This window comes from Setaria viridis, chromosome 6 (genome assembly GCF_005286985.2).
Source record: "Setaria viridis chromosome 6, Setaria_viridis_v4.0, whole genome shotgun sequence".
Lineage (NCBI taxonomy): Eukaryota > Viridiplantae > Streptophyta > Magnoliopsida > Poales > Poaceae > Setaria > Setaria viridis.
In genome coordinates, this window is record NC_048268.2 from 26913194 (window position 1) to 26985282 (window position 72089).

The 72089-nt window shown below is 47.6% G+C and overlaps 1 protein-coding gene, 1 long non-coding RNA gene and 1 pseudogene across 2 annotated transcripts; 2 read left to right on the forward strand and 1 right to left on the reverse strand.

Moving 5' to 3' along the window:
• Positions 1 to 27129: 27129 nt before the first annotated feature.
• Positions 27130 to 27897, reverse strand: LOC117861860 (membrane protein PM19L). The gene is made up of 3 exons (XM_034745385.1): positions 27726 to 27897; positions 27349 to 27613; positions 27130 to 27247 (listed from the first exon to the last, which is right to left on the reverse strand). The coding sequence occupies exons 1-3, from the start codon at positions 27895 to 27897 to the stop codon at positions 27130 to 27132; spliced, it is 555 nt and encodes a 184-aa protein (XP_034601276.1).
• Positions 27898 to 28260: 363 nt separating this feature from the next.
• LOC117861861 (chorismate mutase 1, chloroplastic-like) lies at positions 28261 to 39995 on the forward strand (annotated as a pseudogene).
• Positions 39996 to 46443: 6448 nt separating this feature from the next.
• Positions 46444 to 47477, forward strand: LOC117860231 (uncharacterized). The gene is made up of 2 exons (XR_004641422.2): positions 46444 to 46652; positions 47145 to 47477. It is a non-coding gene; the product is annotated as an uncharacterized lncRNA (long non-coding RNA).
• Positions 47478 to 72089: the final 24612 nt, after the last annotated feature.

Genomic DNA, 72089 nt, shown 5'->3' on the forward strand with positions numbered 1-72089 from the left:
AAGCAAATCACTTGATGACCAACTGAATCCTACATTTGATTTTAGCTCGTCGTCTGTCTGAGAATGAAAGCTGTCTATTACTATGTGGTGAACTGGTGATTTCCAAACTCTACTCTGTTTAAAATATTCTCTAGATTATATTTATTTATTACTTATAGTGAGGGCTTCCTATGCAATGAATTGATTACTCGTGAGGAGTAATTCTTTTCCATGTCAGTGACTTTCTCCTCATTGTGCAGTCTTCTCCACCTTTGTAAATAGTATATATCATGGTTCTTTCAACCAGTGAGAAATTATGGTTCCAAAATTAATTGAAACTGTAGCGTTGAGTTAATGCAATTTCTGCAAAGGTGATCTTGGACTATATTTGCTGTAGAGTGGAGTTGTATTTTGTTGTATCAGTTGATATCTATTGGTGACTGGAGAATTTTTGGATTTCTTCTATACCTGAGAACACTCAGTTTCTAACCCTCTTTGATCAATGGATTTCCCTAATGCCCCGTTTGGATCATTGGAATTGAATTCCATCCTAATAATCATAATTTAGACACAAATTAATTAAGCTAATATAATTGTATGTGGAATATAGTTGTATATTATAGTTGGTGATATGGGAGAGGTACTTATATGCTGCACTTCTACTATAGAGAAGCGAAACCAAGAGCGTGCTATAAGAATTGAATTCCATTCTAATAACCATAATCTATAGAATCAATTTCCATCTCCCACCCCATGAATTTAAGATAGGCTTATATCTAAACTTTGGAAAGTTGTGGAATGCCACATTCCAACGTAAATTAGCCTACTTCATTAAATAGATTCCAATTCCTTCAAAATGAAGGGACCCAAACGGGGCCTAATGTTTTTTAGCAGATACAGTAGGCGAGTCCCCTACCACGTCATTATATTAAATCGTAAAACTAAGTTGGTGCATCATCCGACTAGGTGCTGTTTTTTAATATAAATTTCTATGACATATTGACTTTAAGCTAAAATTGAGCTGCTGTTTGCCATCATTTGTTTTTTTCTGAACATGCAGGAGAGCTACGTATCAATATATTAAGAAGAGAAGGGTTTAAAGAAACCCAAAGTTACAGAACAGGTTTTGTTATGGGCAAACCTGAACCAAAAACCCAAGGGAAACTAGTTTTAACCTCACACTCTAAAGAAACCAGGACCGAAACTAGACCAAGGACCCCAACTGCTCTTGTGAGGGCACTAGATCATATGTTGCTGTTCTTGTGTTCCTTTGGCTTTGATCATTGCCCCTTAACTTTTGATGGTCATGGATTTTAATAGAAAATGAAAATGGTCATAGACTTGATATCAAGTAGAAGCATTAAGTTCATGGATGAGATAGGGGAGCTATATGGCATCATGACAAATTGACGGCCATATTTCCCAGAAGCATCATCTTCTCAGACATTGTTAATGTACAACCAGTTAGTATTTGTTACAGTATGCCTTTTTAATGATCATAGGTTGCTTCCTAAATAACCAGTTCTTGTCCCATTGCTACTGATTTGAGTAACTGAGTAAATAAGAATCTTTTGTTTACTTGGTGCTAGATTTGGACTTCAGTTTTGTCAATTACTGTAGTAGGACCTGTAAATCACAGAATTCTATTTCACTCTAGAGTCTAGACTTGCTCCAATCCATGTGTACCTGACATTTTCCTTGTTGAAATTTCAGGTCTGGCTTGAGTGGGATTTTGCTGGTGTAGAAGAGCTCCGTTTTTCTTCCATGTCAGTGACTGGAGCTGCAAGCTATGGTGATTGCTACATGCTACCATAGTTCTCCAGCTGGAAATAAACCATTGTGGATGTATCATAATCTAGGATGTAATTAAGGAGGTGAAATATCACTTCTGTTATGCAGCAGTTCGTCAGAACTCTGCTATGCTGTAGTAGGCGCATATATACAATTGTATAATACAAATGTGGTTTGTGCTAAAGATTGGTACATAGTCGCTTAGTTTGAGATTATAGTCTCTTTTTGGATTTGAATGTTGTACATATAATTTGGATCGAGATCCGTCGTGTTATGCAGACAGCATAAGTGGTTTACAATGAGATTGAGAAAGCGAAAGCCGAGCCGGGCGTGATGTGATGTGGTCGCGCCCGGCCGGCCAGGCAGCCGTTGGAGTTGGAGTTGGAGCTGGAGCTTCGAATGCTGCTCGTGTTGTGACGGACCGAGAATGGCGCGAAGGGGGGCGCGGCACACAAAGGGCGAGCGCCGGTGCGCCGAAACCTGCGTGCAGAAGCGACAGGGGAGACCCATCATGGCGTCATTCACCGGCGCGAGCGCACGCTGTTTCTCGCTTTTTGAAATAAACGAGGCTTGTGGATACCTATGCTAAACTTTAGCACCTGTCACATCGAATGTTTAGATACTAGTTAGGTTACATAATCTAATTACAAAACTAATTGCATAGATGGAACCTATTCGCGAGACGAATCTATTAATCCTAATCAGTCCATGATTTGATAATATGGTGCTACAGTAACCATTTGCTAATGATGGATTAATTAGCCTTAATAGATTTGTCTCGCGAATTAAACTCCATATGTACAATTAGTTTTGTAATTAACTCATGTTTAGTCCTCCTAATTAGCATCTTAACTTCCAATGTGACCCTGCTAAAGTTTAGCACCTCGTATCCAAACACGCTTCCGACCTTTTAGCCATCATGTTTTCTTTTCCCACTAGCTTTATACCGTTATTACTGTCGTTCCAAGGCAATTTTCCATCATTATTTCTTAGGTTGGCATTGCTTAACCTTGCCAATTAATGAGCTCCCCTTTTTCCTTTTTGAAAGTAATGACTCCCTTTTGTTTTATCACTTCTGGTTCCATCTATTTTTATTCAAATTGACTGCTCAAGAGATAAGACCGAAGGAGTGAGCGCTTTTAGCCTACATGGCATAGATTAAATGAGACATGAAAAGACGACTTTAGAATAAGATAAAAGAAAAATTCGACGGGTAGGGAAAAGACCGACCTATGGCTTTGAGCTCTTGCTTGCCCGGTCGAGAAAAGGCTGTGAAGGCCAGTTGCCTGGACACGCCGCATGGTGCCTAGGAGTATGGACCGCGTGCATCTCGCTGAAGCCAACTGCCGCGGTGGTCACACATATAACACGGAACAGCCGATGAGTGGCTTTATTTAAATAGTCCCGTTTAATTTGCTCTGGCACGGAATCTTCGCTTTTAAATCCAGCCAATGTGTCATCTATATATAATCTTTAGTTAATAAAGTTTATTAAAAACAACTTATTGTAGGGGATGTCTATAATGTTATCTTGATGTGATATGGTAAAAACTTGGAAAAAGTCTCAAAATTCAACTCGTACACGAAAAAAAATCTAATTACGGGTAGATTGGACCAAGGTATAGTTCAGGGAGTAAAGTGAGACAAAATTTTGTTAAGGGGGTTAAGCGGACTGATAGGTGAGGGGAGTAAAATAAACTTTTTCTTAGAAGAATCATCAAGAGCAACTATTTCAATGATTCTAATAGTTGAAATGTGCAAATACGATAATGATATTTGGGGATGAAAATAGTGATATAGAAAGATATAAGAAATCACATAACTTAGGGTATTTGGCAGCGTCTCTCATCATGCATGTGTTGCTGCCTTACATGTGCGGCGTATGCCTGACATTCTTCTTGTTGAAGACCTCAGTTCCGGCGTGCGTGGCATTTTGCTGGAGTAGAAGAACGTCTGTCTTCCGTGTCAATGAGATGTTGATTACTGCAACCGGCCACAAGTGACTGGAGTCGCAAGATGTGATGGTCGCTACACTACCGGAAACAGTAAATTCGCCGAGTGTAAAAACTTTGCCGAGTGCTTTCTTCCGGGCACTCGGCAAACAACCTCTTTGCCGAGTGTATACAAGGGGGCACTCGGCAAACATATTACACTCGGCAAATAGGTTGTTTGCCGAGTGCCAGAAATACGACACTCGGCAAACCACTCCCAGACACTCGGCAAAGTTTCGACACTCGGTAAATAAGCGGCGCGTGCGTCGCACGTGCACCGTCCGTCACCGGACTGGGCCGGCCGTTAGTCCTTTGCCGAGTGTTGGACGCCGACACTCGGCAAAAAGGACGTTCGCTGAGGGCCACCCTCCCACACTCGGCAAAGCCAAAAGGTCGCCGAGTGCCACTGCAAGACACTCGGCAAACCTATTACTTCGCCGAGTGCAGCACCCTAGACACTCGGCCAACACAAGCCTTCGCCGAGTGTTTCTGTTGGCACTCGGCGAACAAACAAAAATTTCCGTCCCCTGGCCTCCACACTTTTTCTACGACCCACGTAGGAGATTTTGTAATCCATAATAAAAGTTGGTATATTTTGTGGTCTGTTTGCTATTTTTAATGAAATGATTGCATTAATTTTTTTATTCATGTCAGATTTTAACTGCGAGTACTTGAAATAATGGATTATAATCAGTGAAAAAGTTATATTCATATTATGGAGTCCGGATTGAGGTCTCAACCAGGAAATGAAAAGAAATTTTGAACATTGTTTTTAAAAAACACGACCACGAACGTGTGGTTGAATGGTTGTTAAATTCTAAAAAAAGCAAACGAAATTTGAAAATCATAAGATTTATCAAGATGTCATGATATTATGTGTGGAGGCTGTGGTAAAAAATTGAGAAGGTTTCACCCAATTTCTGACATATGATGCTTAGAAGCCGACTCATCTCCTGGAAGGATTCATAGAAGTTAGAGAGAACACAATAAGATTTGGAGTCCAAGTGACACTTGAGTTAAGGTTTGGCTTCAAATCTTTTTGTATAGGCAACATACAACATAGATTCATTCATGTCAAAATTTGGAAATTTTTTCGGATGCGTTTGCTATTTTTTATTGATTAAATGCAATTATAGATTTTTAGTAGATATAAATGCAATTTGCGCTATAACTGCATGAAATAATAGAACAATGTTAGTAGAAAAATAATTTAACCATTGTTGAGTGATGTTGACACAATTTTGCCCAAGTATATTAGAAAAAGTTCTGTAAAACACGTTATTGAAGAAGGTACATGAAATGTAAGTGTATTTTGGCGAGTGTATAGAAAAAACACTCGGCAAAGGTACCTTTTGCCGAGTGTTTTCCTTAGACACTCGGCAAAGAAGGTACACGAGCCCACTGGCAGTATTTTCCTCTTTCTTTAAAAAAAGGAAAATGTGGGATTGCCGAGTGCCTTGCATCTGGCACTCGGCAAAGAGAGAAGGTTTGCCGAGTGCCAGATCGCAGGCACTCGGCAAACTACCTGCCAAGCCGAAAGTCGTGCGCCAACTCTTTAAAAAAAATTAAATCTTTACTTTGCCGAGTGCCATATCGCGGGCACTCGGCAAAGAACGAGACTTAGCTTTTTTCTCCCGAACCGCCGCGCGCGGCCCTCTATCCCAAAAATCTAAACCACTCGCGCGTGCCTCGCCCGCCGCCGCCGCCCGCCGCGCTCGCCTGTCACCGATGCCCCGACGCCCCCGCCCCCGGCCCCGGCGCCCCGCCCCGCGGCCCCGCGCCCCCGGCCCCGGCGCCCCGCCGCCCCCCGCTGCACAGTTACAGATGCAGGCTCTGCAGGTTATTCCTGTTTCTTTAATTTTTCATTCATTTTGTACCTATCTTTTGCTTGGCAATAAGACATTGGGATGAAATATTGTAGGCCCAGGTGGAGGTAGAACGGAAGCACCGGGAGGAACTAGAGGCGAGGATCGAGGCGGATCGGCAGCTAGAAAGGCGGAGGACGGAGCAGATGTTCCAATACATGCAGAGTGTCTTTCACGGTTTAGGTTAGACTCCACCACCTATGCCACCGAACCTATTCCCGCCACCTCCACCACCTCCTGCAGCTACTCCTGTGAGTCACTCTCAACCTTACAATCAATCTAGAGTTCAACTAGAAACTACAAGCACTACAGACTTACACTAGAAAAGTGACTAATGCAATCTCTTTAACTTTGTGCAGAATCAATCGGTGGCATCCAATGCAGAATCTTCCTGGGGGCAGTGGCCACCTACACATCCTCCTCAGCCTCCTCAGCCTCCTCAGTGACTTGTTATTTGTGTGTTTATGATGCAAAACTTGTGAATTACTTGTTTAGATGAGAACTTCTGAATATTATTTGTGTGCTTGTGATTCATGTGGTGCAATTTATATGCCTGTGGTGCAATTAATATGTCTGTGCTTCTCTGGTTGTTTTTTGAGAGGGGTCCTTTATACGTAACATTTTTGTTTTGTAGCAGGAGCTCGGGCACTTTGCCGAGTGTTAACACTCACTCGGCAAAGAGGCCATATCCTGCTTCTGGTAGACATCTTTGCCAAGTGTATCCTCTAAACACTCGGCAAAGGTGCCCTAAAATTTGACCGGATTGTCTTGTTTGCCGAGTGCCATGGGGCAGCACTCGGCAAACCCTATATTTTCGCCGAGTGCCGGGTACTACATGCACTCGGCAAAGCCTAAAATAAAACTGGCGGGAGCATTTTTTTTGCCGAGTGTTTGGAGGAATAGGCACTCGGCAAACCTGATATTTTCGCCGAGTGTTGTTTGAAAAATACACTCAGCAAACTCTATAGTTTCGCCGAGTGTCATTTAAAAAATACACTCGGCAAACTCTATGTTTTCGCCGAGTGTCGGCCGTCAGGCACTCGGCAAAGACTCCGCTGCCGTGACAGACCGTTAACGCCTTTTTGCCGAGTGTTTAATTTTGCCGAGTGCCCGACGATCGACACTCGGCAAAGACACTGTTTGCCGAGGAAAAGTTTGCCGAGTATACTTCGCCGAGTGTTACACTCGGCAAACCCTTTGCCGAGTGTAATGGGGCCTTCGTCGAGTGCCTGGGGCACTCGGCAAAATAACTGTTTCCGGTAGTGCTACATGCTACAATAGCTCACCATTTGGAAACCATGCATTGTGGCCATCTCTGTCTGTTTCTGCATAACGAATGATGCGTAACGCCGACTCTGTCTAGTTCAACTACCATCGGATTTAATTTGAGGACTTGGAAGTACTGGAACTTGTGCTTGAGATAAACTCGCATCATGTTGTAGCCGATTGCATTCTTTTTACTTGAGAAGTAGGCACTGGCAACTTGAAGCGGCTCGTGTAGAGCAATGAGCAGTGGTGGTCAGCTACACAGATGTGCTGTGTAGGTGAGATGGTAAGTAAGGCTCGCACGAGGCTTGAGGTCCCGAATTCAAATCCTTGCACCACATACACGCATATTTCATATTGTGCATGTGTGGGAGCCTTCAGCTGTTCAGAAAAAATTTTCTTTATTTTTTTTGCGCAAAGCTATTTAGTACCGATTGAGCTGCCGGTACTAAAATGCCTTGAAGAGCCTCCCTGTTGTTCAGATTTTTTATCTTTATTTTTTTGACGCAAAGCCATTTAATACCGATTGGTGTTACCAACCAGTACTAAATGGCGCATTTAGTACCGATTAAACTACCTGGTACAAAAATACCTTGAATTTAGTATTGGAGAAGCGGTACCGGTCGGGCAACTAGCACTAAAGGGGTTTTCGCGACCGATACTAATAGTCAACCATCGGACATCTCTTCCAAGTTCCAACTCCATCGGCACGGCTAGACCGGCTAAGTGGGTGGCTGGCATGTGCACAATACGGGTAGTTCCACTCGATGGGGACCGGCTAAGTGGGTGGCTGGCATGTGCACAATACGGGTAGTTCCACTCGATGGGGTTATCATTTATCTCTAGAACCTAATGTCACTACAAGAAATCTGTCGACCTATGACTTACCAAAAAGTGTTATAAACAGGTTTTTCATCATAACCCGTGATTTATGATGCTCGAGTGACGAAAACCCTTCGTCATTACTCGAGCGTCACAAACCACGTCTAGTGACATTTCTTATTTCGGTGCGTCACTAAGATAATGATGAATGAAAATTTGTTTCACATGTCGTCATAAAATGGCTCCTGTGTAGCATGCCACGTTGGACCACAGTTTGATGTAGCATGACGGTTGTGAGAAATTGTTTCGTCATAGATTGAATTCGGCGAAGTTCTTGTTGGACCGAGCCCAATAATTGTTGTCGTCATAGATTGATTTAGGCCATATTGTTGTTGTGCCGAGCCTAATAATTAATGTCATCATAGATTGATTTAGGCCCAATTCTTCTTGGACCGAGCCCAATAATTGCTGACGTCATAACATAGTTTAGGTCCAATTCTTGTTGGATCAAGCGCAACATATGCTGACATCATAACTTTATTTACGCCTAATTCTTAATGGATTTAGCTGAACATTTGATGGCATCATAATTTTGTTTAGACCCACGAAATAATGGGCCGAGGAGGCGAGCCCACGAAATTTTGGGCTTAGCTATTTTCGGGTGTAGCCCAGTGTTGACGCTCACTATTGACACACTTTTACCCTTGTTTATCTTCAATAATGATATGAATTTAATACCTAAACTATTGATTGCACCTAATAAATCGGTCATTTTCACATGTGCAACATATTTTGGAGGATGTTCTGTTTTTGCAAGGAATTGGACCTAAAAGTATATTTTTGGATAAAGCACTAAATGAGCATCGAACAGACGAAGACGGAGGACAACGGGCTCAAGAAGGGCCTAGGTCAATTAGCACAGAGGAGCACAGGCCTATTGGCCTAGGGTCTTCTAGAACCTTCCGATGCCCATCTTTGGTAAGTAATCCTTCGAGATGACTTAAGAGCTAAGTTTGTGAAGATATGGCAAGAATCACTTCGGGATAAAAGAGGGATCAAAGAAGATCAAGCGGAGATTTGGAAAGTCATTGAAGATCAATCTCATCCTGAGGCAACTGATGTGCCAGGCCTACATGCAAGTGAAAATAGGAGTTCAAAGCACAAAAGGAGACTTGGAGCGAAGCAGGACGTGGGGGGCCAAAAGGAAGAGTCAGGTCAATTAGCCTGGACCCGCCCAGGCCGATCGGCCTGGGAGTTTCCTTCGCCGCCTCACCTTCCAATTTTTACCACGCGCTCTCTGGACTATAAATACCCTGAAAAATCCACCGAGGCCCATATCCAAGATGACGTACTCGACGTGAAGCAGCAGAGAAGCAGAAGATGCTTGAGGGATACCTCTCTGGAGAGCCGAGGGCCATGCAGTTGTCAAAGGTTGGCGTAGGTGAACCTCTGCCGGCGTGATCACCCTGCGAGGAAGATCACGCTAGAGTTGTGGAGCTAGAAGTTATCAAGATCAAGGTCGGATTCCGGTGGTGATCTTGTGATGTACAATCATTCATGGTGAAGTAATAGATGTGTTCATATTCTTAGCTCCTCTAGGCCGATCGGCCAGCCCCTTTCTGGGCCCTTTGACCTTCGTCTTCGTCTGGTTCAATGCTCGTTCAGTGCTTTATCCAAAAATATACTTTTAAGCCCAATTTCCTGCAAAAACACAACATCCTCCAAAATTTATTGCATATGTGAAAATGACCAATTTGTTGGATGTAATCAATAGTTTAGGTATTAAATTTATGTCCTTATGGAAGATAAACAGGAGTAAAAGTGTGCCAATAGTGAGCGTCAACAATCCCCCGATGCTTAAACCTTGCTCAACCTCCAGTAATCAGCGTTATCTTTCGGTGTTCAATCCTGCACTTGATCACACACAAGAAAACGTAATGCTCTCATAGATTTTTTTTCAATTAATATTCAAGTTGTAACCAGCCTTTTCTAATAGGGAAGGTAGATCATTTAAGCACATCCCACAATAACTTATTCTTTTGCTCTCAATTTTAAACAAACCTCAAAAGATTTTCAATAAAATTTTCTCAAAAAGAAACTGAACCGAGATTAACAATTTAAGCTCCATTGCAATTGCTCATGTTTTCTCAGCTTATCAAGTCTCTCAAGCCTATACTAGAACTTCTTCAACCTATGTGTAAGACTTTATCTGGATCTTTAGGAAAGTTAGTCCTAGCAAAAATATTATAATCAGAGTATTACCAAAACAAGAAAGAATTCTGATGGATCTTACTGAGACTTGTCAAAAAGGTCATGGAAAATAATTATTTATGGAGAGGGAGAGAATGAACACGCACATTTTGATAGTGGACATGTGCAAGGGTTAAGAGTGATCGCGAGGCACAAATGAAGTCCTCGTAATCGGATTGCACATGGTTGGAATAATGAGTATGGAGTAATCCTTATTCTTGAAAGCACGGATCTCTATGAAGCTCAAAGAATTGAGGAGTATTTTATTTCTTTTTTCTCAATTTTTTCTTTCCTTTTGATTTTCTTTCTTTCTTTCTTCTTCTGAAAAAAACTATTTTATTCCTCTGGAGGGGCTTCCATGCCAAATTTCTAGGGCAACAGAGGGGGAACACCCCAGGACGATCGGCCTGGCCCCTTCTGGCCTCTGTTTCTTTTATTTTTTATTCCACGCACTAGTGATTGCCTCCAGGTCTTGATTTTCATGGAAAGACACTGAATAATCTTCCGAATCTTTACCAAAATATTTTCCATACTTAAATTGGGTTGTGGTCAAGGAGGTAGTCATAAAAATGATATTTGGGTTTAGGTTTGGATGCCTAGCGAAGTTTGCGAAATTTCCAGTGTAGAAATTCACAATGCATGGACAGAAATACTAGCAATAAGAGATTATACAAAAAGAATTGACCAACTTCTAAGTCTCATACCACAGTAGTAGATCCTGAATCAATTCACCCAAAAATAAATTTTGCAATCTATGGTTCATATAAATATTTGGCTTTGGATAGGTAGAGCAATTGCAAGAAGTATTATTGACAAGGTTAGCATGAGTTGTAACCAAAAACAATAAAAGAGCCTCTGTTCCATTTAAAACAGAGCAATAAATAAATATATGGGTCCAAATTATCATAACCTTCACAAAAAGATAAGCTTCAATTTCAGTTCGTGTTAGAGAGAGCATTGAACGTGCAAATCCAAGTACAAAAATTAAACAAGGCGGCAACGATCATCATCTTTCAACATGACAAGAACTTAAATCATCACAACTAATTACATATCATTAGGTTCAGGTGATGCATATTTTATTTAGCATGGCATGATGAAATAAACACACCGACTGAAAAATAAAGAGAAAATAAAATAGAAAATACTAAGCACACCCAACACACATGCTGAAATAAATAAATAAAAAGAAAAGAAAACTCAAACCACACTTATGTATTTTTATTCGTCCCCTTCAATCTCTAGTCCAGGTCATACCGTCACCGTTGGACATGCCGCGGCGCCCGTCTCCGCTGGGACCACCATGTCCGGCGTCGAGCCGGCGCGCTAGCGGAGCTAGCTCACGGGGTCGCCGGGGGCCCAAAAGATTCGGCCGTTCAAACCTGCTTCCCAGGCGAGCGAGAGAGCCTGCAAAGCCGGCCGTCCTTTCTGAGAAAGGTAAAGTGCATAGTGCATGCGGTCGGCTCAAAGGGAGGCGCGTCCAGGATTGCCAGGGTCCTTTGCAGTTTGGAGCATTGGTTGGGACATCACGTCATGCTAGCCTGCCTGCCTTTTTCTATCGAGACAGACAAACCGGGACACGACACGACCCCGGCCGTGCACGAGGAGAGGAGTATATACGAGATGGCCGCAATCTGCAAGCCGCTTGTTCCAATCATGTGGTGATGTGGACACTTCTCCACCGGTGGGGCCACGCGCAATCCCCACGACGCAGCAGCAACCCGCCAATCCAAAGCCCGAGGAGGATTTGGTGGGCGGAGGCGGACGGTCTCTGTCGCGCTGTCCTTTGTCTGTCACGGTCCGCGGATGCTAACCACGCGGCCGCCATTCAGCATGGACGCGACGCGAGCGCCCTAGCAGACTCGCCGCGGCTTCCTCAGGTGCGCGCGGCGCCACGCTTCGTCGTCGAACACACAACGCACCACGGCAGTGCCGGCCCGTGATCACAGCCAGCCCCGGTCCAGTCGGCTGCTGGCCTCGTGCCACGCCGTCGCCCTCTGCTCTGAACGGGCCGGGGCCCGCTTGGCCGGTCGACCCGCCGGAGCATGCTGCATGCGTCGGAGAAGCGGCGGCAGCCACCGTTGCACGTACACGTAGCGCCGGTGCCACCAGCGCCTGGAGTCGATACTACAGGACAGGAGATTGACAAAGAAAAACCAAAGTAAAAGTTAAACAGCCGTGAGGCCCACAGTGAACTCGTACTTGGCAGTGGCACGCCGCTATCACATGAAACTGGCGTCCACGCTGTCCCGGTGAGCCCTCTCCTTAAAGCCCGGGCGGCTGCTGCCTGGCTCTCACCTTCCTTCCTCGCTCCGCCACTCCCACCTCACGCTCCACGCCGAGACCACCGTTTCTGTCTCCCCGGTCGATCCCCTCCGGACTCCAGCTCATCCTCCTGCGCGCTCCACCGCTCCCCGGCCGGTCCCCTCTCCCATGGCGCTCCTCCCCGACGGCCTCGCCTTCTACGCCGTGGCGGCCGCCGCGTGCGCGCTCAACGTCGCGGCCATCGGCGCCGTCGCCAGGGGCTACGTCCGCAGCACCCCGCTGTTCCACACGCTGGTGCTGCTCCTCAGCTGGGCGCTCTACCAGTGCGCCTTCCGGGTGTTCACGGACAGGGAGGCCTCCAACGAGGCGGCGTCGCCGTGGGCGCCGCCCTGCGGGTTCTGCCCCCGCTCCCTCCGCTTCGATCCCGGCGAGAACTCCCGCATCTGCACCGGGTTCATCGGCTCCGTCGAGCGGTGGATGCTGCTCCCGTGGCAGTTCCCCTGGAGCGGCCAGGGCAACGGATCGGCAGCCGCCGTGGAACGTGCTCATCTGACGGGCGAGGCGTTCGTCTGGTGGCCGACGTTCGCCGGGTGCATCATCGGCTTCGCCGTCGGCGCTTTCGCCGACGGCGTAAGGAGGATGATGCGGCTTATGAGACTGCGTGTTCGGAGACGCTTCCGACGGTGGGCATACCGTGCGTGATCGTAATACAAAGGTATTACATGCCTTCACGCCTTCTGACGAACTCACGGATTACATCTGTGCAATTCCCCAAAATCCAGCTACGTATAAACATCGATATGATGTGAATGTGATTGATTTTAACTTCTGCTGTCTAGACCAAATTGAAGTGAATTTGGTGCCTGTTTTGTATCTTCTTCTCTGTTTGGCTGCAATGCTTGTTAATTTATTGGGATACTCTTTAGAAAGGCTGGATCGATTTTCATATCAGTTTGATGCCAGGGCTGTGTTTTAGTTGCTATGCGATATCTGTTTACTCCATAAACATGAGCCCTCATAAGTGAACTTGGGAGTTTAGTACTATTATTATGCATTTTACATTGGAAGGCCAGCTTGCTAGTTGTGCTTGTAACAAGAAACATTAGATCTAATAGGCACATCTAAACATGCGAAAGTATTAACATGAGCTAGCTAGCTAGTCAGCTTAAAAGGCTTCCATTTCATTAGTTAGTGGGCATTATTTTTGCAAAATTATTGGTATTATTCACTCTTCATCTTGGTTTATGGAAAGTTCGTTTTCCATATATGAGTTGTTCAATGCAGGAGCTTTAATTTAAGCATTAGAGTGCTGTTGAACTTTGGACAGCTTGATTTTCTGGTTATTTGATATTATGCCCACCATATATGAATCATCATATGTAGTTTGCAGTTCTTTTATTTGTTGAGTTTATCCGGTTGTTGTTGAGCAAGCTTGGGCCTAGGGGACACAATGCGCTGTTGGAGTTAATTAGTAGGTGACACACACTACTTTCTTGCTGAGAACTACTTAGATGCCTGTTATTCAGAACTATTTGGTTAACACTCTCAACAGCTAGTGTAATAATAAATTAGTTGAGTGCATATGCCTCATGCAGAGAGACCAGAATAATTTCCTTCATCTAAAAATTTCAGAACTATGGTGTGTTTGAATTTTCCACAGATCCTGTTAACCCAGGGTAAAGCTTTTACAAGTTCCAGAGTTGTGAATGTTTTAATTTGTCCTCTGTGCACTTCACGTTCTATTTATATCTTATATCAACATAGCACTATGATGCTCCATCGAGAAGAGACAGGTTTTGCTTTGACAAGTAAAGTAACATAGGATGAAAGAAATGAACTGGGCTTCTAATGTCGTTGGCATGATATGCATTTCCATGTCCTTCTTATTTGCCTATGGATTGATATGTAGGCTTTGGAGTAGTTATAGTGAGAGATTATTTTACTTCTTGTTTGTATTTTTTGCACTCTCTTTAGTACTAATAATGCATTGTTTCAAATGATTAATCGACATGATAAACTTCCATAAATGGTTAGTTAGCCAAGACAAACACAAGCACAAGCACAAATTTCCTTTGTTTATTTGTCAGTTGTTTGTAGATGATTTGTACTGTTTATGGTTGATTTTAGTGCCACTTACTACTGTTATTGGATACTACACTATCCTGACTGCAAAGCCTGGATTAGAACTATGCAATCGACTGCTGATGTAGATTTCTTATTTCAGTTGTAGACACTAGAAAACAAGTCAATTTGCTGTCCCATTGTTTGATAAAAGTGCATCTCACGTGTACAACAGTGGTGAATCTTCTAGACTGCCTAGTTTTATCTAGTTTGCTCCAAATCCTATGTATCTGATTTGAATGTACATATATAGTTTCAGATTGATTTCTGGAAGTTAAGCCAAACAATAAAAGAAACATATGAGTGCTTGATGCTTGATTAACACTTTTAATTAATGGAAAGTCAATTCTCTAGTAGTGGATGCCGAGTTGTACTATTAATTAATGGACATATAATGCATGCCATTTAATTTTATCAATTATCTTTTATTTTTGAAGTACCAATTAGTATTTGGAACTAAATTTTGGTTAACTGTATATTATAAGAGTTATGTCCTTCCGTTCTCTTATGAATTGATTGTAGTTAGATTAGCACCTCAATCTTCTGGTTGAGATTTTGTTTAACCAATGCTGTACGACTTTTATCATGGACTTACGGAGCTGTAGCTAATAGTCCTTGCTCTTTGGCTTTCTGTCTACTTCTTCTCCATTCAGTTATTTAATTTCCACCGTAGACTGCACAATTTCACAAACATTGATATAATGAAGCTAGATGCAACCAGTGAATTAACTAGTGTAAAGTATGGCCTTAACCACCTCAGAGTGCGTGCCTAAAAAACCAACATATGCGATTTTACTGAAATACACATTTTTGCATCATCACTTTATTATAATGAAATTGGTCGAACAAACTGGAAATTGATCAGTTAGCTCCTGTCTTGGGTCATTTAGCTGCCTAGGCTTTCAGTTTATTTAATGACAGTGCAACTTGAGGATTATGATATTCCATTTCACCCAAGAATTTGATGTTCTGGTATTATTGAATGTGCTGCTTCTGTGCTCTATTCATTTCAATTATCAACCTCCTGCGTTTAAATCTGACGCTGCCTGTTGTTGCAATTTCAGGTCTCAACTGCTTGACAATGCCATTTGGAGTGGAACAGCTTCAGTTCACCTCTGCAAGTGATATATGGTGATTAGTTGGACTACAGCTGCAAGCGGTTGGAGTAACATGACTTGATGCTACAGAGTACCGGTTGTGATCTGCAACCATTTGATTAAACTGAGATACTGTGGTCATCGAGGATATCACTCTAGCTAGCTGTTTGGTGATTTTAATTAATATTCGCAGAAGCCTCTTGCCAACTTCAGCTGTGTAGCTAGAAGCAGAAAAGTCTGACAGCTTAGACCTTTATCGTGTATGTGTGCATTCTACTACTCGACTGATGCAGTGAGGCTTGAGCAGTAGAGAGAAAGATCTAATCGTGCGTGTGCTAATAATAATGAGGACTGATGGTAACCAGTCGGTTCTATGAGATTATGTTTGCCTTTTTCCGGCCCATTTACTATGTCCCGTCGTCTATTGCTATATGTTGACGTGTGCTCTGATTCTTATCTGAGATACGGATTTGGGCTGAGCTTTGAACCTTGATCTTGGACAAAATTAACGTACAATGCATCTGCGCATCATGTCGCTCTCGGTGGTTTGTTCTGCTGCATGCTTGCAACCCGACGCTAGCGACTTGCCTTAGCTTACAGGGCCACCTGCTGCTGCATGCGTCGCAATATGCCGAGCCCGTTCCAACGTTGAGCAAACAGAATTGGCGGGTAATTCCCGTGACCTGAGCCGTCGTCACGCTGGGGCGCCGGGACCAACAGCCCCGAGAACCCGTACCATGTGTGCGCGTGTGCACAAGTCTTTTCTAAGCAAGCAATATAACGCAACGCAGGCAGAGTCGCACGATCGAATGGCCGGCGCCCGGAGCGGTCGAGCGCCGGGCACGATCGATCCCCGGCGTGCTCTACGCGCGCAGCATGCGGGGTTTTTTTTTTCCACGGGGTGGAACGACGGGCCGGGCAAACGTGTCCACGTCGTCGCTGAAACTGGTAGCTGTGCTGAGCGAGTGAGCTGCGAAGGACGCAAGGGAGAGCGTGCCAACTGACAGCGAGCGCGGCCTGTGCGCACTGAAACGCGCAGGGCGCGGCACCGGATTCTATCGATCGCTAGCTGATTGCTCGCTCCGTGTGGCGCGCCGCGCGTGCGTGCTTATTGGCTGTGCACGGCGGAGGAGCTAGTAACCGTGGGGGGCCTGGGTGCACGGTGGCGCGGGGACACGTGCGCTGCCAACCGAACGCCATTGGCGGTGGTGCTGCCGGTGCACACAGGCGCCTGCGAGCACGGCATCTGCGCCGCCACCGCCGGCAGGACTGCTCGGCATGAGCCCTGTAGTAGGGTCGTCATCGGAGTGGACTGAGCTCTTCTTGCGTACGTGCACACCAGCGCTCAGCAGCGGCAGCCGCGCGCCAACATGTCCGCCACTGCCGCGCGCTTTGTCCAGCATCACTTATTCACCTGCGTGCATGCGCTCGGTACAACGGAGGAAGGAGCGCGTGGGCACCAGCACGGCCCAGGGCCATTGGGTGTGTGGAGCACGTACGCCGGGGGCCTCCCGTGCGCGGCACCAGGCGTCGGGCGGAACGGGAGGAGCGAGCTTGGGTGCGGTTGGGTCATGCTCGTGGCCTCGTTCACGTCGTCTCCGACAAAGAAGAAATTACACACATGTAGGGAATGGGAGAAGTAAGCCATTGCATTAAATCATCCCCTCCTTTGATCGATTTGTAATAAGGTCCTGTTTGGATCGTTTAAAACTAATTTTTAGTTGGACTAAAATTTAGTTAGCTAAAAGTGAAGCAACACTTTTAGACGAATAAAGTTTAGCTATCCTGTTTCGATCCTATGACTAAAAGACAATTAGGAGATGCATAAAATCCATTTTACCCTTGCTTTTGGGAGAGGAGAGAGGAGAGAGAAAGGGAGAGGATGTGGTTGGTGGGATGGGCAAAAGTGACTTTTGCAATATGTTACCTACTTTTAGCTCGAATTAGATGATTTTGGTGCAACTAAAAACTAATTCAACTTTTAGTCCAATCATTTGGAGCTCCTGAGCTAATTTTTAGCCTCCTAATGTTTAGTTGGAGTCTTCAAACAGGGCATTATTCAACTTGACAATGGACATGAAGTCTTGCTAAAATACATGGAATAAACCTCAAATTATAGGGCAGATGAAAATCCAGCTAATTTGTTCAACTTATAGCTACCAAAAGCTAAGATTTTAATTCAACGAGACAACAGAAAGTTACAAGAAAAAATAGAATTGAAACCAGTGCCAGAAACCAAATTTATCTGCACAAAATTGATCATACGGGTGCGCGCACCAGATTCCCGCCTCTCCACAGCTGGCGGCCTGGGGGCGGGCACGCACCCTTTTACACCCAATAGCTCCACAAGCTTCCGTCACCCACTTGGCCACCACAAAACCCCCGGCCGCTCGCATCCCTTTTCCTCCCCCACCTCCAGCTAGCGCCCCCACCCCATCCTACGCCCTCCGCCGCCGCGCGAGCACCAACCCACGCCGCCGCCATGGCGCTGCTCTCCGACGCCGCCGCGTTCTACACCTGGGCCGCCACGACGTGGGTGTTCACCGCCAGCGTCGTCGTCGCGATCGTCAGGTGCTGGGCCTGCGGCCGCGGCCTCCGCGTGGAGGACGTCTTCACCGGCTTCCGCGCGCCCCTGCTGCTCGTCGCCGCGCTGCTCTCCCAAGTCTCCCTCCGGCTGTACACCGTCCGCGTGAGCATCCCCGAGGTACGCCGGCGTGCGGGCTTGCTCCCGCTCCCCCGTTCCCCCCTTCCAATTCGCTTCTCGCTTTCTCCTCGGATTTGTGGTGGGTGTGGTGACGTCGTGGTTCGTTCCCCATGGCGATTCCAGCGCCAGCGCGGAGGCCGGGAAGCTGCCGGCGTGAACGCCGCCGTGGAGCGCTTCCTGAGCGACGAGGCGTACGTATGGCCGGTCGGCATCTGCATGTTCTGCCTCGTCGCCCTGCTGATCTCCCGTGCTTACGAGGCGAGGAGGAGGACGCCGCCGCCTCCGCCACCGCCAGCGCCATCGCCACCGCCGCCGCGGTGCCGGCGTGCAGTGGCTGGGCAGAGAACTGTTGGCTGCAGCGTGAGCGTCACCGAGCTGGTGCTCTTCCTGTTCTGTGTTTGGACATGCGTCTACAGCTTCCCCGTCATGGTCATCGGCTACATGGCTGCTACGGCGAATAGCAGCGGTTCTACGGCAGCATAGCGTGTGATCATCCAAGGTATAATACGATCTTCTTCGCTCTCTATGCCTTCATCAGTTGTGGTTTGACTCTTGTAAACTCACCACATGCTCGATATGGATATATCTGTCACGGTGTCACCCAGTCCAGCATCCAAATAGGTGCAGAGTTTCTGAAAATTGCTGTCCAGTCTTGTATGCTTATGTTCGGCATTACTGCTTTGTTCACAGGGAATAGTCTATTCCACGAATTTAGTGAATCTCACAGCGAATGTACTCCTTACTTGCTTCATTGACTGGTTAAGTCAATATTAAATTTAATTAAAATGACCACTAGCCCTGTCAATCTTCTTGCTCTCTTATTAGCATGTAACGGATGGAATAGTTTGATAAATGGAGGACTGTATTCCTTGCTGCCTCAAGATGGGGCTATGCTTAGTGCTTCCATGCATCAAAACCTGCGAGTGGTTGATTACCCTAATCAAACTTCCACCATAGTTTAGTTTTCTTCTTGGCTATGTGGTGAACTAAATGTGCATGGCTGCATTCTTTAGCACTTGCTGTGAAGACTGAATTGACACAACATCAAACAATGTGCTGATTTATTTAGTTGTCTAATCACTGGTAGTAATTTTAGTGTAGACTGTAAAAGTGCTGCATTCCATTTCAACAAAGAATTTGATATCAGATTTGGATATAGCTGGATATGTTGCTAGTTATTCGATCCATTGTGATTACCGATTCCTATGTGTAAAGCTGATGTGTTTTACTGCTGCCAATTTCAGTTCTGGGAACACATGCCATTTACCTTCTGCGATCAAGTGACTTGATGATGATTACTTGATTAGCTCATTGTTCAACTACAAGTGGCTCAAGGCTAGGAATAACAAGGATCCAGGCTACTAATAAACCCATGTTACCACTTACCAGTTGTTCTCTGTGTCGTGAATCTCTTGTGGAGACTGATAGAACGTACTCAGACAGGATATGCCTACATTTCATACAGTTTATGCATAGAAATTAAACATCCCATGAACTTCAGTTTCATGCTAAAGGGAGGTGAAACCTGGTCGATACTATTCCACTGAAGCTGTATACTTACTCTGCTAAGTGCTAATGCTAAGATTCTGTTTGCTCTGCCCACATGCCTGATGCCAAGTTATTTTGGTGTTCTGTTTTAGCAAATTTCGTTGGTCTTTCAGCAAATTATGATGGTGACTCTTGCTGTGCTCTAGCATAGAACTGTTATGGTCATGGCAGTACATGAACAAGTGAACTAGAAGTCCGCACTTGGACTCATACGAACCTAGAAAAGTCAAAACAACATGTAATTTGGAACGAAAGAAGTATAAAGTGAGAAAATTGAGCTCTTTAGGCGAAGTAAAATAATCATCATCATCATCATCATGGAACATAGGTTAGTCTTTTGGATGTTTTGACTTGATTTGAGCTAGGCGCAAGGCTTTGCTTGAATTATGATACTTGTTGGCTTGATTCGAAGACTGTGATTGCTAGTCAAGAGGCCAAGATTAGCCACCACAATCTTGGGACCAAATCGACTTGGCCACAATTCAACCAGGGCCTTAGGCCTAATTTAATTAAATCAACTAGTCATCTGATGATGGATGAGAGACACCCCATCTTATATATTACGATTTCTCTCTACAAATTTTCAATGTGGAACTAAACTCTATAAGGTAATTTTATTACGCTGCATATTATTTATTTTGAATGGAAAAAAAATCATGCACTATTCCAGGATGTTTGTGCAGTTAGTTTGGATTGATATCACCTCGTTTTGTTTGGCTAATTGGTCATGAGAATACGTACGGAGGCACAATTATGAGAATCTGTCGAGGTATTATTGTTCAAAACACATACTAGTTGATTTAATTAGCGTGTGCCGAAGAAATTGGGCTCGTTTCGGTTCGGTCACGCCGCGGCCCATGAATCCTATGCTCGAAACCGGCACGACACCGATCGACGTGGACGCGCCCCACCACCAACACCCACCAACTCAGTCCACCACCCACACGGCGACACCAGACACCACAGCCAACTCGTTACTCGCCCGCCGTCCCCCGCGGCCGCTCGCGCGCTCCGCCCCCGCCGAAGCTTCCAGGGCCCCACCTCCCCCTCCCCATGGCGGACGCCGAGGCATCGGCACCGGCGGCGGCCGCTCCACTCCGTGCGCCGGGTCGGGGCAGGCCGCAAGGGCGGCGGCTCGTCTCGGGCTCCTCTCGCTCGTCACCGACGCCTTGCTCCTCGTCTGGATTGGCGCCGTTTTGGCGTGCTTCGCTTCCAACGCCACCGCCATCGCCGCGGGCTGGGCCTTTGGCCGGTGCTCCCCCGCCGCGGTCGTCGCGGTGAAGGCCTCCAACGTCGCCTTCCTCGTCGTACGGGTGCTCTTCCCGCTCGCCTCGGCGCTGCTGTACCGGAGGGCCTGGGATCGTGCTCTGGCCCGCGAGGTATTGCCGCGTTTTTCTCTCCCCTTGACGCTGCCGGCCATTTCTCCCGGCCCCCAATTAGTTACTCTTCCTTTGTGATTACGAGCGTATCTGAGCCTCGCTTCCGAATGTTGTGGGTGATGACTGATGATTGCTTGCGTCCCCGTCAGGGTGGCAGCCACGGTCCCAGCTCTCTGGAAGTGATGGTCTACGGCTTCTGTGCCCCGGTCATGTTGCTGGGTCTGCTGATTCAAATGCTTGCGCCTGCAAACGGCTGCTGGCTTGCAATGCTTGGTTCTGGGCTCACGGACGATGCAAGTTTTGTCACCTTTGCTACGCCGTGCTTCGGCTTTGTCCCGAGCTTTTTTCTCCATGTGGGAGGGCTTTGGAGGGCTGAATTGTCCAAGGTATTCACTCCTCACCAATTAATTCACGAGTAGTTCCTTGATTTGTGCATGTTGGAAGCAAATTCTGTTTTATGATGATTGGCATTACTATCTGCTTACCATGTTCAGTAGTAACTTGATTTAATTGGGGCCTATTGCATCCCAATTTATGTTTGTGGCTTAAATTTGGTGGGAATATGCAAGTATAGAGCTTCAGTTAGTACTAATTTGGTCTCAGATGGTAGTGACATTTCTGATTTGGCGCGCAAATGTTTGGAACAAAGTATGCAAGTATTGGTGCATTGTCTTGTTCAAGTGAGCAACACATTTCTGTTTAGCTTCATCACCTGTTGAAATGACAATAATTTAGTTGAGTCTCTACTAAATTATTGCCATTCCAATAGGTGGGATAGGGAAATGAGGTGTGGGTAAAAGCATTTCCCTTGTTTGTATTTTGGGTTAGGGATAGGAGGGAGTTTGGGTATGTGATATGAAAACTTCTTTTTCCCAGACCTTATAACCCAAGGTTGAGGATGTGATATGAGTAGCTGTGCAAAATTTCAATGCTGCCCCTAATTATGTTGCTTTTGATTGGCTCCCTACTCCTTTTAGAAGGGCATTATTGTAATTTGATATCTATTGCCTCATCCCAAACCAATCCCGTACCAAACAAGGGAATAGGAAAAACTTATATCCCTATCTTATATCCACCCATTCGTACCCCCGTTTTATTTTCATATCTAAAACCCATTAGAAACCCAAACACTACATTAATGTAAAATGCATTAATACAAAGTGATTTACCCTTTACCAACATGCAAACTTGTCTTCTAGTATTCTTGGTGCAGTGTAATTGTTAAACATTTGTTACAAAGATTGGTTGCCACCATTGTCAGCTGTTGGGCATTTGGTATTGAACCTGCATGGAAATAAACTTTAGTTGTCCGTTTGAGTCATGCAGATATATGTGATATAGTCTCCACCATGAGCTTAAGCAAATTCACCAAATTGGTGAATAATCTTGACTGCATTCTTTTCTTAAATTGTTCAGAACTATCTGCTCTTAATATACAAAGGATTGAAATATGATTGCCAATGATCCTGAGTACATCAGTGCACAGGTAACTCTTTTAATGTAGTTTTAAAGACTAGTGCGGGAATACACTATTCATAGGCATTCAGTCATGGTATTAGCCGGACGAATCAGTCTATTAGGGACTGGAATTAAATTGTGGTCATCTGTAGATTTGAGGAGTAAAATTCATTTGGATCTATTTTTGGCTCCATAGTTCCCATGCACTATAGTCATCCTGAAGATTTACTACATCAGCCAGCTGGGTGTCGAGTCTGTTAGACGGATATGCTGCGATGAAGTATGGACTATGTTCTTTAGCTTGAGCTATTGTAGCTAATGATCTTTGCCTATTGATTGTTTGTTTAATTGTCTCTGTCTACTTTAATATCATATTCATGTTACTCTCAAATGTAGAATCAAAATGACACTTTAATAGCTGAATGTAGAATTAAGTGGGCATGTTCTCCGAAGTACATACATGGCATAATCCCTCAACCATTAGAACAATTTTGGTGCGTGATAATTGAGTTAATTATTGCAGGATATTTTTGTAATTACATGGGGTGGCTAAGACGCTTGCTTGCTAATACCCATTAAATAGACTGACTTTGTACTATGGAGATTGGAATTGATGGCACCAACTGAAATTCTAGTTAGCTCCTAATTCTGGAGCTGTTGCCTTGGATTTCAATAGTTAGCTCCTAATTCTGGAGCTGTTGCCTTGGATTTCAATTTTTACCAACCAAATGAGTCTACTGCTTTCAATGTGCGTAATTTATTTCACCGGTGGAATTGATATATTTGGATCTGTTATTTGTCTACTTGATTTATTTTAGTTATATCAACTCCTTTGTGTAAAGCTGACTCTTTATTGCTACAATTTCAGTTCTGGAACATGTGACATTTCGTTGGAACAGAAGACCTTCAATTTACCTTCTGCAAGTTACTTGATGACTAGTTCAACAATCTCCAAGTGCTAGTCCTTAAACTACTACACGTTACTATTAGTTGTTTCTGCTCTCAAACCATGGTGAAAAACTACTAGAAACCAATATACTTATGCTCAGCTGGGATACAAACATCGATCCCATAGTTTGTACATGGAATTCTCTCAGAACTCTACTAGGTGAAAGCTCGTGGTAGTCCTTTAACCTATCAGCAGTGCCCCTGATACTTTGAGCAGTCAAGCTAGTGATGAAACTGTCGCTCGCTTTCTGAGATTTTGTTTGCGTTGCACACCGTGCACGTCTATTGCTGAGTTATCATTTTGAACATAATTCTGTTTCTGATTATGATACTGTGCAGTGTGCTGTGCTCCATCAAGCTGTGTCGCTATATTAATCTGAGTTGTAGATTCTTTCTCTTATTTTGTGAAGCAGTGGTACTTAGGTTCGCAAGCTATCAAAAACAAAACCTGATACGCTAAACATGTTAAACGATTCATCGGAGGTCCGTACCTTTTTGCTCGGTTTTAGGTCCGACATGGCAATGGCAACATGGTGCTACGTTGGCAAACATATACTTCTTGACAAAAATATTCATAGGAATTAAGGAGAAAATTTATTCATGCCTCATACGGGTCTAAAGCTAACCCATCTGTGCTAACGTCTCATCTATTTGCAAGAAAAAATAGTATGGAACATCCATCACTTCTAGTTGTAAAAAAATTGAGTTGTACGGAACATCCATCACGTGACCGATTTGTGCTAATTAATTCAATGGCAAAAATTTTCAATCTTGGATTGTGGACCTATTTCAGGAAATTTGCTAAAACTCCAGCCAAGTTTATTTTAAAAAAGGAATAATTTTATAAAAATGGGTTAACAAATAATATAAATAAAGTGGTGATAATTTTCCAACATTTCAAATAGACCTGAGCAAAAGAAGCCCGCCCCGACAGCCTGGACTGAGCCCGACGAGCTAAGTCCAGCCCGACAACCATTTAGGGGCGGCGCGCGGTGCTGATTTTCATAGCCAAAAAAATGGCTGGGCTCGAGCCCGGCCCGAATAATAAAATTAATTATATTTACATAGAAAAAGATGTGCAGCCCAACCTGAGCCCGAGCCCAGCCCAAATTGGGCCTGATTTTGTCAGCCTTGTGGAGTTAATGGGCGGGCTTGAGTCGAGATTTTAGGCCCGAAAGAAATCAAGATTTCTGCCTGCATGGCCTAGCCGAGGTTTTCTCAGGTCTAATTTCAAAGTTACATGTTACAACCAATCAATCCATCCTTGAGAGTGATATTTAATTATTTGCCATCCTAAGAAAAAACACTCCTTGAGAAGTAATTATTAGAATAGAACCTACATATTTGCCACATGAACGAATTTTAAGCAACATATTTTCCATTCTATTCGACGTGGCGTTCCAGGTTGGAGTGCCAGCAGGGATCAACCATAGGAAATGACAATTCTACCCCTACCTTTCTTCTACCTACCAGCTCCCTCTATCTTCTTTCCTGCACTTGCTCCATTCATCTTCCCCGCGAGGCCCCGATGAATTCATGGCAGGGCAGCAGGGGTTGGAGAACCGTGGCCTCCAAGCACCAACAGCTCCGGCACGCGGCACAACATACCCGAGCCCACGCGCGTCCACCCCATGTGGTGGCCGCCGCCCCATGTGGCAGCCGTCGGTGCCACCTTCCAGCCCAACCATGCACGTGCCGTACGCCACCGCAGCGCTCCGGCCAGGCCCTGTGTGCTGTCTCCCGCCACCATGTACCACCCTCCAATCCGGCCCCAAGCTCCTAGCCCTCGCACTCATTGAGCTGGCCATCGTTGCCGCCCTCCAGCCTAGCCTCGCGTGTTCCTAGCTACTTGAGCTCATTGATGTAGGAGTCCGCCTTATTGAGCACGTTGTTGTTGGAGCTCCGCAGAGGCTGCGCTCACTAGTGAGGACTATGAGGGCCACCTTCTTGACGGGGCGGTGCGGGTGAGCGGCAGGTCGATGTCCTTTGTCTGGATCTCCTTGTTCATGTTGTAGAGGACCTCCAACAACGCCTTTGAGAAGGGGTGGAGGAGACGTGGCCTCCTGCGTGCGCCGGACCTTGGCGGAAGCCATGAGCTTTATGACCTCGATGATTTCTGGGTGTTGCGGATGAAGTCGATGCGGCTGCGGAGGGAGTGTGTTAAGCTTGTCGGTGGAGGAGAGTCCCGAGGTGGAAGAAGATGACTTGGTCCCACCAGTCATAGAGATAAAGAGGGAGGAGAGAGCAACGTAATGGGAATGGTAGTACGAGGTGTAGGGGCAGCATGGTCATTTCACATGGTCGATCCGTGCTTGCACGAGGTGGCTTGCCACACCAACAAAAACAACAAATAAGTTAATTATTTCTCTTTTTTGGCAATTTTGTAGGGTCCATTCTAATGATGACTTCTCATGGAAATGATGACTTCTCATGGAGTAGTTTTTCATAGCGCAGAAAGAAGCTAAGTTTGTTTTTCCACACCCCGTGGGCCCGATTCCAATCCGTTCCCCTTCCTCCTGGAAGCTGGGCTGGCTCCCACTCCCATGACACAAATCCCACCTACTTCTCCTCCAAGTCCATTGCCTCTCAAACACCTCCGCATCGCCCGTCCGCCCCACCTACAAATAAATCCCCCGGCATTTCCTAGCCTGCCAGCCTCTTCATCCCACCTCCCGCTAGGGTCCCGAATCCTAGATTCCCAAGTGCTCGTAGTGGGGTGTGGTTGGTGGCGATGGAGCTCAAGGTGGACGCCAAGGTCGCGGCGGCGTCACCCGCGCACCGGGGAGCGCACAGTCGGAGCCACGTCGGCTTCGGGTTCGGCCCGGCGGCGATCAGGACCAAGGCACTGCACGCAGCCAGCAACTCCGCGATCCCCGTGGCCAAGTACATACTGATTGGATTCTTTCTTCTAGCTGAGTAGCTAGTAATCGTTTGATTTGTTGCGCTTGGTTCCGTGGGGTGGCATGTGGGTTTGTGTTCCCTGGGTTTGTGCGTGCGCGTGTAGGTCTGGATGTAGTGTGGTGATTAATTTCCTGTGCTGATCCTGGAATGGCATCTGGGATCTGCGTTGGTTATGAACTAGGAGGAGTTGGTGCTCTAGCGTTTCTTCCATTTCTGCGATTAGTTCTTCCATATGTATGTTTGTGCCTGCGCGTGTGTGGCTGGTTGTAGTGCGGTAATTTCTTGTGTTGATCCTGGAGTCGGATTTGGATTTTGCTGGTTATCGATTGGGAGATTTGGTTTCTGCGAGTAGTCCTCTTGAATCCGATCATCTGTGCTTTAGATACAGATTTCATGAATTCAGGCATCCAATTTGTGTCTGTTTTGTGGTGATTGAATTGACAATTTTGTGGCTGTTTTAGGAAGAAAATTCAGTGGGGACGGTCCGCAGAGTTCCTCCCATGCGGACCCACGTTGGATGGCTAACACGTGGACGTCCAAGCGATCCGACGATTTCTATGGACTCGGCTCCCAGCACTCAGATGGACGCGGCTCTACACAAGGACAAGGCTCGCTCGGCTCTCCAGGCGCGATGGTTTCCTTCCCTGTGGCTCGGCTCCCAGCGTAGATGAGGGTGCACCTGCGCAGTAATATAGCTCCCATTCTCCCGCCTCCACCTCCCTCATCCACTGCCACCTCAGTCATGCTACCAAACCCTGCCGCCGATGGGGGTCGCGACGATGGCCTCGTGCGCGCCTGCGTGGAGCGACCCGACACAGAGCAGCTGCGTCCCGGACAAGATGATGGTGAATGCCTCCAAGGTTCTCTGCACAGCACAGAGATAGGGCGATAGGCACATGTAACTATGCAAGAGAGGAGCAGAGGACACAGAACGAATAAAAGGGCCCTTGGATCCGTGCGTTACCTGGCTCGCGGGCCTCCGCTGACGCTGATCTCCTTGCAGGCCAGCCCCATGGCGAGGAGGGTGAGGGTCCAGGTGATGAGCGCGGAGGCGGCGGCGGACATCATGTTGGCTGGGAACCCCTGGCCGACGTCATGCAGGCCGGTGAGCGACGTGGAGATGCCGACGACACCCGTGATGAGCGCGAAGATGACGAAGAATCCCGTCGCTAGGTTGCCGATCGGGAAGTAGATCGGGAACAGGCGCACCGGCGGCGACGCGCCCTGCACTGGAACACCCACGGGGAGGAACAACAGATTCAACATGGATGTGGCCACATACGCTTTTTTAAAAAAAATCTTAGAGACAATTTGCATTGAGAGCTGGAGGAGGCTTAGTACGTGAGTTCATGCTCTCGCCGATGCTGTAGTTGATGGCCCAGCCGGCGATGGCTGCGACGATGACGTACATGATGAGGTTGAGGAACAGCGGATATTGTTGATACTGTTGACACGTCGATACTGTTGGCAGCGGATGAGGGAGGCGGAGGCGGGAGAACGGGAGTTGTATCATTGCGCAGGTGCACCCTCATTCGTGCTGGGAGCTGAGCCGCAAGGAAGGGGAACCATCACACTTGGAGAGCCGAGGGAGCCTTGTCCTTGTGTAGAGCCGCATCCATCCGAGCGCTAGGAGCCGAGTCCATAGAAATCGCCAGATCGCTGGGACGTCCACGCGTCAGCCATCCAACACGGGTCCGCACGGGAAGAACTCTGTGGACCATCCCCACTGAATTTTCTTCCCTGTTTTAAGGTGATTGTATAGGCAATCTTCGGCTGGCTGTTTTGTGGTGGTTGGATTTATCTCTTAGAAGTTGGGGGATCCCTTGTTGATTTGCCTTCTGAGAACAGAGAGTTTATTACTGTGTAGAAAATGGACATGGTGTTGATATTCTGTGAACTTGAATTATTTGGTGGTAGAGTCAACTTGGAAGTCATGACTTGAGCCAAAAGCGTGCTGTTGCCTGTACATGTTTCCCTTGTTGTAACTAAACTGTGGAAATTTCCAGCTATGTTGTTTGCCACTTCCACCAATAATATGTTTTATTTAAGTGTACTTTGACGACTTGGTGGTAAAGAGTTAAGTGTACTTTGACGACTCATATGTCTTAGTTTCATTGCGACGAAGGTTCGTTGAATTTCGGTGAAACTATTTCAGAAACGTATGTGGAATCTTGAGGAGGGAATTGACATGGAGCATGGGTGTTAACCTTGTTGCTTTTTTGCAGAAAGACTTAACTCTCTTATGTTATCCTGGATTGCTTTCCTTTTATGAAAGCCAGTTTTGGTTATACTGAAGGAACTGACCATTCTTTTTATTAATGGTGCACTTTTTTTAGGAAGGGAGGGTTGATCGAAGTGAAAAACTGACATTGGATAGCATCAGACAAATTTTGATTACACTAGAAGACAGCATCATATTCGGCCTCTTGGAGAAAGCCCAATATCGTTACAATGCTGATACATATGATAGCAGTTTTTTCCACATGGATGGTTTTGAAGGATCTTTGGTTGATTATATGGTTAGAGAAACTGAAAAGCTCCATGTGCAGGTGAATCCATTTGGCGTTTTTAAACAAAAACAATTGATCATTACTTGGAAGAATAGAATATGCTAATGTTTTTAATATAGGTTGGGAGATACAAGAGCCCAGATGAGCACCCATTCTTTCCAGATGATCTGCCTGAGACATGTTGCCACCTATGCAATACCCACTACGGGAAGCACACAAATTGCCGAGTGCCACAGGCACTCGGCGAAGGCATGAAAACACTTGGCAAAGGCTTTGCCGAGTGTAACACTCGGCAAACAACACACGGCAAATTTTGTGTCGGCAAACACTACTTTGCCGAGTGTCAAAACTCGAGCACTCGGCAAACATTTTGCCAACGGCCAAAAAACACTCGGCGAAAAGATATACTCGGCGAAATAGGCACTGATGGCGTCGGGGGGTAACGGCGGGTTTGCCGAGTGCCAGACGGCAGGCACTCGGCAAACACCAGGGGTATGCCGAGTGTCAGCACTCGGCAAACACTCCGGGTATGCCGAGTGTCAGCGGCAAACACCTGGTGTTTGCCGAGTGCCTGCACACCTGCACACGGCAAACTCGGGCCCTTTTGCCAAGTGTCGTGTCCATGACACTCGGCAAACTCCTGGCCACTGGACCTGGAAGTGCCCCCTTTGCCGAGTGTTAAAGCCAAAACACTCGGCAAATGCCCCTCTTTGCCGAGTGTTACACTCGGCAAAGTGCCCAGAACCCCCCTTTTTCCTCGTTTTGTCACGTATAACGGACCCCTCTCAATTCACAATACACATCATCACAGGCATTTGTAATAAACAATCACATGCATAATTCACAACCACCATTAGAAATATTATTCATAAACATCACAGGCATAATTCAACATAAGCACAAAACAATCCATAAATCTAAGTTCAAGTCACAATTTAGTTTCAACCAAGTTCACAACCAAGTCTAGTTCCGTGGAGGCCAAGGAGACCACTGCGACAAATCTTGATCTTCATTATTCGAAGCTGCCGATTGATTCTGCACATAAGATAGGACATTCTGAGCTAACATCTAAAGTTGTCAATATTAAAGTATTGAATCTTAAGCACAATGTGTCAAGTGACTCACAGGAGTAGTCGTGGGTGGCTGAGGCGGAGGGAACAGCATCGGCGGTGGCGGAGGCAAAGACTGACCCATGCTCGAAGCAAAATTCTGCATGTACTGGAACATCTGCTCCATCCTCATCCGATTTTCTTCCTCCATCCTCCGCCGCATGTCCTCCATCTGCGCCACCATCTCCTCTTGTTTCTTCCTTGCTTCTTCCACCTGGGCCTACAATATTTCATTGCAATATTATAATGCAAAGCTAAAGTATAACAAGAAACGAACGATGAATGGAAGAGAAAGAACCTGGAGAGCCTCCATCTGGAACTGTGAAGTGGTGGGTCGTGGCCGTATCGCCGGGCTCGAGTCCGTGCTCCTAGCTCGGATCTGGGAGAGAGTGGGAGTACAGGCCGTGTTGATTACGCTGTCACCAATCCAATATCGGCCATGCTTCTTGCCTCCTCCCACCCTCATCACGATTTCTCCATCAATATCCTCGGAGCTCGGATCGAAGTCTGGCCCGTGAACCTCCCTAGCCATCTTTGTATACTCGCTGACGCGACTGTGTATGCTAGGATAGCTGTACGCCTCGAACGGGTCGTCTGGGTTGAAATCGATATCGGCCGTTGCCTTGCCCTTTTTGAAGAGGACCCATGCCTTGAGCTGGGAGCAAGGTCGGCCATCATGTGACGCCGACTACGGAAAAAAATACAAAATGATTAGGCCGCATGTAGAACTGAACGTTAGAATAAAGAATTGAAGTTGCGTACCCATTTTTCTCTATATTCATCAAGGCTTAGGCTGCCTTGATGGTGTGGTGCAGTCGGCATCTGCAAACGCCGCTGCCGGCAAGCAAGGTGATTTTCCAACCACCCGGGCTCCAACCACACGTCGACCATCTTCTCCCAGCACTGGATATGCGCACGACACCACCACGGAGGCACCTACAGCATCAAGCGTGTGACATATGAAAAAGAAATTGAGCCTAATTAATCTTAAATAGTAAGTATCAACGTTCTTTACTTACCCTCATGAATTGGTCCTTAGTCAGTTTGCCTCCTCTTTTCTAACCTTCATCTGTCTGTATTGAGCGTGGAATTCGATGATGGCCTGGATGCGCGCCTTGTAATGTATGTCCTTCACGAGCTTCTTGGCGGCTATATCACAGATGGCCTTCGCCTTGGCCTCGAATCCCTTCTGGCATCTATAGAAATCCTGCATATAGACACGTATACAGTTATTATTTCAAGAATGTCGAACGTAGGTGATGTATTGAGCAATTTAGTGCGAGGAGTACTTATCCACAGCTCGGCCTTGACCCGCTCCGCTATGTTGGGGAATCTCCTTTGTTGACGATCAGGGACGTCGGGGGCGGCGACGTAGTGGTCCCATGTGTAGGCCGGCTGCTGCTGTCCGGCATACACCACCAAGCCAGGGAAGTGAACCCTGCACAAAAAGCCAAGGATCCCGTTGGCCTTACGGTTGTGGTCACCCCCACTGAGCTTAATCCAACTCCTGCACAAGTCATTAATATAAATTATTAGTTTTTTAAACTTTCAACATAAGATCATTATTAAGAATATTTAAAGTTACTTACTTGGTCCCAACCGGTTTAATGAGCGGGCGTAAATGCTCAGGTATCGGACGCTTCGGGAGGGATGAGGGACCTCGCAACCATATCTTGGACTGGGCATCCCCTGCCTCCCCATCCCCCTCCTGCTCCTACTGCTCCTTCTCCTCCGCCTCCTCCTGCTCGTCGTCCCCAGAGGCGTGTGCGGAAGGTAGCTCCTCCTCCTCCTCCTCCTCCACCTCAGGTTCAAGCGACGGGGGCTTCGTCGCTTTACTCTTCCCTCGAGGCCTCTGGACCACCTCCTCCTCCTCCTCCTCCTCCTCCTCCTCCTCAACCCTACGTCGAGGCCTGCCTCGACGCCTCCCTCGACCCCTCCCTGAACGTGACCCTAACCCTGAACCAGTCCCTGACGCGGCCAGTCTCTCATAAATCGACGTGAGCTTCCTCATACCGCCCACCATTGCTCAATGACCTGCAATTAAAAAGAGTAAACCAGTCAGCATAGATAAACAAAACATAATTACAAAGATATGCAAATTATAAATAAATTATAACTAAATTAGTACGACTCATACATGTATTAGAAATAATCATCATGATCGGGATTAGCTGGATCATAAGTCTCATCATCACTATCACGCGTGTCGATATAGTCAACCCGTGCTCCGAAGGAGGAATGTCGTCATCACTGTCATTAGCTAATTGTAATCGTTGAAGTAATTCTAAGTCCTTCACATTCTGAACCTCATCTCCACCGTCCTCTGCAGCAACCCTCTCGTTGTCTACTTCCATTCCGATCGCTTCGATTAAATCTATCACAAAACTCCCTTCGAGCCCATCTTCTTGGAATAACTCTCCTTCGTACGTGTTGGGGTCTATATTGTAATCTTCATTGTTTGGTACAGGTAGTTTACCATGTGGCGATACCTTGTACACAACATCCCAACCCTTAAGACGGCTGTCGGTTTGGCACGGGTATGACAAATAATAAACTTGTGTGGCCTGTTGAGCCACAATATAGACATCGTCTCCTGGTAACATGGATGACTGTCAAACTTCGACTAGCCCAAGATTAGGGGCCCGTCTCACGACAGATGGATCAAACCAATGGCATTTGAATATAACTGGATTAAGAGGTTTGCACCCATGAAAAGTTAGTTCGTATATTTCTTCAATTCTTCCGTAGTACTCGACCCCATCAGAGTTTGGCGTGAAAACTCTAGTAATTGTGGTTCTTCGATTGGGCTGACTCTGCTCGTGCCTTGTTGTGTGAAAACGATATCCGTTGACGTCATAACCGGCAAACGACCTGACCAACCTGTCTCAACTCGACATTCATAGACACATCGGTTCGGCCCTGCAAGTTCAAATAGGGCGGTTCGTTATATTAATCATATGTACAAGAATGTCCAAAGAAATGACATTGTACCTTCTGTTTGAACCAAGAAATGAAATCGGGCATTCCATTTCTCGTACCCTCCCTGAGAAGAGTCTCAGCTTCGTGGGGGTTGCCTTGATTTACGCCAGAATTGACGATGAAATTGCCTGTAGCAACGAGAAATATACGTTTAGGCAAGAGAATGGTGACTACTTAGAAACAAGTTTGTTAAGAACTTACATCATGTATGGCTCCACCTCAGATAGGTTGGTCAACACATACAGCATGATAGAGCGCCACTCTTCATGGTTTAGGGTCTTGCGGGTTGCACCACTTGCACTTCCGAGTTGCCCTCGGAAAATGCTAAGGCTCAATTCATCTTCGCTGGCATTGTAACGAGGAGGTGGATTATGCACGCTAGGAAGGTTGTCAGCGTAGTATTTTGATGTGAAGTTTGACACCTCCTCCAAAATGTATGCCTCTGCAATGGATGCTTCAATTTTGCACTTATTCTTACATTTAGTTCGAAGAACCTTTTGACATCTCTCAATTGAGTAGCACCAACAAACCTGCACAGGCCCCCCATTCGTGCTTCATACGGAAGGTGTAGAATCATATGCTGCATTGGATTGAAGAAGCCTGGAGGAAAGATCTTCTCCAACTTACGAAGCAACACAGGCTCCATTGTTTCCATTTCTGCAACCATGGTACGAGATAACTCCTTCGCACAAAGTCGGCGGAAGAAATTGCTCAACTCCGCTAGCACCTGCCACACATGCTCAGGGACATAGCCTCGAACCATCACCAAAAGTAGACGCTCAAGCCATATATGGTAATCATGACTCTTCAGCCCGTTGATTCGCATAGTTGCTAAATTCACTCCCCTCTTCAAGTTCGCTGCATAGCCATCAGGGAACATTAACGTCTGAAACCATTCTAGAACCTCCCTCCTTTGGGCCCTCGTCAGAACGAAATCGGCCTTAGGCTTCCTCCACGACTTGCCAGCTCTTGGAGGTGCCATGTTTAGCTGTGGTCTGTTGCACAACATCGCTTGATCCACTCTAGCCTTAACGTTATCCTTTGTCTTGTCAAGAATGTCCATTATTGTACCAAAAATTGCCTCGGCGATATTTTTTTCCGTGTGCATTACATCAATGTTATGTGGATTAAGAAGGTCATCAAAATAGGGAAGCTTCCACATGCATGACTTCTGCGTCCAAGCATGTTGCTCGCCATATCCCATAAAACCACCTTCTTTATTATTGACCTCGAGAGCGTCTAACTGAGCACGAACTGCGGCCCCTGTCATCATCGGTGGTGCGGGGTCTGTAACTACAACATCTTTGGTAAAGTTCTTGATGTCTCGTCTAAATGGATGGTCAGGAGGGAGGAATTGTCGATGTTTGTCGAACGAAGAATATTTGCCACCTTTCGACAACCAAATGAACTTCAAAGATGCTTTACATACTGGGCATGGGAACTTCCCGTGAACACACCATCCGCAGAAAATCCCATATGCCGGCAAGTCATGCAGGGAGTACTGGTACCAAACATGCATCTTGAAGTTTGTCTTTGTGGATCGGTCATATGTCCATACCCCTTCCTCCCAAGCACGGAGCAAATCATCAATTAGAGGCTCCATGTACACACTCATATTATTCCCCGGATGCTCTGGAATTATCAACGACAAGAATATATTATGTCGTTGAAAGAGGACGCCAGGGGGGAGATTCAGGGGGTTAACGAAAATGGGCCAACAGGTGTACGGGGCGGCCGCCATTCCATAAGGATTGAACCCATCTGTTGCCAATGCAACGCGTACGTTACGGGCCTCCAGAGCTTTTGCAGGATAAATCGCATCAAAGCTTTTCCAGGCTTCAACATCGGATGGGTGTACCAGCTTCTTAGGATTATATCGACGGCCATTTTTGTGCCATGTCATCTGTTTCACGGATTCTTCAGTCATGAAAAGCCGTTGGATCCTCGGTATGAAAGGCAGATACTGTAGAACCTTCACAGGAATTGCGAGCTGCTTTTTCTGACCGTCACCACAGTCTACCTCCAAAAACCTAGACGATTCGCACTTCACACAGTATTTTGCTTTCGCATACTCTTTCCTAAATAAGATGCATCCCTTCGGGCAAGCATGTATATGCTCGTATGGCATCTTAAGTGCACGAAGGAGTTTCTGTGCCTCATACATGCTCTTTGGCAAGATGTGACCAACCGGGAGCAGGCTTCCAAAAACTGTCAACATAATATCAAACGTGTCTCGACTCAAACTAAACTGAGACTTCACAGCCATTAGGCGTGCAATGGTATCTAGTTGAGAAACCTTGGTATGGCCGTGAAGGGGTTGCTGTGCCGCAGACAACATTTCGTAATAAGCCTTAGCGGTAGCCTCTGGCTCCTCCTCCCTACGTGCTTCTTCGAAGTGTGCTTCATGATAGTCATTTAACATGTCTCCCACCCTGGCATCATCATCAAATTCCTCGATGCATTGTCTCAAGACCTCCTCTCTCCCACGATCAGATTCACCATGGTAGATCCACCTGGTGTAGTCTGACGTAAATCCGTTCTTCACCAGATGTTTGCCCATGTCTAGCTTGGTTTGCCGACGCATGTTTCCACATTTGCTACACGGACACCAAGTCGATCGAGCTCCTTTGACACTTGCAAACGCTCGTTCCAAGAAAGCATCCGTCTTGTCAATTCATTCATTGGTCAACGTATTCTGACTAGTTCGACCCGTGTACATCCACTGACGATCCTCCATCCTCTAGCATATAAGCGAGTAATACAAAATTCACATTGCATATACACGTTCCTATATTGTCTATTAGGTAAAGATAGGTCCTAATCCCACCCGAGGATGTGTAGGTGGGTTTAGTATCCATGGTCTACTCCGACCCGAGATAAAATTTCGGCAACACCTCCCCGCTGTTCTCCAAATACACGTCCTTGATAGGAGATTGTGTATCTGGAGAACAATAGGGAGGTGCTGCCGAAACTCTATCTCGGACCGAAATAGATCATGGATACTAAACCCACCTACACATCCTCGGGCTGTCCAAAAAACGTGCACAATTCGAAACAAATACGGTTATAGATATGCAAAGATCTGCATATTTCCAACCGTATCTATTTCGAACAGGAGACGCGTAACTAGGTTACGTGATATACGAACATTATACGGAAAGAAAGGTGTAGGATGCCTCACCTTGCTATCCTGCAAAGTGACAACTGGAGGACGATAACGTACGCTCTCCTGAAAAAAAAATACTCCTGTCAAGTTAAAATTTCGACAGCACCTCCCCTGCACGGGGAGGTTTCCTACACCTGCATCAAATAAAATGGCTCAATGGCCAACAATCACATCTACAACAACACAACGACACGATGGCCGACTCCACAATAAGCACTGATACATAATCCATGACAATATTTCAAGCATGATAATATTGCATCAACTCACCTTAGTGCTGGGACCGGGGGCGGCGCGTCGGGGCCGGTCGGGGGTCGGGATCGATCCGGGACGGCCAGGGGCAAGCCGGGGGCCGGTCGGAGGTCGGGGGCCGACCGTGGGCGGCCGAGGGTCATGGCCGGGGGCGACCGGGGGCGGCCGGGGGTCGGGGCTGGCCGGGGGCCGACCAGGGACGGGCCGGCGGCGGGGCGCCCGGGGCCGGCGCGAGGAGGGCTGGGGGCAGCGTCGGGCGGCCGGGGGCCGGCGCGGTGCGTGGTGGGCTGGTGGCGGGGCGCCCGGGGCCGGCGCGGCGCGGGCTGGGGGCGGCGTCGGGCGGCCGGGGGCCGGCGAGCGGCGCGGGCCGGGGCGGCGTCGGGTGGCCGGGGCAGCGCGGGGCGGGCGGCGCGGGCGGCGAGCGGGGCGAGCGACGCGGGCGACCAGGGGCGGCGCGTGTGGGTGTGCCTGTGCGTGTGCGCCTGGGGGACTTAGCCGGATTAAGTTCCAATCCTTTGCCGAGTGCCCCTGATCTAGCACTCGGCAAAGGCATTTTCAGCCTTTGCCGAGTGCTAGATCAGGGGTACTCGGCAAAGGGTATTCCCCCCCCCCCCCCCCCCCCCCCCCCCCCGGATTTCTGACTTACACTGACACGTGGACCCGTGGCAGGCTTTGCCGAGTGCCCGGGGGTGACACTCGGCAAACAAAGTATTTGCCGAGTGCCCTACTGCGACACTCGGCAAATAGGTACCCATATTGCATGTGCAAAGTACTTTTAGTAATTAAAAGTATGTAAACTTTGCAGAAACCTAGTCAAATTCACTAAACATTGCGTATTTCATTTTTTAAGTAATATGATTCCATTATTTCATGGATTTATAGCTCATATTGAATTTATATCTATTAAATTCATATATTTGCAATTAATAAATAAAAATTATCAAACGGATCCGAAAAATTCCCAAAATTTGACATGAACCTATCTATGTTCTCTATGGCCTATAAAAATAAATTTGAACTCAATGACAAATTCAAGTATCGATTCGACTCAAAATCTTACCAGATCCTTCCAACTTCTACGAATCCTCTCCGGAGATGCTTCGAATTCTAAGCATCATATGTCAAAATTTGTGCGAAACCTTGTCAATTTTTTACCACAGCCTCTGCATATGAAATCATAGCATCTTGCAAAATCTCGTGATTTTCAAACTTCGTTTGTATTTTTGAGAATTAAAAAATCATTTGGCCACACGTTCGTAGTCGTGTTTCCTTAACAAAATGTTCGAAATTTTCTTTTCATTTTCTGGGTAAGACCTCAATTTGGACTCACTAACATGAATATGATTTTTCCACTCATATTATTCCATTATTCCAATCACCTGCAGTTCAAATTTGACTTAAATCAACAAATTACTGTAAATGAAATTAATTGATTAAATATAGCAAACAGGTCAATAAATAGTCCACCTTGTACCATGCAGTGCCAAATGTCATACATGTGGAGTATAAAAAGTTTGGAGGGTGGAGGAGGGAATTTTTTTTTGTTTTGCCGAGTGTGTCAAAAAACACTCGGCAAACCTGCCCCATCCAGACACTCGGCAAACATGGAGGTTTGCCGAGTGCCTCATGGAGACACTCGGCAAACAGGGAGCTTTGCCGAGTGTCCCCCGTCGACACTCGGCAAACAGTAACGTCCGTCATGGCCTTCGCCCGACGCGGCACGTGGAAGTCACGTGCTCAAGTGTTTGCCGAGTGCCCGTGGGAGTTTGCCGAGTGTTTTTTTTGGCACTCGGCAAATCGTGTTTTCACCGAGTGTATTATGTTTGCCGAGTGTTACTAGGAATACACTCGGCAAACGGGGCCTTCGCCGAGTGCCCGCAATAATACACTCGGCAAAAAAATTACACTCGGCGACTTTAGTGTTTCCCGTAGTGACCCCAAGGTAATGCTTGTTCTTGGTTGTCAAATGCTTCTCTTGATGATTTTGTAGTTTCTTCACCAGTATAAGAAATATAGCGCCCACCATTTGCAGGTTAGTATATCATTTTGTTCATATAGGTTAGGTAGATAAATGACTTTGCTTTTGGTTACAGTTGTTTAGCACCTGACTTAAAAGGCCTGTAGAGCTCATATATTGAGCAATGCTCAATTAGTGAACAACGGACAGGCACTATGCTATGGACCTTAGATACATGTACAGAGAGATTGAAAATGTTCCCTGTTTACTAAGATACTCTAGTTTCTCCAATATATCACAGAATGAGCTGTATAGCTCTTTGTCATATTGCTTTGCATTGAGTTGAAATAAGCAAAGGGTCTTTCTTTTGGTTTTTTTAGCTCTAAAATAGATGCCCTCTCATTTGCAACATGTGCTCTTTTGACATTGAGTAAATGCAAAAGCTCCTAACCTAGCTTAGGTGGAGGCGTGGAGCAGAGGTGAAAGTAACATTGCATGTGATGACTTAGCATTTGCTTCAATTTAATCCTTTAATGGTTTTAACCTGCATGAATCTTGTTATTGTACAAGCACTGTCATTGCGCCATCACAGTCCATCTGTGACATGAAACATCTGTTTATGCTGCATTTGGAGTGTCCTATTGCAAGGCTCATAATGCTATATCTTATGACCATGTTAGTAAACTTCAGATGGATTCATATTTCGCCCTTATATTTTGCATAGGTTCTGCATCCCATTGCAGATTCTATTAATATCAACACAAAGATTTGGAAATTGTATTTCGATGAACTTCTTCCAAGATTGGCGAAAGAAGGAAGAGAAGGTAACTATGGATCCAGTGCTCTTTGTGACACTTCCTGCTTGCAGGTACATCTGATATTCATGTCAAATAATCCTCTTACTCCACTTACATACTTTGGGTAAACATCTGCTTGTGTTCTAGTCAGCTAGTTTATTGTGAAAATTCCTTTAACTCTGCTGCAATTTCCATTCGGCTAAAAGAATATATTTTAGCAAACAAGTCGAACCACATCTTCAAGTAGCAACCCATGCAAGGTTTTCTATTGCCATAATTTCTTGTGATGCCATTTTCACAGTACTATGCTGATGTTCACTGGTGACTTGTGCAATTTTGCATTTGTATAGTCTGGCGCTTATTCGCTGTTCCTTGCTTTGTCATTCAGGCACTCTCTAAAAGAATCCACTATGGGAAGTTTGTGGCAGAGGCCAAATTTCAAGCGTCCCCTGATGCTTACAAGCCATCTATAAAAGCCCAGGCCTGTGCTTCTGCATCGTGCTAACATGTCCACACCAACTATGTCGATTTTTTTTTGGTTTTACTTGCAGAGTTTCAGGTCAAATAGATAATTCAATTCCTTAGCAAATGACTTACTTGCCTATTTTCTTGTCACGTTCTGCAAATTTCAGGACCCCGTTCAGCTCATGCAACTCCTCACATACGAGACCGTGGAGCGCGCAGGGTTGAAGCGAAGGCCAGGATCTTAGGGCAAGATGTGAAGATCGGCGCCCCAGGAGCGTTCAAGATCAACCCCAGCTTGGTCGCCGGACTCTACAGGAGAATCATGCCGCTCACCAAGGAGGTCCAGGTCGCGTACTTGCTTGGGAGGCTGGATTGAGTGCGCGCGCGCTTATACTGCTCCAGACTCCGATATTCGAATTTCCGATCCTGGCACTAAAACTTACTTGAACCCAGAACCTCGGCTGGTATCCTCTTTGGGGGGAGGTTGGAGAACATACGGTGTGTGGAGTTGTGGCAGGAACATGCAGAACCATCATGTGGAGTCGTCGCGTACTCGCATGTGCATGAAGCGAGCCTGAGTACTGTTAAGACTTGAATGCCGTATGTGATACCGATTCACTTTCGTTCCTGCCTTGCTGGGCTGTTGTTTTGGTTTCCATTGAGCAAATTCTGTTGACGAGTTATGGTATGCGCCTCATGAAATGTACTGTGGCAGTGTGTGGCGCTATTGGGTGCAAGATGGTCTTGGATTCGGCGTTGGAAACTGCTGTTGGATCCAAAACGATCTTGTGTTTTTGATCTCATGTGCAATCTGCGCAACTGATTAGTTGCGGAACAGTGTTAGTGTAGAAGATCTCAAGCTTATTATGGCCTACACGACCTTTTTGGTTTGGACCTGAGAAGACCTGCCGTGGACGGCCGCACTCTAACAACGAAGCGACCCTTCGCCCCCGTCTGCATGAACGCGATCACCGTGGCCCTGTCATCCTCTGTTTCGACCGAGCACGTACGGCTAGGCCATGCCGCATGCCCGCGCCGCCTGCTCGCATGGCTTATGGACGGACAGGACGGTGTATGTAGCTAGCGTTGTAGCGGACGCGAGGACGCCGGCGTGCCCGGCCGACGTAGGTGCGGTTCCCGACCCCCGGCCCCGAGGCCGCCGATACGTAACGTGGCAAGTTAGGTGATGTTGCCTTGCCTTGAGCCGCGAGGCTAACGTTCGTATCACATGACACGAACACGAAAGCTTTTTGCCTAACAAGCCAACAAAATTCGGCTACTTTCCGTCGGGCTCGGGCGCGCGGCACGCGCCGCACGCACCGGACAGGACACCGCGCGACGCGACGCGACGCTCCCGGCTACTCCTCCGGTTCCGGTCCCCACACGCCACGCGAACGCCAACTCACTCCGCAGCCAGCACAAAACCAGCAGCTCGCCACCCGCACTCCCACCCCAGATCGAGGCCACAGCAAAGCAGCCGCTCACGCGCTCCGCCCTCGCGAAGAAGAACCTAGCGCTCGCGCTCGGCGCTCCCCATGGCGGACTCGACGGCACCAGCGGCGGCCACCACTCCACTCCTCGCGCCGCCGGCAACGGTGGATCAGCCCAGGGCGCCGGCGGCGGGGGAGATGGATGCACTACGCGGGCTCCTCCCGGCGGGCGACGACGCCGCGCCCCTCGCCATCGTCGCCGCCATGTGGGCTAACCAGGCCGCCAGCGGCGCCGCCGTCGCCGCGCGCTGGGTCCGCGGCGAGGGCTCCCGCGCGGTGGTCCTCGCGGAGCAGGCCTCCTACGCCGCCTTCGTCGCCATGGGGCTGCTCCTCCCGCTCGCCTACCAGCGGCTGGCCCACAGGTTCAACGTCGCTCATGCTGCTCCGCCGGCCCAGCAGGCACGCGAGGTATTGCTTGGATTGGATCCACCCGCTCCTTGTCAATACTCAATAATACCCACGATCTGGTTTCCTTCATGGATCATGGCCACGAGCGATTTCTGAATCACGATTTGTGGATTCATTTTTTTGCTGGCCTCATCGTGCAGCGCCGTTCTGTTCCTGCTCGGGTTGGCCTCGGTCAGGATGGCCGTCTTACTCCCGGGCCTCTGCTGGTTATCCTCTTCTGTTGTATGCTCATGGCGGTTCATTGGCTTGTGCCGGCAAAGGGTTCCTGCTTTGAGAAGGTTAGTACCGGGCTCGGTGATCTTGGAACCATTTTTGCCTCGGTTACACTCTGCTGGGTCATTCTTCCGAACTTGGCCATTATCCTGCTGAGGGCTCCGGCGAACTGAGTTCTGCCAAGTCCATGTTACTGCAACAACTTGGCGCGTGAATAATCTAAGGTATCCCTTTACTCCTCGTTTTTACAATGTCACCAGTTGTTCCTTTATGTGAGCATGTCGTAATCAAATTCTCTTGGTTGATGGTTCATAAATTGCTAATCCTGTTCAGTAGGAATTGAAGTTAACATGGAAACCTTGTAGGATGTTGCATCTATTTGTATCATATGGTACTGTTGTGTGAAATGTGCACTACCCCTGTGGTGATGACAAGATTCTGATGTTACCTGCATGTTTGGATTTGTGGGTATTTTTTGTATGAACCATGGTTAAATTTCTTTTGCTACAATTTTTTTAAGAATTGATGCATAGGGCAATAACATGTCTGTTGAGTTTCAGTGCATAATTGACAGGGGGAATTCTTTAGTAGTCAGTAATCACTACGTTGTTTTGCTTTATTAGTTTCCATTCCATGCAATCTTCTCTATTTAATCTCTACAAATCTGTTGGCACTTTAGCAATTTGTAAACTAATGGCTAGTATTTTTTGGGGCATTGCAACCGTTACATAGTTGCTAGTGAGATTGCTTGCCACCACCATTGGCTCTTGGCCAGTAAATCCTTTAAGGCATGGAGATTAAAGTGGTTCACTGCCCCTTTTTTGTTAGAACTTAGAAGTGATTTATTCTTCATCGTGAACTTATGCAAATATATTCTTCATCATCATGAACTTATTGCTGTATAATCTTGTCTGTGTGGTTTCGCTTAATTTGCTCATGTCTATCTGCTTTAAGGTAGTTTTTAAGGCAGGGATTTAGTATTCTGATAGGCAAACAACTCATGTTATTATTAGCTGCATGAATTATGTACTATCTTTTAGTGATTGGAACTAAACTTGATTCATCTGTATTTTGAAATAGTTGGTGTCTCTTTTTATCTATCCTAAGCGCTAAGGTCAACATGAAACTAAGATACTTCATGATGTTATCTTGATTCTATACGTTATGGAAACTGATACATTATGAACCCTATTGACTGGAGCAGCTGTAGCTAATAATTTTCACCCATTGATCTTCCATTTAAACCATATTTTTGACTTTGATGTCATTTTTTATTCTACACTGTCAAAGTTTGAATGTAAATGTTATCGATGGCTGTATTTGGCCCCAATATGGCTTGATCTCAAACTTTACGACAACTTTGGTGTGTGATCACTGATCATTTCTTATTTTGTTGCGCATATGGTTGTAATTACTGCAGGGTGGGTGCTTAAAACCCCATGCTTCCTTATTTCCATCAAGTAGAATGGTTTGTACTGACACTAAAATTGCAGTGAAAATTGCTGCACCAGCTGAAATTTTAGTTAGCTCCTTTCTGCTGTAGCTGTTGCCTATTCAATTTATATAAACCAAACGACTTTCTGCTTACGAAGTGTGAAATATTTTAGCCAAAAACTTGATATACTCATTTGATTGGATGTGTTGCTGGCCTTTTGCTCTGTTTATTTTGACTATCGATTCCTATATATATATGTTAAACTGACACTCTGTTGTGTTGCTATTTCAGTTCTGGAACACATGACGCTTCCTTGGAGTAGAAGAGTTCCTATTCACCTGGGGCAAGTGAAGTGATGATTAGTTTAACTACAAATGGTTGCAGTAACAGGGCTCGTGTCATGTTACCAGTTGTCATTTCTGTGATGAAACCATTGTGCAAGTTAATAAGCTGTACGATCAGCAAGGATATGTCTATTCCTCATAAATTTTCTGCACTTAAACATCTAAAACATATCAATTTTGAACATGATGGCTCTTTAGTTATCACCATTGAACATGATGTGTCCAAATAACATCGAGCACTCAAACTAATGTATTTGTGCTACTGATGAGGCAGTCGCTTCCTAAGATTGTTTGTGCTACACTGTGCATGTCTATTTCTCTGTGTTATTCCTTGAGCAAATTCTGTTGCTGAGTAATGGCAGTGGCTGCACTACATCAATCTAATAACTTGTACATAGATTCAGGCTTGCAAATTGCACATGGCTCTAAATGGATCTTGACATTGTTTTGGTTTGCCCCGCTGCTTACTAGTTACGACCTGTAGCGTGAATGCGATGGATGTGTTCTGCTTGCTTTGCTGTGTGCTGAAATGGCAAGCAGGATCAAAGTGCTGTTCAGTTTGTATATTCCTTGATCAAAATGCTAGAAAATAAATCTCGTGTCACTTTTCAACATTGCGAAGATGCTAATGCATTCAGTGATTTATTGCAGTTTGCCGGCAAATAGTCTTAAGTCGCCGTAGAGTGGCTGCCTAAAAGGCCAGTGCTGCCTAATGTCAATTGAAATCAGTGTAGTACTGCAATGAAACTGGTGGAACTGAGCTTCAGCTAGCTTCTGTCTTCCGCTGTAATACTTTAGAGTTCGTTTTTTTTCCAACCAAAAAGACACACTAGTACTTGCTTGAATATTTTTCGACGAAAATACTAGTTTCGCAAGATCAATTTGACATACTGATCTGTTGCTTTTTATGCTCTATTTCGTTTGTCAGTTCCTATCATCTGATGTGTCAGTTCTGGAACGGTGACATCTCATTCGAGTAGAAAAGCATTTTTTAACTTCCGCGAGTTACTTGATGATTGTTCAGCTACGTCTGCAAGTGGTTCTACTGCATATTACTAGTTGACTAGTTGTCTTCTGTGCTGAGAAACCATTGCGAAAACTAATACGGTAAGCCGTACTCAGCTTGCATATGGCTATCCTTTCATACATTTTCTGCACATTTTGTCCTTACATGAAAATCAATTTTTTAAGTGGGAAACATTGTAATAGGTCTCGACACGAAGAGTTTCTACATCTTGAGTGCTTCCCAACTTTGTTCTCTGTCCACACAGTGCATGCCATTTGCTGAACTATCCAACGAGCAAAGTGCCAAAAGTCTTGTTGTGAGTGATGGCGTGGCACATGAACTACAGAATAGCAGGACACTGCATTAACCGAAGTTGGAGGTTTAGCTTCAAAGTTGCTCGTGGATGTCGACACCTTGTTTGGCTTTGCTCTGCTTCTTTGCGTGGACGCGATCGCCATCGCCCTGTCATCCTCTGTTTCGGCTGGGCACGCTCTCCGCTGCTATGCCCCGAGGTCACTGATCACAGCGGCATGCGCCGGTGCTGCGCTGCGGCAACCGGCAGTGCAGAGCGTCCAGTCCAGCCGGCAGCCGACAGCCGGCAGTGCTCTGCTGATGGCCACGCCGCGCGGGGGCACGTCGCCGGCCGGCGCGGCAGCGTGTTGGCGGGCACCAACTCCGGCACACGTTTCCTTGGAGCACATATGACTGAGCAACATACACTCAGTGTGAAGGCGAAGCAAACGTAAGAGCAAATAACAATCTTTGTTTGGTGGTGGACTGCAGGTGGGTGAACCAAAAACATGCAAGTCGATCGGTATTTAAATATGCAGTGGACTCCGTGGTTTGAACTAGTTTCTACGTGTTTGAACAATAATACCTCGACATATACTCATGATTATGCCTCGTATTCTCGTGATCAATTAGCCAAACAAAACGAGGTGATATGGATCCAAGCTAACTGCATAGTGCATGATTTTTTTCCATTCAAAATAACAATTATGTAGCATAAGGAAATTACACTTTATGGGTTTATAGGTTTAGTTCCACGTTGAAAATTTATAGAGAGAAATCGCAATACATAAGATGGATGTCTCTCTTCCACTATTGGGCCCATGGCCTTGGTTAAATCGTGGCCTAGTTAATTTGGGCCTAAGATTCTGGTGGCTAGTCTGGGCCTCTTGGGGTAGTAGCCCACGAGCTCTCGGACTAACAATCACGATCTTGTATAACAGTCCAAAAATTCAAATCTAAAAATCACTCGAATTGAAAAACTTCAAAACCTATTTTAAAATCTAATTTCAAAACATTGCAAAACTACTCTCGAGCTCAATTCTTTTCTTTCCATCTAAACTCTATCCCTAGCTTAATCTCTCTTTCCATTAGTGCAGTCGTTAACTTGGTTCTATCTCTGTAAGCCAACAATCAATCAGATTAATCAATCATTTCCCTCTAATCTCTCTCACTCATACTTCCTGCCTGTGCACGCACAAAATAGAGACAAGCTTCGCTCGCAAGCAGCTCATGCCAACCTAGAGACGCAAGCCCCTTGCCATGCACACCATCACCCTCTCCTCACACGCATACTGCCTAGTACGTAACCGGTACAGCTCTCGCGCATGCGACAAGAGCCGAGCAAAAGCCAGAGCTTCGCGTGCCAGACCCCCCCCCCCCCTCTCGCTGCGCTCACCCTCGCTCTGCTCAAACGACAGCCTGACCCCACGACACGACCGCTCGCTGCCACCCTGCACCACGCGCGCTTGCCCGTGCTCGCTCCACTCATAGAAACCCGCCAAGCTCGCACACGCCTTGCCACCCAGCACCACGTCGTGCGGCCCCTTGCCGCGTCCCCACCTCAACCATGCCGCTGCCACCTCGTCGTGCGCGCCGTCAACGCCGCGTCACCTAAGCGCCACCGCCACAGAGTCGCCATTCATGGCGAGCAGGTGAGCCGCTGGCACAGGTCCACCCTCGCTGCCTATAAAAGCCACCCCGAGCTGCTCTCTGACGCCATCCCAAACTCGCCGAGCCACCCAACTGCGCGTCCCACCTTCTCCCTCCCTAAAATCAAGCTATTTGCTCCTCCACACAAGAACGGGGCGCTACCTCGATCTCCCTCTCCAAGCTGCCCCTGCCCGAGGTGAGCCTATGCTGAGCTTCCCCATCCACTCCTCTCTCTCTCCTCATGCCCTTGATTGGAAAACGGTGGCTGGAATCATCACGCGGCGAAACTCCAGTGAGCTTCGGCCGCCTCCTACGGCGAACGAGCTTGAGGCTCCTCCGTGTCTTTCTCTCTCTGTTACTTCGTTTCTCAGGCCAAAACACTAATCAATCCTGGGCCAACGTGTGGGCCCAAAACACCACCAGGCCACTTACGTACAAACAGAAACCCGTGAAGCCTCCGTTCGTTTAACCCGTGAAGCTTTTGTCCAGTTATGTTAAACTATTTTTGTAATTAGTAGCTAATCTTTACACAGCCATATCTCACACATCAAAACTCCGATTCACTTTGATTTTTCCCCCAAATTCCTCTAAAATTATATTCTATCTATTCCAGTTGTTCTCCTATCTGTTTGAGTTTATTTTATTTTGTGTTTGTGTTTATTTGTCTTTTGCACCTGCGTCGCCATAGCTGATGGAGTGATCAAGGAGGAGAACCAGTTTGGAGGCCAGTACCGCGAGCCAGAGTACGAAGGCTAGGACTACAAGCCGGAGCCGGAAGACCCGTACCGCGAGCAGGAGCTTCCGGAAGGCTTTGTTTATTGCTTAGATGAAATCTGGTTGTAGAACCACCCTTGATTGCTATGGTTGTTCCTTGATGACCTAGGATTATCTCTAAATATGATATGCTCTGTTTGGATGATAATTGCTGCTAGAATGCTTAGGATCTTGTTAATCACTTTATTACAATTCAATCATGACTACATTGCGTTTTATCAATGAATAAATGTGTTGAGTGTTTTAAGGAACATAAATGGGTTTCAGGGAAGGGATAAAAGAAAGTACTCAGATGAGGCGGATGGGTGTGCTACCGCGAACGGGAAGTCCGGTAGTATTAAAATTTGGATCCTTGTGTAGGATCAACCCTACTCAATTAATTCGGTTTATTAAACAATGCTTTGTGAAAAGCCCTTTAAAAACGAAACTTTTGCATGTGGTAAAATCTACCTTTATTGTAAATGAACCCCTACCTGATCCTTGTTATACCTTATGCATATTCTTGTTATTCCTCTCCGTGGGTGTGGTTGAACTTGTTGAGTACTTTTGTACTCACCCTTACGGATCAGAGGAAGACCCGGACTTCCCTACCGGTGAAGACTTCGAGTAGAAGGGTGCTTCCGCACCTGACGTGCCTATGGTGTTGGGCTTTAGCAGGATGATTCCGCTACTGTGTAGTACCAGGTGCTGCCTAGTGTTTGTTTGGACAGTAGCCTGGGTCGTTAGTGTGTTTGTGTGGCTTCTCGTCCGAGCATATCTTTCTCGCCTGCTCCCTCTCGAGTTATACGGTTTCTGAACTATCTATTGAATAAATATGTTACCAACCTTCTAGACTGGTATTTGTATCACATTTAGTCCCTGTGCAAATAGGGCGCTTCATCTTGGGACCAAGCCGACGAGCGTCATAATTCAAGCAAAGCCTTGCGCCTAATCCAAACCAAACATCTAGCTTAGCGGTGTGTCTTTTGATTTGTTGATGACCATTCCCAACATGTTTAGAAAGTAGAAAGGCACGCGTTAGTTGAATTCATCGAAAAGATATCTCTACACGGTAGAACCCATCCGATCTGACAACAGTAGTTGCTATGATGCAATTCGATTGTAACGAAGTCATTTTATCAGTATAACTAACTAGAGAACGGGTAGCAACACATACCATTTTATCAGTATATCCAATTCCTGGGTCGAATGGATTAATGCTGTAATTTGCAAGTCACACATCAAACAACAACATAAGAGAAAAACTAACTGAAATTTCTGTTGATGATGCCAGTTTTGTTGCGATGCAGTAACAAGCACACACTAATCTATTCTATGGAAATTACGAAGCGCTTGCTTTCTAGGATGCATCTCATAGCAATTAAGACTGTATAACTCAGTGGTTGTGTAGCAAAAGAAAACATAATTTTGAGAGATTATTCCCTATACAGGGAGCACATATACCCATTGAGTAGCATTTACGTCCTCAAGCATGCCTCTTCTATCAGATTTTAAGTTCACTTCATTCCCAACTTTAAGTCGAGAATCAAGATGAATATCAAACATACAGAGACTAAACGAAAAAATTAAAGAGCAGAGACTATGATGTAGAGATGCTCAAGTTAGTAATAAAGTCCAGACGTACTGCATCAATTCTAACAAAAACAGAACCAACTTATATAGTTTCAGGGGTATAGCTTTAGTACTTGTGAAGGATATAGTCAAAAAATTTATAAGGGGACAAGCATGTATATTAAAATGGATCTACTGATGAGTGATCACTGATAACCAAAATACAATTCCATGTAATGATAGGCCGTGATTGGTACAACTAAATACCATATTAGTAACGCATATCCCTGCACCAGCCTTCAAAAGCAAACTTTAAAAAGAATTATCCACTCACTGATGTGCTTATTCGTTACTACTAATCATATTTTAATCCTATACATCTATATTTAAAGCAGATAGACAGCAACAAGTTTTGTAAAACCATGCAGTCCAGAATAATATTCACCAGATTTGCTAAGATCACGTTGAAAATTAATTACTAATGAGGAAGGGGAAAGTGAACCGCCATATTATTAATTTCTATGCCCAAAACGCCCAAATGCCAAGTGCCAACAATGGTGGCAAGCATCTTCTCACTTAGGGGGTAAATTTGACTATTTTGCAAAGTTGAGGGGGTTAAATAGCCGGTTTTATAGTTCGGGGGTGAAGTAGTCCAACCTCAATAGATGAGGGAGTATTGTAGAGTTCACACAAGAATGAATTAATTCCCCATACAGGTGTACAATTGTACTAAGGTCCTGCTCCCATGTTAACTTCAATTTGTATTGAACGGGATTAGTACTATCTCAGCCATCAACAACGCAATCACTTGTGTATATATCAATGAAGAACAGGTAACATTTCACAGAGAAGATTGAATGAATGCATACCTTGGACAACTCATGTGTTGGCCGTACCGCACTTCAGCACCACAGTAAAGAACCTCGGTTGGATGATCAAGTTGGGAAGAAGGACGAAGCACGCCAGAATAGAGGCCACAAAGCCCGCAATGTCGCGAAGCGCAGAACTCGCCGTCCAAAGACCGGACCCATCCTCGGGCGAGGGCTCTTGAATCAGCCAACCCAGCAACACGACCGAGGCAAGGAAGATGATGAACAGCACAGACACAGGCACGCTGCCACCATCCTGATGGATGCGCGCTCCAGTGCGCGCTCAACATGACGCCGCTGCTCCGCGTTGTGCCCAAAAAAAACCCACAAAGTTCAGAAATCTGAGACTCAGGAACGCTCAATGGGACGGGAAATGGAGCAACTAAATAACTAATCGGCAGGGGAGAAACGGTAAGGGAAGGGGGCGAATCCGGCCAACCACCATACCTCGCGGCGGGCCACAGCGACGACGGTCCCAACTATCCAGATCAGCGGCGGCAGAGCGAGCCAGGTGAGCACCCCCACTGCGGCGGCCGCCACGAAGGAGGCCGTCCTCGCGGCAGCCACCGTGCCGGAGTCCTGGCCCTAGGCCCAGCGCGCGGCGATGGCGGCGGTGTTGGTGGCGTTACCTGCCCACACAGCGGCGACGAAGCAGAGGAGCGCGCCGTCGGCGGCCAGCGCGAGGAGCCAGCGAAGAGCCGCCGCCACCGCCGTCCGCGGCAACCGGGTCGGAGCAGGCGACGCCGTGGCCGCCATGGGAGCGCGGACCGGACCCCTGGGTTCTGGAAGCTTCGGCAAGGGCAGAGGGGGAGCGCGCGGGCGTGTACTGCTGCGCGGGTGTCGAGTTGGCGCGGAACAGTGCATAATTCTTTTTTATCCATTCTAAATACTAACTATTACTATGCAGCATAAGAAAATTATACCTTACGAGGATTTAAGTTCCACATTGAAAATTTATAGAGAGAAATCGCAATATATAAGATGGAGTATCTCTCATCCATCAGATGACTAGTAGGCCCACAGCCTTAGTTGAATTGTGGCCTAGCTGATTTGTCCTAAGATTGTGGTAGCTAGTTTTGGCCTCTTGGGTAGTAGCCCACTAGCTCCAGGACTAGCAATCATGATTTTAGGACCAAGCCAACAAGCGCCATAATTCAAGCAAAGTCTTACACCTAACTCAAATCAAGTCAAACATTTAACTTGATGGTGTGTCTTTTGTTTTAAATCTCTTTTTTCCTTACAGAATTACTAGGATTTCGATCATTACTCAAAACTTCGTGAGCGAGTTGCTCGTTGCAATTTCGACGTACATAAAAAAAAGGCTCATATAAAGTTGTTTGAAATGCCATGCAAATAAATTAATCATGTCAATATACCGAAAGTGTCAAGGTTGTTTATATTGGTTAAATCACCCCAAAATACTAACCTATGTTCCATGATGATGATTATTTTACTTCACCTAGAGAGCCCAATTAATTTCCTCACTTTATATTTTCTATTTTCAATCTCTTTGGCGTATCCGCGTGAGGAGAGGGCTTCCTAGCTCGTGCTCATCCGTATCAACCTAACTTTTTTTTTCATATTGGCCATCGCCAACTTGTTTAGAAAGGCACCATATTGATTGAATCCATCGAAAGATATCTGTACATGGTTGAACCCGTTCGATCCGACAACAGAAGTTGCTAGGATGTAATTCGATTGTAACGAAGTTATTTTACTTCTATATATGGATCGGAGAGGATATCCTTCCATCAAATTATCAAGGTTTCTCTTCTAATTGCCTTAATCCATGTGTACTTGAAAAGTGACAGATATTTGTGGGTATATACGGCGCTCCAGACAGCGTAGAGTCAGAAGGTTTTGGTAGATGTTTGTGACAGGATCATCAACGTTAGGATTCAGATTGGATTTGAGAATTATTCACACCACTCTCACGGTCTCACCACGGACGGAAGCACAATACGAGATGTTTATGAAAACCGGCTGGATTTCGCCATCTGCCGTGCTTATTCGTTGTTTCGCTACGGGTTTTGACACGCACGCCCGCCCCACCGTTTCGAGCCTCGACGCGAACCAGACAAGGCGACAAGGCCCGGACGCGGCCGGGTTTCCCCCCAGAACCCCCCAAACCCACTGCACAATCCTCGCACCAACTCGTCACCCGCACGCCGCCGCACGTGCTCTCGGTCTCGCCGAACCTTCCAAGCACCCGCTCGCCATGGCGGACTCGGAGGCATCGGCCGCTGCTCCACCCCGCACGCCGCCGGCGACGAATGCTCCAGGGACCGGGGCGGCGGCGGCTCTGCGTGGGCGCTCCTTCACGGTCTTCGAGGCAGCGGCGGCTCCGCCCCACGCCCCGCCGCCAGCAAGGACGACGGCGGCGGCGGCTCTGCGAGGGGTTCTCGCGCGGGTCGCGGACGCGCTGGTCCTCGTCTTCTGCTGCTTCAGCTGGGCGAACATCGCCGCCAACGGCGCCGCCGTCGCCGCGCGCTGGGCCTGCGGCGAGGACTCCCGCGCGCCGGCCGTCGCGAAGGAGGCCGCCGACGCAGCCTTCCTCGCCATGGCGGTGCTGATCCCGGTCGCCGGCCCGCGGCTGTTCTGGATGATCGAGAGGTGGCCTAAGGCGGGGGAACGCCAGGTATCAGGAATTCATGATTCTCCACCCCCTTCGTGCAATCTCTCCCCCGATTCGCTGCTCCATTTCTGATTCTCGGATTTACAAAATTTGCGGGTGTTGATGCCTTGTCACGCAGTCCGGGAGTGGAGTCACCAGGAGGTCCGACGTGCAGCTAGGCCGTACTGCGAGCGGTGGAGGAGCACGCCCCTGTCAGAACGCTGGCCCTGCCTCTGTCACTTTGGCTCTGGTGGTCGTCTACTTCTGTGTCCCTGTCATGTTGGTGGGTCAGTTGATTCAAGCGCATGCGCCCGCAATGGGCTCCTACCAAGAGAAGTTTGGCTCTGCTATCAGTAGCATGGCAACTTTGGTCGCCACGCTTGTTCTATGTTTCTTCCTTATCCCTGGCATGATTACCCAACTGAGGCGATACGGAATGTGAAGTGGGCTATGGCCGGTGGCAGCTCAACGCATGAATCATCCAAAGGTATTACTTAACTTATCCTTCTCTGTTTAATATAGCCAGTAGTAGCTTAACATAGAAATTAACTTATCCTTCTCTGTTTAATATAGCCAGTAGTAGCTTAACATAGACATGCTTACTTCTGTTTCTTGGCGCCAGATATGTGCCTAGTTGGAGTTGAAGGCAAATGGGCCCTTGTGCAATGTTGGATTTATTTGAGTTTGTTGCACGTTTTTACTTTGAACATGCATTAGAGTGGCGCATTTTCTTTTGGCTTTTGCCACTTTAACTGCATTGGCAATGATATAATCTCTAAATTGCACTCAAACAGTTTGGACTAAGTAGCATGGGGGTTAATTCATATATCCGTGTCAAAATTAAAAAAAAAACTTTCAAAAAATGGTATGTACTTGTGCAACACATCTATTTTAGCTTCATTGCCTAGTTGATATGTTACGGTAGTGGGACCAGCCCTAGGCTTGGGCCCACTACTGTAGCGCGTGAAATGTGCCACGGTTTGGATTAGTTTGTTGGTTAGGATAGAGATAAGCTAGATGGGTTTGTTAGGATATTTGCTTAGGGGTCAAGTAATTCCCTCTATAAATAGAGGGGACATGTATCAATTGAGTTTAAGCAGAAAATAGAGTGCATATCAGAGCCTCCTAGGGAGGGTGAGTAGCCGAGCCTTCTAGGGAGGGCGAGTAGCCGATCTATCCTGCTATTCTAGTATCAATAATCAGTCCATATCATCTGGTATCAGATGGGATTTTCCTCGGCTCCTCGCTGTCCCTGTGCGCTTTCCCCCACCCTCCCCCTGCGCCTATTCTTCCCTCGACACCGCTGCTGCCCGCCCAGCTGCCGCCATGGGAGATGACGTAAAGACCGCCTCGACACCATCCTCGCTGAACTTTCAGCCATCAAATTCGAGATGTCCACCATGAAGGGCGATCAGAGTCGCCTCATCGTGGTAGTCAACTGCCTGCAGTCGGAGTTCCTCGCGTCTGGCGGTTCCAGCACCACTCCGCCGACCCCCGCGGCAGCAGCGGCGATAGTGGCGCCGTCCCTGCCTGCAGCAACAGCGACAGCCGCAATAGCAGTAGCATCCTCTGCCTCGACTTCGGCCCGGTGATTGCGGCAGCAACATCATCCATCACCGCGACGGCCACAACAGAATCGTCCTCACTGGCCACGGCGCCCGCTTCCGCGCCACGCGTGACCCTGGCGGGACCTGCCAGTTCGGCGCAAAATCCCGCACCCTGTGCGGCCATGGCGCTAGCTCTCACGCCACACGCGGGCCTAGCGTACCCTACCGTGCCATGTGCGGCCACATCCTCTACGGCGCCCGTCCCCAAGCCATCTTCCTCACCTGTGCCATGCGGGACCCAGCCGCCAACGGCCCCAACTGGCCCTCCGGCCGCGCTGTACGTGGCCCCGGCACAGTTGGTGTCGCCGCCGTCTGTGATTCCATCGCCACCACCAACAACAGATCTATAGAGGGGATTACTTGACCCCTAAGCAAATATCCTAACAAACCCATCTAACTTATCTCTATCCCAACCAACAAACTAATCCAAACTGTGGCACTGATCACGCGCTACAGTAGTGGGCTCAGGCCTAGGGCCGGTCCCACTACCATAACATGATATGTCTATGATTTATTGCTTACTTAGGTGCTACATGGTTTTCTTTTAATTTGCCATGCAATCATCTCTGCTTAATCAGTACAAAATCTTTCACCCTTTACCAGTATGCAAACTCGTGTTTTAGTCTTAGTTGGGTATAATTTCTGCATATTTAAGATTGGTCGCCACGATGTTTTGTTGGCTGGTGGGGCATTTCATATCCAAAACTGCTTGCAAGTTATGTTTAGGTATCTGTTTTAAGGCAAGGATGTTAGGTTTGTTAAATGTCACCATGAGCTTAGGAAAATTTGATCAGCACTGCATTGTTTTGATTAATTTCCTCCTGTCTGTCACCTATGAGTATATTGTAGGATTTAAATAGGATTATGAATAATGTGAAGCACATTAATTGTCAATTAATTTTGGAATGTCATCCTTAGAGACTAGTGCAGGGATATACTATATATAGGTAATTTAGCTTATTTGCTCTGTTGAATTAAGCTGTGTATGCAGTCTTTGTTACCACTCAGTATTATGAAGGCTGAATAAGCACATCCAATTATATGCTTGTCTAGATTTTTTCAACTATAGTTAGCTTTTCAAGCATTCAGAGTATTTCCATTTTCTTTGTTAAAGATGATTTAATCTTCATGATAAAATAAAGCGAGCGTTATAAATATTCTTGATTGCTCATTTGTCTTTAATTTGGCCCTGTTTATCTGCTTTGATTGTTGATAAGTAGAGTTTAAATAGAATAATCAGTGAGCAAAATGACAAGGAAATCCATCAATGTGTGGATAAACTCTTATTTGGTTGTTCATTCTTAAGGCTGGTGTGTAAGGACATGCTACTTTAATGGGCATACGGTGCATGATGTTGAATTGTATTAATTACTTTCCATTAGTAATGGAACCTGATATTAGCTTATCAGCATATTAGAAGAGTTACATCATTTTTTGTTGGCATGTTTGTTGTCTTATGAATTGATTGAGTATGTTCTTTCTTACTACTAAAATCATACTGAAACTTGATTATCCATTTAGCAAAGTACCTATTAGCTTCTTATTTTGCTAAATACAAATATAAATGTACTTGAGCATCTGTAGCTCTTGCCTTGTATTATATACTCTTTGTTTATCGTTTGGTCCTTGTCTCTGTGTAGCTATCTTGATTGTAAATTCAAAATCAGAATTCTGGCTAGTATATGGATCCATACTGCTGTTGAGTCTATTTCCCACATGTGACATCAGTTCTGAATCCTAGAAAATTCGTGGCATCATTTATCAACATTATGACAATGCTGATGCACAATAAGTGGCTTATTTATTGCAGAACATAGTCTTAACCACCATAGGGTGGATACGTTAAAATAAATCCTGCTTAATGTCAGTAGAAGTCAACGTGAAATTAAATTTTATGGCACTGGGCTTGAGCTTCAATTATTTTCTCACTTCTGTTTCCATTTCCTTTGATTTCAACCAAATGACAGCACTACATGCTTGTAGAATGACATTAGCACTTGCCAATTGTGACGTTCCATTTCATTCTAGATCATTTTGACATACTAATGTAATTGGATCTGTTGCTGGTGTATTATATGCTCTACTTATTTTAACTGAATCTGTTGCTGTTGCAATTTCAGTTCTGGAAGGCATGATGTTTCACTGGAGCAGGCCAGCTTCAATTTATCTTCGGCAAAGTGACTGGATGATTAGTTCAACTACAAGCGGTTTGTGTAACAAGACTCCGTGATAGCCACCACACATTCTCGGTTGTGGTTTCTGTCCTGAAACCATTTGTGGAAAATGATATACCATGATTCGGTTGGGAATAGGATGCTCCTACCTTCCATGCATTTTTGTATCCGTAAGTTTTGCAAAAGGGTAAATTTGTGTGACCGCTGTTTACCATCGGGATAGTGGACTATTGGACAAGCCAACTGATGCTTTTTTATTTTTTGGAAACGTAGCCAACTGATGGGTGCTTGAGCATGCATGGAGCTGTGACTTGAGATGCATGTACTTTTCCGCTAAAGATGAGACACACGACGCTTCCTGACGCTCTCGATTGCTTTGTTTTTCCTTTTTACCAGGTAGATTATGACGAGATTCATTTGGTTTGCCTAAACAATGTGTGTGCATGTCTGTTGCTAGAATCGCGTTGTGCCGACGCTTGCCGTTGTGCTCCATGAAGTATATTGAGGTAGTGAGAGATGAGGAAGAATATGTATACCTGTCCTTAAAAATTGCACCCGTACGTACCCAAATGCAAATGTACGTGCCGCTGCATGGTAGTTGCAACCTTAAAGCGTAGGCGAAGAGCTCCAGCCCCTCCAGCTTACAGTGCTTGCTTGAGGTCTTGGCAAGGCCAGTACACATGTACAGCTCATGACTTCTTGCTGAATTTTTGTTGGCCCCTTTAGGGTTGCCGACTCCCTGTGCCGTTTAGCTGCTCGTCAAAGCTTCCCAGCACCATTCAGGAAGACGGCTACTAGCAGAGCAGAGGAACTCCGTAGCATGCTATCCTAGTTGAATCTTGGCCTCTTGGGTGTCAATGGGTAATTCAATTTGTACCCTTGAAGGTTCAAGGCTTGAGCTATTAGGCCTTGTCCAAAGGTTGAGCCAGCTGCCGGCTCTTAAGCCTTGCGTGGCGGCTCCACGTGGATGCAAGAGACCACACGTCCATCGGTTTGGCTCATCGCATGTCTCTCAAAGTGCCTGTAGGGCCCACGTATATGACTTTTTTACTCAAATTCTCTTTTCTCTCGGGTCCTCGCTCTCGTTTCCGGCCGGCTGCCGCGAGATCCTCATCGCGAAGTGCTGCCTCGCCTCCGGCGCCGGCAACCAGCGCCGCTCTCTTTTCCTCCTGCTCTGGCGGCGTGAGCCCGGGCCTTTCTCCTCCGGATGCCCGACGCCCTACTCCCTCGCCGTCGCATCCAGGCGGATGGCTACCCGAGCTCACGCGGATTCATTGGCCTTCGCGTTCGCAGATGGAGCTGCGAATGACGCCGAGTCGCCGAGCTCGTTGATCTCCACTACGATGCGGCGGCAAACTCGTCCGCCTCCGTCAACGACGCGAGCTCGGACTCCCTTTCCTCTAGTGGGGCGAGCGCATCATGCGCGCTGCCACCCCGCGGCCCCGCCACCGGTTGTCCGCGACGCCGCGGCCTCGCCTACGCCGATCTGCACACCGCAGCCCAGAAGCTCCGCCGCCGACTGGCCTCGCCTGCGGCTGTGTGTCGCGGCGGCCTAGCCGCTCCGCCATCGACCGCCCGCGGGGCCGCGACCTCGCCTAGGCCTGGCTGCGCGCCGCCGACCGCCCGTGGCGCTGCGGCCTTGCGGCCGCGCAATCGCCTTTGCACCGTCGAGGGCTCCGCCGGCCGTAGCCAGCAGGCAGCCGGCATCCACTCGTTCTTCAGTTCTGGCCGGCCGTGGGAGAGCAAGAAGGAGCAGTGGGCCCAAGCATGCTTGGGAAGCGTGTTTAAGCTTATCTCTTCAGCCCACGCTAGCGAGTTTTCCCTACCTTCTCTTTCTCCCACGCCAGCAGAAATCCGTCGTCAGCTAGCTGACGTGCCCCAGTTGGAGGAGGCCCTAGGAGAGTCCATTTTGAACCTTTAATTATGTGTTCGGGTCCTGGAGCTAAAGTTTAGTTCGTGTCACATCGAATATTCGGATGCTAATTAGGAGAACTAAACATGAGCTAATTACAAAACTAATTGTAGAACTTCTAGACTAAAATCGCGAGATGAATCTATTAAGCCTAATTATCCATCATTAGCGAATGTTTACTGTAGCACCATAGTGTCAAATCATGAACTAATTAGGTTTAATAGATTCGTCTCGTGATTTAACCCAGGGGTTGTGAAATTAGTTTTGTAATTAGCTTATGTTTAATACTTCCAATTAGTGTCAAACATTCGATGTGACAGGGGCTAAAATTTAGCCGGGATCGAAACACCCCAGACCTCGAGCGAGTTTAGTTGGACGAAGCAGCCATGCCCCTGTCAGCCTAGCGACGCCGGCTGGCAGAGTGTCCGGCGGCGCCGTGGTGAGTGCGCGAATGACAACACACCTTCTCCACATAAGCGATGACGTATCAAAACAGTGCCGCATATGCACGAGTACAACAAACCGGGGTGGATTTCGCATAGGGGTTCGTTTGTAGGGTTTCAATAGTTCAAGATTGTAAGTTCTCTGCTAATTAAATGTTGAATTTTAAACTTCTTGATAGTGTAAGTTACGATGCAAAGTCACAACTATAAATAAAGTAGAATTCAATGATATCATTTTTATCTATACATTTAATATTTTATGAGGTCCATTATAAATTAAAAAACATGAAGCTCCACAAATTATAAAACGATATAAATGGAGTACCAAACAAGTTACGTGTACAATTAACAGGGTGCTTAGTAGTTAAGTTAAATTTTAACATCTTCAACTCAGGCATCATCCAGTGCGCCTCATTCGGTTGAACCCGCGACAGTGTTACATGTAGATTCACACCCCTTCGCTAAAAAATGATCATGTACTCCTGTGTGTGGGCTCAACGCATAAAAAACACAAAAATATGATAAATTATAATAATATAGTTTTGGTAAAAGTAAAAATATCAAATAGGTAAATTATAGTTTAGGTAAAAATAAAATTCTAATAATATAGATTCAAACATACTCCTAGATTCCAATCCACCCTTGCCAAAAAGCCCAAGCCCACAATCCCCACCAGCTCACACAAACTTGTCACTCGCACTCCGCACGCAGCCCGCCGCCACAACCGAGCGCTCCGCCTCGCCGAAGCTGCCAGAGGCTAGCGTTCCAAGCACGCGCTCGCCATGGCGGACTCGGAGGCATCGGCCGCTGCTCCACCCCGCGCGCCGCCGGCGACGAATGCTGCAGGGGCGGGGGCTGCTCTGCGCGGGCGCCGCTTCGCGGTCTTGGAGGCAGCGGCGGCTCCGCCGCCAGCAAGGGCAACGGCGCCGCCTCAGCGCGGGCTCCTCATGCGGGTCGCGGACGCGGCGCTCCTCTTCCTCTGCGGCGTCGTGTGCGCGAACCTCGCCGCCAACGGCGTGGCCGTCGCCGCGCGCTGGGCCTGCGGCGAGGACTCCCGCGCGGCGGCCGTCGCTGAGGAGGCCGCCGACGCCACCTCCATCGCCATGTGGGTGCTGATCGTGCTGGCCGGCCCGCTGGATAAAGATGTGGCCTCGTGTTGCTGGGGACCACCAGATATTAGGATTCTTCATCCCCTTCATGCCAATGCCATTTTCCCCCAATTCGCGGCTCTATTTTCCGAGCCTCGGATTTACAAATTGTGTGGATGTTGATGCTGGGTCACCCAGTTCGGGAGTGGAATCACCAGTCCTGCAAGCAGTGGAGCTGGAGCACGCCCCTGTCCGAACGGCGGCAACCAATTCCCTTCTCCGGCTGCACCGAAGCTTCCAGACCTTGAGTTTCCCATGGCGGCGGCGCCCTGGCGGTGCTCTTCGCGCTCCTGCTCGGTGTGCTATGGCTGGCCAGCGCCCTCCACATCGCCAGGTCCGTGCAGCGCTGCCTCACCGTGGAGGGCCCCGTGCTGCGCGACGACGAGTGCCGCCTCTCCATCCAGTACCCGTCCACTATGCTCATAGCCTCTTTGTTCCTGATGTTCTCGCTCTGGCGCCGGGAGGCTGTACTCCGTGAGGTGGTGATCCGCTGGCTTCCCTGCTCGAATCCCCCGCATCAATATGTGCATTTGCTATTGGATGCGCAATCATTAGATTATTCTGATTGCTTATTGTTCTTGCTTCGATAGGCTGTGCGTGAAGCACAGGATGGCCATCCTGAGTGTGATCCGCGAGGCGGCGCTTGCCCTGCGACCAGACCATCCTCTTCGGATCCGGGTGCAGAGGCCTTTCACTGCAATGCAATTTTCACGATCTACAAGTGCTGTGCCGTGATCATTGTTTTTGGTATGATGATATGACGTGGTGGCGCACGAAGTCTTTATAGCGATCCGGCTGATGAGAAAGCTGCTTATATATTGAAACTCGGTGGCCTCTACGGCAATGCTGGGTTCCTGTCCTTGTCTGTCGTGCACTGCTGCTCCATCATTCCTTATGCGTTGCTCAGATTGGTGAGGTTTCTGACAGAGAAGGGTGTGGGCTCACTGTCGGCTTGGTGCAGTGATCACCCGAGGTAATTAGCGAAGCTTCTTTTTCTCTAATGTGTAATCTTTGATGTTGGAATGCGTGTTGATTTGTTGGATTTGTTTCGTGATTGACATATCCAGTACTCGAATATATTAAATCACATGAGAGTTCTCCCTCAGCCCCTCACTTTGCTTTGCCATCCGGTACTAGCTGTTGTGTAGGTTGTTCCATAGCATAAGCATTAATTTGCATCCAAGTCATAAGTTACAATATGATTGGCAAGTTATAGTTATCTGATCCAGATATCATCCAACTATGCTAGTTCTCTGCTCTCTATAGCAGGTAACAACTCTCTGTAGCTCATTGAAAGAGGCATGAGTATAGTGAGCTGTGCCAAACTGCTAACTTTAATTTATACTATCTCATGAACCTTCTGTTGGAAATTCAATTTGGTAGTGTTAATCCTGACTAGTTAAGAATGTATGTTGGTTTCTGTATGCCGGCAAAAAAATAAGCACTAAGTTGGACTAGCTAAGTCACAGCTCACAACTCATAGATGTTTCTACTATGATCAGTAAGTTACTGGAGAGCTTTTGGTGAGCTCTAGTAATGCAAAATACAGCTGTTGCATGTTGGCAGGAAGTCATCAAATGGAAAATAGGTATTACCCGACAAAATTAATCCACATGGAGTTTGGCTGTAAACAGTTGAGCTGTTACATTGGTAGTGCTTAGGACATATAAAGTGACTAGTTTTCCTCACATATTGCAAGCTCCTGTAAGAATACTGCTTTGAGATGAATGAATCAGCACTTTATTTCTCTGCTCTGTTTGCTCTGTTTTCTTGCATCCTATTTGAGTTACTACCAACACCCAATCTAGAATAAACTCCCTTTGCTCCATACATCTCTTCTCTTTAATTTATCAATGGAAATTTGGTTTAATTTTGTTTGCAAAAGTGGGACTCAATATTCTTCTTATGCTGTTTAGGTGGTTATATTTTTGTGGTTGGTACTACCTGTTTTCTTTAGATTTTTTTGCCAGGTTTTACTACCTGTTGGCATCCTATTTGGGTTCAAATAGTCTACAAGTCAGCAGTCCTTTAATGCATGCTGGTACTATGTTATAATAATGGTTAAATGCAAGGCAACTTCAGCTTCATAGGAACCATTCTGTTCTTTACTTTGTGAAATATGTTTATTCAATTAATATGGAAGGTGCTAATTATCATTCTTTGATCATAAAATGCTACTTGGGTTTCTCATGTTGTGTCGCTAGTCATCTCCAAATTTTGGCAAAATAGGTACTAGGTAGTATCACTGTATTAGCCAATTTAAGTCTTATATGTTTTGGTTCATTTGCCAGTTTATTTTCTCAACATAATCTAGCTAGTGCAATTCACTTTTTCAATAATTATTAAGGATATATTGGAGGTCAGTTACAGCACTTGAATGCTTTGGTTGATTACTGTATAGCTATTACACAAACAGCCTGCTGCACCACATACTTGTCATGTCAAATACTTGCTCATTTGACCAATGATGTCATGTTGACTTTGATGTGGAGGAATTGCAACATTATTTGTGGCCTTCTCTGATGCGCTATGACAAATATATATTTGTTGTTGTTAGGATCTGAACTGTAACTCTCATCGAGAGCATGGCACTAGGAAGAGTTGGGGCAATTTTCTGGGTTTTCTTTCCACAATACCATATCCAACCAAGGGTTGGGGATACATATTTATAGCTGGCCAAGCAGCTAACCAGCCAAGTATCAAGGCATATGCTAGTCTAAGATGCCTTTTTGATGCTGTCCTATCTAGTCTAAGATGCCTAGGACTGTCCTACCCTAAAAGTAGTCAACAAAAGTGGTGCTGCAGCAAGCATATGCTGCAGATCCTCCTCCAGTCAACAAGGACCAGCAGTACCTACAGCTCCACTGTCCTCCTCCAGTCAACAAGGACCAGCAGTACCTACAGCCCCACTGTCCTCCTCCAGTCAACAAGGACAGCAGTACCCACTGTCCAGCAACCCCACAAGGAAGCCAAGACTTATCCAGCATTCTCCCCCTAAGCCTTGTGCGTCGTCTTGTGGGAACGTTGGACCATCCCGGTCCGGGAACAGAGCTCAAGGAACTTGATCCTCCCAAGGGGCTTGGTGAGTAGGTCCGCAAGCTGATCCTTGGTGTTGATGTAGCTCGCCTTGATACTTCCTTCCTCCAAGCAGCCTCGGATGAAGTGGTACCTCACCCGGATGTGCTTGCTCCGCTCATGGAAAACGGGATTCTTTGCCAGGCCAGAGCGGACTTGCTGTCCACCCTGAGCTCCACCGCTCTAGTGTCTCTGCCAAGGAGATCACCGAGCAGTCGGGCAAGCTAAAGCGCCTGAGTCGAAGCAGTGGAGGCCGCTATGTACTCGGCCTCGCAACTGGACAACGCCACCACCTGCTGCTTGACCGACTGCCAGCTAACAAGGCACTTGCCGAGGAAGAAGAGAATCCCGCTCGTGCTCTTGTTGGTGTCGATGTCTCCGGCGTGGTCGCTGTCGTTGTACCCGACGAAGTGTGCCGCCCCGGGACACCTCTGGTAGAACAGACCGTGGTCGAGAGTCCCCGCAACGTAGCGGACGATCCTCTTCATGGCCTGCTGGTGCTCCATCGTCGGTCGCTGCATGAACCGATTGACATAGCCGACGGAGAAAGCCAAGTCCGATCGTGTGTGGGCGAGGTAGCGAAGGCTCCCCACAAGACGCCGGTACTGCGTAGCGTCTACCTCCTCCATCGTGCTGTCGCGGCTTAGCTTCAGCCTCTCCTCCATCGGAGTGAGAGCTGGGTTGCAGTCGGTGAGCCTGGCTAGCTCCACGACGCGCTTGGCGTAGGCGGTCTGTCGAAGCGTGATCCCGGAGTCATCCTGGTGCACCTCGATCCCAAGGTAGAAGGAGAGAGGCCCCAGGTCACTCATCTGGAAGGTGGTCTTCATTTCTTCCTTGAACGCCGCCACCTCCGCGTCCTTAGTGCCGGTGATCACCAAGTCGTCGATGTAGACACCCACCAGCAGGGCATTTTCTCCATTGCCCCGCCAGTAGATGGCCGCCTCGTGTGGGCTTTGCTCGAAGCCCATCCCTTTGAGCGTGGAATCCAACTTGGCATTCCACGCCCTCGGAGCCTGCCGCAGGCCATAGAGGGCCTTGCGCAAGCGCAACACCTTGCCCTCCTTGCCGGGGATCGCAAAACCCGGCGGCTGGTGTACGTAGACCTCCTCCTTCAAATCGCCGTTAAGAAACGCCGACTTGATGTCCATGTGATGAACGCACCAGCCTTCCTGTTGTGATGAACGCGCCAGCCTTCCTGGGCGGCCAGCGCAAGGAGGAGTCGCACGGACTCCATTCGTGCCACGGGGGTGAAAGCATCGTCGAAGTCGATCCCCTCTTGCTGCATGAACCCGCGTGCCACCAAGCGAGCCTTGTGCTTGACGATGGCACCGACTTCATCCCTCTTCAGCTTGAACACCCACTTAAGGGTGATCGCGCGGTGACCACGAGGGAGGTCAGCAAACTCCCAGGTGCGGTTCTTCTCAACTGCGTCCATCTCCGACTGCATCGCAGTGCGCCATGCCGCGTGTCTCTCGGCCTCCGCGAAAGACCGAGGTTTGCCGTCGTCGCATGCAAGGTGAAACTGTGCCTCCAGGTCGCGAGGCACCAGTCCCGGCACCGGCTGGTCGCCGAGGAGGTCTTCCATCGTACGATACCGCAACTGCTCGCCGTCGTGGTACGCGTCGATGCGCTCCTCATCGTGAGAGAGCGGAGTAGCGAACACCGGGCTGTGCTCGACATGAGCTGGTGTCGGAGTAGACGTGCCCGGAGGAGTGGCCGTCGGTGCTGGAGTACGTGGCGTCGCCAGCTGTGGTGGTGCCGGCGAGAAGCTCGTCGCAGCCGAAGTCGCGGCTGGAGAGCGTGGCACTGCCGGAGTAGCAGGCGTCGGAGTCAGTGGAGGTTCGGGGACCGGGGTAGGCACGCTCGATGAAGAAGAGCTGCCGACTCCCCTAGCTCCCTCGAAGTGTACGTACTCAATAGCGAAGTCGTCGTACGTCGGAGTCGAACCGTCATCCACCGCCTTGTCCCACGCCCATCCTCGCCCTTCGTCGAACACAACATCGCGCGCTGTGCGCACACGCTGTGTCTCTGGGTCGAGAATGCGGTAGGCCTTCGAGCCCTCCGCGTAGCCGATAAACACTCCTGGAGTGCTCCTGTTGTCAAGCTTGCCGTTGTGGCCAAGCTCCTTGGCAAACGCGAGACAGCCGAAGACCCGCAGGTGGGACACCGCCGGCTTGCGCCCATGCCAAGCCTCGTATGGCGTCCTGCCGTCGAGTGCCTTGGTGGGCGAGCGGTTGAGGATATAGATAGCCGTCACCACCGCCTCTCCCCAGAGGACAGCCGGCATCCCCCTCTTCTTGAGGAGGGCCCGAGTCATCCCCACAACCGTCTGGTTGCGCTGCTCAACGACGCCGTTCTGCTGCGGGCTGTACGGCGTGGAGTAGTAGCGCTGAATGCCCTCATCAGCGTAGTACGCCGCGAACTCAGCCGTCGTGAATTCGCCGCCGTTGTCGGTGCGCAACACGCGCAGCTTGCGGCCACACTCCGCCTCCGCAGCAGCCTGCGTGCGCCTGATGGCGTTCGCAGCCTCCCCCTTGCTGCCGAGGACCATCACCCACATGTAGCGGGAGAGGTCGTCGACGAGCAGCAAGAAGTAGTGTCGTCCTCCGGGTGTGGCCGGTGTCACCGGGCCACACAAGTCCCCGTGCACGAGCTTGAGCTGCTCCTTGGCTCGGAAGCTTGCCTGCTGGGGAAAGGGGAGCCGCCTCTGCTTTGTCAACACACAGACATCGCAGAACTGCTCCACGTGATCAAGACATGGTAGGCCTCGCACCATCTCCTTGGCACTGAGCCGCTTCAGGGCCTCGAAATGAAGGTGCCCGAAGCGCTCGTGCCACTGCCACGCCTTGTCGTCCCGACGAGCAGCGAGGCAGAAGGGTTGTGCCACCTGCACATTAAGGATGTAGAGGCGATTTGCGCCTCTGGTTACCATGGCAAGAAGGCAACGACGGTGGTCCCAAATCCTCATGACTCCGTCGTCGATGACCACGCGCGAACCGTTCTCTTCCAGCTGTCCCAGGCTGATGATAGAGTTCCTCAGCGCGGGGATGTAGTACACTCCGGTGAGCAGCCTGTGCTCTCCAGACTCGACGGTGAAGATGACAGAGCCGACGCCCTTGATCTCTACGCCGGAGGCATCCCCAAACTTGACGGTGCCTCGGACGCTAGAGTCAAGCTCAGTGAAGAACTCTCGCTGACCGGTCATGTGCTGGGTAGCACCGGTGTCGAGGCACCACCCCTCAGTTCTATCGTTGCTGGAGCCGTCGCCGAGGAAGGCGTGTGCCCTCGGCTGGTCAAGGTGGAGGAGAACCGCTGCGGCCAATGCCGCTGGAGTTAGCTCGATGCTTGCATGTGCCAGGAGCAGAGCCGGCTCCTCCTTCACTGCGAGTGCGACGTGAGCCTGGCCGCGTCTTGGCTATCGATAGTCCTTGGCCCAATGGCCAAGCCTGCCACAGTTGCGGCACGTGTCGTCTCGTGGCAGCCTATGCTCGCCGGCGGCACCACCCTGGGCGCCTCCTCGCGCGCCACCCTCGGCACCGCGTCGAGCCTTGGGTGCCTTGCGTGGCTTGCCGCGCCTGCGGCCGCCTGTCGAGGAAGAAGGCTCCCCCTTCTTCCGATCACCCTGGCGGGCCTCCCACTGCTCCTGAGTGAAATGGAGCTTCCCGCCAATGATGACAGGCCCTGAGGGAGGCTGTGACTCGTCGCTATCGACGACCTTGAGGCGACCTATCGCCTCCTCGATCGACATCCTGGAGAGGTCCAGTAGAGACTCGATCGAGCGAGCGATCTGCTTGTACTTCTCGGGTACGCAGCGGAGGAGCTTCTCGACAGCTCTCTCCTCGCCGTAGGTGTCGTCGTCGTACTGCACCATCTTCTGCAATAGAGTGTTGAGACGGAGAGCAAAGTCATCAACGTCCTCACCTGGCTTGAAGGCCAGGTTCTCCCACTCCTTGCGAAGTGCTTGCAGTGTGGACTTGCGGGCGCGATCGCTGCCGATGCGTGCCGCAGCGACGGCGTCCCAAGCCTCCTTGGCAGTCCGCTTCTGGGAAAGCGAGAACTGCATCTCGGGCGGGACTGCAGCGATGAGGGCGTCCAGCGCCCGTCGATCCTCATCGTAGTCGATGTCGCCGTACCGGACTGCCTCCCACATGTGACGCACCTGGAGCCTCACCCTCATCACCGCGGCCCACTCGACGTAGTTGGTCTTGGTGAGGGTAGGCCACCCACCACTGGGGCCAACTTCCTTGACAACAGCATGGGCCCCGTGGCGGCCATGACGGCGGTCCGGGGAGGGAGAGCCACGCTGCCTGTAAGGGCCGCGCTCTCCATCGACCCGGCCGCCGTGCCGCCGATCGAACTCCATCTCCGTCTCCAGCTGGGCAGCCCTCTCCCGCAATCGCTGGACCTCCAGTGCGACGTCGATGTGCGGGTTGCCCTGGAGATCGCGGTCACCATGTCCGCCAGGAACACGGTCATCGCGCGTGCCCCTGCCTGGAGCGCCGCCGGCGCGTGCACGCCCATCTGGGCTGCCGCCGCCGCGCCCGCGGGGGTGCTCGGCTGCCCACTGTGCCGCTCGTTCCTGCGCCGCCTCCCTTGCTTGCACGAGCTCTACGTCGGTACCGCCATCGGCAGAGGTAGCGCTACTGATGCTACCGCCACGTAGAGTCTCGAGCTCCGCTGCCGCCGCACGTGCAGCATCTGCCGCCACCGCCGCTTCCGCTTCCGCCCTTGCTGCAGCCAGCTCCGCCGCCACCAGCCTCGACGTCCTTGCCGCCGCCGCAGCGGTCTCCGCCGCCACTCGGGTACGCTCCTCTGCCGCAGCGAGCTCGGCCTCCTGCCGGCGCTGCGCGCTCGAGGCGACCGAGTGCTGAGACTATCCTGCGGACATAGCGCGCCACCGGGGGGCTGCGTGGGGAAGAGGCTGCTTCCGACGAGCTACCGCTCGTCTGCGTAGAGGGAGAGGAGTGAGCAGGGACAGCCGGTGCTTCTGCTACCGGCTGGGGACAAAAGGTGGCTGGGGAGGGTTGTGAGCAGGAGATGTTCAAGCTACAGGATAGTACGGCTCTGATACCAGTTGTTAGGATCTGAACTCTAACTCTTATCGAGAGGATGGCACTAGAAAGAGTTGGGGCAATTTTCTGGGTTTTCTTTCCACAATACCATATCCAACCAAGGGTTGGGGATACATATTTATAGCTGGCCAAGCAGCCAACCAGCCAAGCATCAAGGCATATGCTAGTCTAAGATGCCTTTTTGATGCTGTCCTATCTAGTCTAAGATGCTTAGGAATGTCCTACCCTAAAAGTAGTCAACAAAAGTGGTGCTGCAGCAAGCATATGCTGCAGCCCCACTATTCTCCTCCAGTACCTACTATCCAGCAACCCCACAAGGAAGCCAAGACTTATCCAGCAGTTGTAGGTTTATTACAGTATATATTTATTTTGTGGAATTCAGTTAGGAACGATGTTGATGTTGAGCTAATGATGAGTTGCTAATTGCTGATCGATTTTCCTGTCTTATAGCATACTTATAGTACAACTGTTTCCCCCATTGTAAAATAAATCATTTCTTCTATAAGGATTTAACTTAGTAATTACTACCCAACTTGTTTTCCACATTAGACTTTGCTTATAGATACCATCTGTTCTGTTGAGCAATGTGTAACATTAGCGCTATTTTTTTCCTTCCCTATTTTGTTTGAATAAATGCTAATATGATTGTTCTCTTTTTACAAAATTACACACCTCTATGTAATAACTACTTATAATTTTGGTTTTCGGGATGTGCAGGTGACCTTTTTACTGGACTTTTTAGCTGATGTTTCAGCTGTGACATGCAAAGCCTACTTGCCCCCAGAAGTGCAAAGATGTGATGTCAGTATAGCACGTAGCCATGTTTGTTTCCTCCTTTGACATGTGTAATACTAGCTTTAACGTTGGCAAGTTCAGATAGTTAAGAGTTAATCTTGGTGCGGAAACTGAATGGGTGTATCGGTATGAATTGGCTGTTTAGGGCATGTGTGATTGCAGCTACCTGTATTCGCTAATCCTGAGGGTGATATTGTTGCTTGATTGGATGTTGTCAGTTTGTCATGCGAAAATATTATTGTTCAATAGACCCAACAATCCACTGGACTAGTAACAACCACGTGGTAACTCGGTTGCAATGGTGTGGGGATGGTAGGCGTGTTTTGTTATTGCAAATCTTTTATGCTAGTGCAATTGTTCGACTTGAAATTTTATGTGTTGGACAGCGTGAGGCATGCAAGGTGGTAGCCAATCATCAGTAAAATGTGCAGCACTCGTGTTTTGAGCAGAGTATGAAGTCTTGGAAAGAGAGGGTGAGGCACGTCATGGTGCGCTGTTTCACAAGATGATACTATGCATGAGCGGGGACCAGGGTTGTGATACTGTGATTTTGTAAAATAGTCCTTCAGCTTGGTTAATTAGGTGTCAAAATTTTGTTTGATATAGATTTTGACAGGAATCAAACGAACTCGCCTCAATCGGATTACTCGACTTGTCAGCCTACCCTGCCTGTCGTAGCATTCACGAGAGCAGGGCAAGTAGCAGGAGGAACTCAGTACCATGGTTCTAGTCTTCAGACTTCGGTTTCCACTGTGAGTCGCTAACGATTATCATGTGTGCAAAGAGCAAGTACATTGGTGTCGTCTAATAGGTGGTCTCATTCATTGACACGTAATCTTAAGACGATTCAACAGGCAACCCGTACAATGGGTTGTCCTGTAAGTTGTCTGGTAGTGGTATATAATTTCTTAATTTGTGCATAAGAAAAATAAAATATTATGAGTTGCATGGCAACAATAACTCGTACAATGATTGTTAAGTTGTCTCGTAGTCCTACAATTTAGCTCATGAGGTGGTTGTTTCGCGAAGCAACGATCTATTTCTCTCTCCTCGCTCTCTCTCCTCCACATCATCAAAAATCCTACGTGACACTGCATGAGACGATCTATGAGACCGCTGACGTGTAGCAATGTACTTGGGTGTGTTTAGCAGGTTCCTTAACCAGGTCTCCAGCCCGCCCTGTTCGGTTGACAGAGCCCGTCTCCACCCGCGACGTGGCGACACGGCGCACTCGCAGAGACGGGCGCGTTCCGCTCCATCCTCCGGCCGCCTCTGCTCCTCCCGTTCTTCTCAGGCGCTCCAACCCAGCGCAGACCAACCGAATCCCCAGTCCCCACCATCCGCCCCACGCCCGCGCCGGATCGGAGCTCCCGGACCTGGGATTCCCAATGGTGGCGGGGATTCTGCGCCGCCTGGTCGCCTCCGTGGCCGTGTCGCTCGCGTTCGCGCTGGGCGGGACCTGGGTGGTCGTCGTCTTCAAAATCGCCGACACCACGGGCCGCTGCCTCGCCACGGAGGCCTCCGTGTGGGCTGACGACACGTGCCGCCACCTGATGTCGTATCCGTCCGCCGTCTCGCTGCTGCTGATGATCACCAGCTATTAATCATGTTTCTCTGTCATGAATCTTAGATATCGAATGTGTGTTGATTATTGAATTCAATTGGTGTTTGGCATATCTAGTACAGTACTCAGTAACCTCCCTTTAGTAATGATTGCCAAGTTAACCTTTCATTTTTAAGGAATTTTGAACTTGTAGCCTTTCCTGATTTAATTAGTATGATATGGCCACAGTCACATAAATCTTTCATGTGGTTTAACTAGAATGGGGTCAATGTCGTCCATGCTTGTTAAAGTGTTAAGTCATGTTTTGAGTTGCTAACTGGCAGTCCATTTCATACTCCTGTGTTTTTTTGGGGCTCTAATTTGCCACTGCAGTAATTTCCCTTAGTAAGAAACCCCTTCCTTCAATGTTACAGCACTTCTAGCTACTACTACTGATTTATCCTTATTGCTAGGTTGCCCTTGCCCATGCTATGATCTGATACCAGACGTACGCTGGTTGTGTGGTAGAACATTGCATAGCATGAAAGCATCAGCATAAACTTGTATTCAATTAATGACAATTTGATTTGCAAGGCAATCGAACAGATATCATCATTTCATACTAGTTATTTACCTGTCGAAAATGAGTTACGACTCTGCTTAGGCCCATGATACTGAGTTCAAGTAATGGCAAGTGGTGAGATTAAATACAGTGATGTGTGACAATTCTAAAAACCTGTTGTAGTAGGGCATTAATTACAAGCCTAGTAGGCTAGTTACCTGGTCAAAACAAAAGGACGAAATTTCCAAATCAAGTTTCATTATATATGCATGCTTTGAAATACCATCTTTCTACCTCGTTGTATGGTTTTGCTACTGGAATTACCATGATTTCTACTGGAATTCTACAGTTACTGGAATCAAATTTTAGTATGGTTTTGCTAGATGCTGGCAGGGACATTACAATGATACGCCATACAGTAAATCGGTAAATTGTTTTCTTTGCTAATTTCACCAAAGAAAACAATTTATGGATAATTAGTAAAAACTTTGGTTTATGGGATCTGCAGGTGACCTTTTGGGCTGGATTTTCTTTTGCTGATCCCAGTTGGAACTTGGAAGATGAAGGGACTGCAGGAATGGTTAAATGGCACTGCAAATTTCAGATTTGCCCCGGAATTACCATGATTTCTGTCCCTCCTTAGGAGCTAGTCCGTAGGCAACGGAACTACGTATGAAATAGCTTTGACGCCTGTATTTTCATGGTAAACCAATCTGCTGCGGCTACCTGTATTGCTTTTCTCTTCTGTGAACTCGTTGCTTGAGTGGCCCGTTTTGTCAGAGCAACTCCAAGAGTTCCCTAAAAAATTCTTCCTCAAAATGAGGTATTGGGGGAATGCTAAAAAAAAATTTTCCCAAAAATATATCAGCCCACAGTAGAACGCTAAAAACTATACCCCAATAATTCAAAACAAGCCACATCATCGTAATTGGATCCATTATCTTATCCACCATGTGGTTCCGTCGTTATTGCTCCGCCGGAGCTTTCCACTCGATCTCTCCCTCTGTTCTCCGAGCTGCTCCTTTCTCTCCGCTCGATCTCTCCCTCTTCTTTTCCAATCGGCAAAGCATCAACTCAAGAAGGAAAAATACAAACGCCAATCTAAGAACGACGCTTAAGGATCTCACTCGTATCGATAATTTGGCAACCAGTATCCTATTGTTCACCAAATATTTCATTCTACTGTGGAATAACAATGCCCCATATTTCATTCTACTAACGGTACCACTATCCTAACTGAACATCTAAAGGCTCAAAACTACAATTCTCTACAATTGTTGGCACATACGCAAAGCTCATCTAATCGCTAGTCAGAGCCGCAGCAATCTCAAACGCAGAATCACAAGTCCCTTCTAGGTTTCTCCACTTCGTCTCCAGGCTCATCGGGACTATAGATCTCTGATGTTCTTGGGTCTTGATGTCTCTTTTCTACTGCATCATCATCCTTTGCGGTAGTGGTGGCCTCCACTGCTTCTGTATGTTTATTCTCATCTG

What these genes read in the sequence shown, in the direction of transcription:
- LOC117861860 (XM_034745385.1), bottom strand. Translation starts at nt 27,897, where the DNA reads ATGATACAACTCCCGTTCTCCCGCCTCCGCCTCCCTCATCCGCTGCCA. An exon ending in CGGCGAGAGCATGAACTCAC is followed by an intron (nt 27,614 to 27,725) that starts GTACTAAGCCTC and finishes TGGGTGTTCCAG; the next exon opens with TGCAGGGCGCGTCGCCGCCG. An exon ending in AGCGGAGGCCCGCGAGCCAG is followed by an intron (nt 27,248 to 27,348) that starts GTAACGCACGGA and finishes TGCTGTGCAGAG; the next exon opens with AACCTTGGAGGCATTCACCA.